The 71,549-nt window shown below is 45.7% G+C and overlaps 2 protein-coding genes across 2 annotated transcripts; one reads left to right on the top strand and one right to left on the bottom strand.

Annotated features, from left to right (window-relative positions):
• Nucleotides 1-31,624: 31,624 nt before the first annotated feature.
• Mgst3 (microsomal glutathione S-transferase 3) lies at nt 31,625-51,689 on the top strand. Its single transcript, XM_032915123.1, has 6 exons — nt 31,625-31,750; nt 45,857-45,980; nt 46,937-47,010; nt 48,720-48,777; nt 50,231-50,303; nt 51,441-51,689. The coding sequence occupies exons 2-6, from the start codon at nt 45,864-45,866 to the stop codon at nt 51,575-51,577; spliced, it is 459 nt and encodes a 152-aa protein (XP_032771014.1). The 5' UTR covers nt 31,625-31,750; nt 45,857-45,863; the 3' UTR covers nt 51,578-51,689.
• Nucleotides 51,690-55,475: 3,786 nt separating this feature from the next.
• Nucleotides 55,476-70,997, bottom strand: Aldh9a1 (aldehyde dehydrogenase 9 family member A1). The gene is made up of 11 exons (XM_032915086.1): nt 70,784-70,997; nt 68,853-68,998; nt 67,170-67,299; nt 65,843-65,977; nt 64,525-64,721; nt 63,858-63,998; nt 61,194-61,382; nt 60,890-60,977; nt 58,968-59,109; nt 57,829-57,941; nt 55,476-56,362 (listed from the first exon to the last, which is right to left on the bottom strand). Exons 1-11 carry the CDS (start codon nt 70,962-70,964, stop codon nt 56,259-56,261), a joined length of 1,566 nt encoding a protein of 521 aa, XP_032770977.1. The 5' UTR covers nt 70,965-70,997; the 3' UTR covers nt 55,476-56,258.
• Between the last annotated feature and the right edge of the window lie 552 nt (nt 70,998-71,549).

Raw genomic sequence — 71,549 nt, 5'->3', positions numbered from 1 at the left:
TACACAATGGAATATTACTCAGCTATCAAAAACAATGACTTTATGAAATTCATAGGCAAATGGAGGGGAACTGGAAAATATCATCCTGAGTGAGGTAACCCAATCACAGAAAAACACACATGGTATGCACTCATTGATAAGTGGCTATTAGCCCAAATGCTTGAATTACCCTAGATGCCTAGAACAAATGAAACTCAAGACGGATGATCAAAATGTGAATGTTTCACTCCTTCTTTTAAAGGGGAACAAGAATACCCTTGGCAGAGAAGAGAGAGGCAACGATTAAAACAGAGACAGAAGGAACACCCATTCAGAGCCTGCCCCACATATGGCCCATACATATACAGCCACCCAATTAGACAAGATGGATGAAGCAAAGAAGTGCAGGCCGACAGGAGCCAGATGTAGATCGCTCCTGAGAGACACAGCCAGAATACAGCAAACACAGAGGCGAATGCCAGCAGCAAACCACTGAACTGAGAATAGGACCCCGTTGAAGGAATCAGAGAAAAGAACTGAAGAGCTTGAAGGGGCTCGAGACCCCATATGTACAACAATGCCAAGCAACCAGAGCTTCCAGGACTAAGCCACTACCAAGACTATACATGGACTGACCCTGGACTCTGACCTCATAGGTAGCAATGAATATCCTAGTAAGAGCACCAGTGGAAGGGGAATCCCTGGGTCCTGCTAAGACTGAACCCCCAGTGAACTAGACTGTTGGGGGGAGGGTGGCAATGGGGGGAAGATGGGGAGGGGAACACCGATAAGGAAGGGGAGGGGGGAGGGGGATGCTTGCCTGGAAACCGGGAAAGGGAATAACACTCGAAATGTATATAAGAAATACTCAAGTTAATAAAAAAAAAAAAAAAAAGAATGCCTGTGAGTCTCTCAAACTTTGCAGTCCAATTGAACAAAACGTCAGTTTTCTAAGCTCCTCCCTGTAACGCTGCAATAAATCACCATACAAATTAAGAAGAAGCTAGGGAAAGGTCAGAGGGGAGGGAAAGGGACAAAGCTAAAAGAGCAGACAGGAAGGAGAGAGAAGCCGTATGCACTTAAGAATGCCGTGCAGGGTTATTTGATCCAAATATAAACATCAGAGGTATCCTGTGTGCTGCCTAAGGAGGCAGACTCTCTGCCTGTAACCTAGGCTCGGAACTGTCAGGACCCCCTGAGGAGAATCACGAGCCCAGGCATGGCCTGTGGCTTGTGTCTCAGGGCCCTGCCCCTGTGCCTACAGGATAACCTCATATCCAGAATGATGAGCATCCAGTGAGCCGAGTCTTAAGCGGTCAGAGAAAGAAGAAATGGAAATTACAGTGTATCATGGGTTTGAGGGTGAGGCAGGTGCCAATTCAAATTCTAATTGAGCTTCTTCCCTATAGAGTTTGGGGAGATTAAGCTTCTGAATAGACAAGTTCCTCATCTGAAAAGTCCTCAAGGATTGTTGGACTTTAACCTTGCAGAGACCAGACATTTTCTCCTTCCCAACTTAAAACTGAGCATCTTGGATGTGGTTAACTCAGTGGCCATAAGGAACTGAGCACCTCTTGGAGCAGTCCAAGTGAGCGCTTAGCTGTTGCCCTCAGTGTTCTTTGTTGTTCACCAGGAAATACTGTGCTGACGTCCAGAGCCCACAGGGCTTCGCATGGACATTTCCTTCTCAGCGCACACACCTATATTTTTTATGTTCTTGCAAATTCATACTCTTCTTTCAATCTCCCATACAAATAGTATCACAACTTTAAAATTTCCCCAGACTCCAAAGCTAGAGCCCATACCCACTGCCCACGATGGCTCACAGAATCTCAACAAATTTCATACTCAGATCTTGCTGCATTGTGATGACTAAGCTCGGGTTCCCACAGAGCAGTGATTATTCATCTTTATAACCCCAGCACTTAACAGCAAGCCTAGGGCCTGGCAAGTATTATGCAACTGGTTGAGTTAATACATTCCATACGTAAAATATGAAAAGTACAAAGTTGATTTTTAAAGTCTTATTACTGTTCTTCTCAAAAGCCAGTTTAAATCAGAGAAAAAAACAATCACACCAGTTTAGTTTTCCTTTTTAGTATGAATCAGAATTACTCATCTTAATTCCCCAACCCTATCCATTAACTTAGCTCTGAACTATAGAATTCCTCTCATAGAAGAAATATTTGCTAAGGGCACCAATAAGACTTCTCTGACATTAGAGGTCATGTGAGTCATGTGACAAATACTAATATAAGTAATGCATTTCTACAAGAATTCTTTCAGAACATGGTGTTTCTGAGTCAGCTAGCTCTCTCCACAAAATACATAACTCCTTCTTGGTTTGACAGCCTTCAGACCATATATATATTAGTGCTGGATGGCATCAATGTAAAAATGTGTTTCATATTTAAAATAGTATCTCTTGATTTGTTTTTTGTTTACTTTTTATTGATTCTTTGTCAATTTCACATCATGCGCCCCAATCCCTCCATATCTGCCCTCTACTCTTGCAACCTCTCCCACCAAAGGAAAAAGAAAAATCCTACCATGGAAGCTGCAGTGTGTCACTGTGTATCACACAGTGTATACCCTTTTGCCCAAACAGCTCACTTGCAAATGTTCATTGCAATGAGTCATTGGTCTGGTTTGTGGCCTCTGGCTTCTGCTACACTGTCAATACTGGGTCCTCATTGGGATTCTCTTGGAGTTGCCTATATCATGGAGATCCTGCACCTTTGTTTCTGCAGGATTGGCCCCTTCACCCCCACCAGTAATTCACAGAAGGGGAGGATGTCCAATTCAAAACCCTGGATCTGGGCGTAGGTGGTGGCTGAGTTGGTCAGCCCACCAGCTCTCCCACACATACACCATCAGGGTGAGGTCTCCAGTACACTAGAGCTAGCTAGCTCACTGAAGTGCTGCAGCAGGCAAGGGGCCTGCCAAGTGTGTATGTGTGTGTTGGGGGTGGGGGGGTGTACGGGACAGGGACAGCCAGCTCTTCTATCTATGGTATATTTTTAGTCACAGTTCTGATACAGGGACAAGAAGCTCATGCTACATAATCGTGCTACCTATAAACATGCTACCTGAGTTTTCCTCTTTATGAGTTCTTGTCTATTCCCTTTTCTTGGTATTTGCCATGCCTTAATTTACCTTTTCATTCCAACATGAAATTACAGGTATGCACTACCATGCTTGGTAGATGTCTCAAATTCCTATTAAATTATTTATTTATGTCATTTATTGGGTGTTCTTTATGTCAGACATACTATCAGAGGTTTTATGAACACCAGATCATCTCAGACATTCTATGATTAAGTAATATAAACATTCTCATACGCATGTAACATAGGAAGTGATAGAACCAGGTCTGATTTCACCAGTTTTTAACCTAGGAAAATATGCCTTTTATTAGCTCATTACATAGTCCTATAATAATTTCCTTAATGGAGTGAGGAGATGGTTCAGTCAGTAATATGCTTGCTGTGCAAATATGAAGACTGGAGTTTGAATCCCTAAGGACCCACATAAAAAGCCTGCAATCACAACAGTAGGAAACTAGAGGATTACTGTGGCTCCCCGGCCAACCAAGTTAACCTAATTGGCAGACTAACCACCAGTTCAGTGACAGACCCTGCCCTATAACTAAGGTAGAGACTGATTGAGGAAGTCAATCAGTATCAACCTCTGGCCTTCCTGCACACATGCACAAATGTGTAGGCATATATGTAAACAAATATGTATATATGCGCACATACACAAATTGACTCTGTGGATTACATGTTGACTCAGAAGATGTCTCCAATTGATTCCAGATTATTTAAACCCTTACAGTAACTCGTGGCTTTGTAGTTAGTTCTGGGCTGACAGCCAGAGCGCCAACATGGACAAAACTGTAGACAACCAGAAGGACCACAAAGTTAGGAAAAGACAGACCTTCAAGGCAACCGAACCTTGCTAACAGAGCACCAATCATCTTTTCAGGCACATGGACACTAAATTAAATTTTATTATGATTTAACCTGAATATTTATATCACCCAAAACCTACACTGAAATCATAACCAACCCCCAGAGTGGTGGTATTGGAAAGTGGAGTGTGAGGGGGTCTATGAGGTAATGGGGAGGAGCCTTTATAAACAGGACTGTTCTCTTACAGAAGAGGCCTGAAAGTCACCCCCTACCCTTCTATTGTGTGAGGACGGAACAAAGGTGGGTGGTCTGTAAACCATTGCCGGATTACTAACATGCTAGTCGTGGTCTTGGATTTCCAAGTCTCCACACCTGGGAGACGTGAGTTCTGGTTATTGGTAAGGCATTTTGTCTATGGTGTTTCCAATAAACCACTTGGCTTTTCAAAGTGTTGCTTGCAACACAACACAGAGCCTTGTCTGATACAAAATGAATATTCAAAATGCCATATTCTAAGTAAAGTGGATGCCTTTTTTAAAGAACACATCTGTTGAAACAGGGTCTCACTATGTAGCTCAGGCTAGCCTCAAACTCAATTCTGCCTTCCAAGTATTAGCATTACAGGTCTGCACCACCAACCCTGTTAGATGACTTTTTGAAGAAATACAATCAATACCAAAACTAATTTATTCAAATGAGGGCAGTTGTTTTCGGGCAAATAGAGCTGCAAAAACCAAAGGAGGAAGCTCTGAAAAGATGCCCCAAAATTACAGGGCTGATTAGCCTGTATTTTAGTTAATATTTAATATTTAAAAGAATAATTTCATATTTTTGTAGAAAGTAACTCAAAGGCTATAAACGGGGCTGGTGAAGTGGTGACATACTTAAGAGTCCTCACTACTCTCCCAGGGACCTAGGTTCGGTTCCCAGCACCCACTTGACAGCTCACAGCCATCTACCATCTCTAACTTCAGCCCCAGGGGACCTGATGCTGCTTCTGACTTCTGAAGGCTCCTGTATGCGTGTGGCACACAGATATACACTCAGTCACACATACATATAAATAAAATAAAATATTTTTTAAAAACGAAATATTTGCTCCCGGGAGCTGGGAAGAGGTACTAGTAAGTAAAGTATTTATGGCATTACTATGAGGTCCTGAGTTTGAATCTTCAAACCCCACATAACGCTAGATGGAAATGGAAGTCTGTAACCCAAGCACTCCTACAGCAAGACTGAAGGCAGAGACAGAAGAATTCCCAGAAGCTTGTAAGCCAGCTAGCCTGGTGGACATAGTGACACCCAACAGAGACTCCATGTCATACAAAGTGCAAAGTGAGGACCAGCTCATGGTTCTCCTATGACCTCCATACACATGCTGTGGCACATATGTGTCCTCAAACCCAGGCATGCACATACATACACAAATACATACTCAATTTTAAAAAAAAGAAAAGAAAAGAAAAACCATTTGCTTCTGCTCTTAATCAAAGTCAAAGCATCTTGCTTCTACTCCTGAACTGACAGATTGCTCAGTTCTCAGCAAAATCAGCCCTAAACTCTTCAGATGCTCAGACAAGTTCCATGGCAGGCCCTACCTTTGTCCTCAGTCTCCACTCCCCAGCCCTAACTCTGTACAGACTCTGCAGTTGTCTCCTGGGACAATGTCAGTGGTTCAGCTAAGGCAGCACACGTCCATCCCCAGTTCATGACCCAAGGCTGGCATAGCTGCCCAGACTGTTACACCAGTGGAATCAGGTCACAAGACCTTGCTTACAGCAAGCTTGTAGTAAAAATAAAAAAACAAACTCTCCCCTTGGAGCTGTGCCGTTTCTGACACTGTGAGTGAAAGAATACTCATGGCCTTGGGGCAGTTACGGAAGGGCAAAACGATTAGCACCGAGAATGTCCTAAGTTAGGACTTCCAAAGTGAAGGCTCTCAGAATTCCTCTGAGACTGGCCTCCATCAACACAGCCAAGTAGACAAGGGACAGGCTGTTGTTTGCCCATTCCCGAGTCCTCTTCGACATTGCTGAGCCTGGAGTCCACCCAAGGCTGACCTCCCCATCCTGACATAACTGCACGTGAGAGTGAAATGGGGATTAAAAGCTCATGGGATAAGTTCTGGTAACACACAGCTGGACCGACTGCAGAGGAACTGAATCCAAAGAACAAGTTGGCCCTCAACTGGGAAAGCAACAGGAAGCTGTGCAGCGATGTCTTTTTACAAGCACAGGGGGAACATTCCACTTGTCATAAACGAAAACTCCTCCAGAGCCTCTCTCCCCATCCTCTTCCTACTGTCACAGAGCACAGGCTTGCTATCAATTCCATGCCTGACACTCCCCCAAACACCCCCAAACTGTCTCTCAGGTCTCAGCCTGCCTTGCTGTCATTCGTCCCTGCTGCTGCTTCTGAAATGCTCTCCTTTCCCTCCACTCTGCTCTATCCTTACCAACAACAGACATTCAGTTTTCCCTAAATTTTGCATGCAAATAAAAACCTGATTCTTTTTACAAAGCTGATAAAAAGGCATTTTAAAGGTGTGTGTGTCCATTTCTTTCCTTTACCACATTGGCTCACTGAAATGAAGACTTTGATGGGAATCTGAGATCTGAAGTCAGCTAACCTGGATTGTCTGTCATTGCATGAGACTTTGAAGCAATCAACCTAAATTCTCTTCTCTCCATTTCTTTACCATAAAACACATTAACAGTAATATTGTTACTTCACCAGTACATGCTGATGACTAAATAGAAAAGCATGTTTTATCATAAAACTTAGCAAACTATAAAGCATTCCAGGGTTCCTCAACCCTGTCAACATTAGTTCTCTGATTAGCTAGGATGTTATGAATATATGATCTAATATCACTGTAAAGGTTTAATCATCTACTTAGAGATCATTTGTTTTCCAAAGAACTCACTCTACTCCATCTTGTCTGGATTCTTCAAACTTGGTTTTTCTTTCTTGTATATTGAGTCATCTGGTCTACCAGCCTATTGTAGGGTATTTCATGAATTGGAACTCAGATCTATACACTCTGAACTCTAATTCTCAGACTATGCACCACATAAAATTTCTAAGCCTCAGTTGACCAAAGCATAACGGTATTTCTTATCTAAGTGTCTCTTCCTTTAATGCACTTCTGGAACCTCACAGTGCTAGGTAAGTACTCTACCAATGAGCTGCACCCCTACCCCATAAGCTACCTTTGAAAAAACTCTTCTGTTCAAGAAAGCAGAAGCCTGACAAGATGATCCCCTGACCAATATGGTAAAAGGAGAAAACTGACATCTGCACATTGTCCTTTTTAGACTTCTACACATGCACACACACATGCAAACACAAGCACACACACACACACACACACACACGCACACACAGCACTCACACACATGCATGCATTCATGCATACAATGAATCAATAAAAATTGAAAGAGGACAAGAAATAGAGGTCTATATTAGAAAGGGAAAGTATATAGAATATAAGACTAGAGAAACAAAGAATCAAGGTAAGTCACTGGAGTACTCAACAAAAATACCAAAATCTTTCCTTCTGGCCAGGCCACGATGGTGCGCATCTTTAATCCCAGCACTCAGGAGGCAGAGGTGGATTTCTGTGAGTTCAAGGCCAGCCTGGTCTACAGAGTGAGTTCCAGAACAGCCAGGGATGTTTCATAGAGAAATCTTGTCTTGGAAAACAAAAATAAAAACAAACAAACAAATCCTTCCTTCTAAACTAGCCAGAGAGGGGCTGCAATGACGACTGGGCAGTGAAGAACGCTTGCTGCTCTTACACAGGATGCAGGTTCAGTCTCCAGCACCCACATAGCAGTTCACAACTACCTGAAACTTCAGTTCTAGAGAATTCAATGCAGGAACTAGGCACATACATGTTACATGCACACACAGAGCAGCAAACACTCATATACATAAAATAAAAATAAAACCTTTTAGTTAGCAGGTTGAATGGCTGGATATATGACTCAATGGGTAAGAATGCTTGCTGCACAAACATGAACCCATATGTTTTTTTTAAAAAAAGTTAACATGGTCAAAAGCATTTGTAACTCTACTACTTTGAAGCTATAGAGACAGAAAGATTGCTGGAACTTGCTAGTCACTAACCCAGCTCCACATTCAATGAAAGGCCCTGTTCGATGGAATTACATGGAAAATAATGGACCAGGACAACTGATATGCTACCCTGACCTCAACATGTACATGTGGGCACATGCAGCACATAAACAACACACCACATACACACACACACACACACACACACACACACACACACACACAATTAATTAATTAAAAAATAAGAAAGTAGATAAGAATTTTGTGAGCACACAGGAATCCACTTTTTTTGCAGCAAAAACCCTTCCAAATTAACCCCTTTCATTTTGATATAGAAAGATATCAATGGACTATATTGAAGACTACATATAGAGTTAAGGGGATGTAAAAAGAGGATGATGGAAACAAAATGGGGGCCCTGGGGGTAAAGTACTTCCTATGCATGTGTGGGGACTAGAAGCACCTTGCATGTAATAAAGTGTTTCATGGCTGCCCAATGCCTAGCCCGTCACTGGGAAGAGGGAGGAACACGGCTACGAAGGAAGAGGAGAAGCTGATGGGAGAGTATGCTGCCTTCATTATAGAAGACCCAGGGGAATTACATTTGACTTTGTCTGGTGTAGGATCTGACAAAGAGAGCAACTGAATTGTCTTTTTCTTTTTTTTAACTCCAAAAGAGTTTAACTCTACTATAGCTGGTAAGAAACTAAGAGCTCCCACTGCCTGTGTGCTCCAATTAGAAGGTTTAAATGTGACGCTGAAGTATATACAAATAAAATCCCATAAAACATTTTCCACTGGTCTCTCCCTGGGGTTCCACTGCATCTTGTTTAACAAACGACTCATCCACAGGTGCCCAGAAAGGAAAATACTCTCAAAGGCCAATGAGAAGCCATGGAAATTCCACACTCAAGATTGGATTTCACAAGCGGACAGTGAGGCACCACCAAACTGGGTTCAGCAACCTGGCTATGGCATTTAGTTCTCTAATCTGGTTCTATCTATGGGTCAAAGGAAAACCTAGAAATGCTATACAGTCAGCAAACATGAAGATATTTCCGAGGGATTCAGAGTCCAGCCTCCAGACAGCACCTTTCCCTTCGTCTTTGTGTTTCCCTGCCTAGGAAGCATGTGAGAACAACCTTGAAGAGGATGAGTGCACTGAACGTCTCAAGGGCAACTAGGTCGGGTGTTGAGATGCTCTAGAGAACTGAACATATGACCTCAAACAAGAATATCATTCTCTAGAGTGTATCTGAGGAACCAAATGCATAGTTCCACCCTTCTGTGGAAGACTCTGACACTCCTCAGAACAAACTTTTCTTAAATCTTAGCTATGGGTCGTCAGCACCTAGCTGAACGATTGAGATCCAAGGGAGGCTTAGTCTGAAGGGAAAATTAAGAAGAGATGACACAGATCCTGACAGTGACATTAGCTATTCATTTGTTCCCTTGATAAATATTCTTAGGGCTGGAGCAACTGCTTAGCAGTTAAGAGAGCTTTTACTGAAGACCTGAGCCTGGTTCTCAGCACCCACGGCAGGTGGCTCACAACCATCTGCAACTTGATGCTTCCTGCTAGCCTCTGCAGACACTTCTGCTCACATACCCACAGGCAGACACAGATGCATACATGTAATTTAAATATGAAAATATTCAGAACAGCATTCACATAGAATATTATGTGATAAGGAAATGAGAAAAATAAAAATAGTTGATACTCCTTGCCCCTAGATAAAGAGCTATGGCAATCAGTAGTTGCTGAGAGAGAACCAGTCTTTCCCAGGGTATAGCTCCCTGATAAGTTATACAATTCCAAATGGTCGGCCCTAAGAGAATACATAGAAGAACAACACTAAAGGGCCTCAGCAGACTGTACTTCCATATGCATATGTATGTATGGACATATATATGTAACAGTAGTGATTAAGTAGAGGTCACGAGATTGAGAGGGAGTGGGATACACAGGAAGAGCTGCATGGAGGAAGAGTGTAGATTGAAATTGATGTGAATACAGAATTAATGTGAGAAATTCTCAAAAAAAAAAAAAAAAAAAGAACAATTGATTCATTCTGGACCCAGAAATACAGCTCAGTGATTAAATACATGCCTAGCATGTGTAAGGCCCTGAATTTAATCTCCAGCAACACCAAAAAGCATGGGGTGGTGGGACACTAAGATTTATCTCTCTCTCTCTCTCTCTCTCTCTCTCTCTCTCTCTCTCTCTCTCTCTCTCTCTCTCTCTCTCTCTCTCCTCCCTTGCTGAGATTATCAGAATACACCGCCATATCTGTTTTTATGTAGTGCTGATCATTCAATCCAGGGCTTCACACCTGGCAGTCAAGCATTTTACCAACTAAGCTATGGCCCCAGTCCTTGCCTTTCAAAGCTAAGACAGTATGTATGTATCTTATAATAATAAGATAGAAAGCATTGATTTTTCGATGAGTGGTACACATAAAGTACCATACTCAGGACAGTTTGGAGATGTTGGGAATTATTTGTGGTAGAGAGAATCAAGAAAAGCTTCAGAGGGGAAAAAGACACTTAAGATGACCTTTGAAAGAAGGGTAGGTTTTGGATCTGAAAGACAAAATACTGAAGTAGAAGGACGGTGTATGCAGTGAGTCTGACAAGACACACAGGGAGCAAGACACTTGCCTCAATCTAGCAGAAGACTAGCTTCAGCTTCCAATAAGAACTAGGATTTATGTGCTAAACAACTAGGCTATTGAAGGTTTGTGAGCTGGTGCACGGTGTGGTGAGACCAGAGGACTAAGTGGGCAAGGCAGGTTAGAGCAGAATACAGCTGGAAGCAAGATCCGAACCAGGACAGAAACACAGTTGGATAGACAAAAGAATGAAAGAAAGAGAGGGGGAGAACTAAGGGAACCAGAGAAGGCATGAAGAGAATGGGGTAGACGAGAGATGCTGGCACGTCCATGGGATTGAGTCACTGGTGAACCAGTGGAACGGTGACATCAAAGGTCATCCTGAAGTGGGTCTTCGGCTGTCTGTAAGGCCGTAATACTGTTACTGCAGACTCGCTGATAACAACAGTTTAGAAACAGAGTCTAAGACATCTCAAGAGCAATTTTATTAGCATTTAGGAAAACAGTAGATAGTACAGGTTCTGTGACATCCTGGCATAGAGGGGAGATGGGGAAAAGGCCATGCCTTTTAAGTCAAACATGGAATGGAAACAGATAGGAAAGACCACATATAGTAGTCCGACAGCCCGCGCTAGCCAGTTCTTGGGCTTTGTCCAGAGCTTGTTCTGTTGTCAGATGAGGAAAGGCTTCTGGTCTCCCCCTGCAATTGGCTTCTTTCATGTGCTAATCTTTGTAGCTCTTTTTGTCCATATTCTCCTGTCACAATACTATCAACAAAAAGGGGCCTTAAAGGTGAAAATGCCTGTGGGTCATGTATGTGTGATGTCTACCATCATAGAAGTGTGACACTGGATCCAGAGCTGTAACACACACACACACACACACACACACACACACACACACACACACACACGACTTCTCTTGGATTTCTGAAGCATATCCTTTTCCTCCCCTTCTTCTGTGGCAACTCTCTCCTAGTCCCCACGTGGTCCTTTTCTCCTGTTCCCACAGATGGCAATGGGTTGTCACCTGTCCAGCAAGTCTCACCTGCACACCTGCTGCACAGACACCACTTGCACGGAGCTCACTCCTGTAGAGTGCAGTGATGAACTCTGCAGACAGCGGGATCTGCGGGGATGCACAGTCACTTGTTCTGCCCCTTACTGGCCATGCAATTAAAAAAAAAAAAAAAAAAAGTCATATGCCTTGATCTGTGTCATCTATAAAATGTAGCTACAGCATTGTTAAGAATTAGACATAGGAGTTGGGGATTTAGCTCAGTGGTAGAGCGCTTGCCTAACAAGGGCAAGGCCCTGGGTTCAGTCCTCAGCTCCAGAAAGAAAAAAAAAGAATTAGACATAGGATTAAAGCAAAAGTGGGTAGATAATTCATCCTGAGTAAATGGTGATTAGTGTTAAACAAACCAGAGGTAAAAAAATCTGTCTCTTTCTTTTTTTTTTTTTTTTTTTTTTTTCAGAGCTGGGGACCGAACCCAGGGCCTTGCGTTTGCTAGGCAAGCGCCTTACCACTGAGCTAAATCCCCAACCCCAATCTGTCTCTTTCTTGATGACCACTTCCATGCAGCTAACTGCCATGTAGACAGGATCGTGGCCTTCCTTACCCTCCATGCTGATATTGCCAACATTCATCCTGTCATCCAAAGTAGAAGCCTGGGAATCATCTCACATCCCACCCGCCACTCCTTAACCCCACATCCATGTGCCTATAGGCTTGACTTACAGACTGAAAGGTTTTAAGGGTTAGCCTCTGGAACAATAGAAAAAAAGTTTTGTACATAGATGATAGAAAGAAAGAAAGAAAGAAAGAAAGAAAGAAAGAAAGAAAGAAAGAAAGAAAGAAGAAAGAAGGAAGGAAGGAAGGAAGGAAGGAAGGAAGGAAGGAAGGAAGGAAGGAAAGAAAGAAAGAAAGAAAGAAAGAAAGAAAGAAAGACAGAGATGAATGAGTAGAACTTTTTATTTTCTCATGGGTAATTTTACGAAATTTTCCAAATATTCTCTGTCAATCACTATATACTAAATTAGTCAGTCGGGCCCACCTGATGAAAACTAACAAATTTAAAGAAAAAGTAGCTTACATCCTGACCTTTGAGCATCTCCTGCCATCCTCTTCCAGGGTCCCTACAATTTCTTAATTGGCTCTTTGACTCTGGGCCTGTCAGTCTTCCCATGTACCGTGACAACTCTCTTTTCAGGGTTTCCCGCAGCCCCGTCCCTCAAATGTTGGCAGCTGAGCTTGTGGTTTGGAGTTTACAGAGTCGTTAACGAAAAGGTCTCTTCCTGGTTGAGCTTGTTACACGGCCCCAGGAAGTAGAGGGGAAATAGCGCAGCAGCTCGAGACTTAGACAATGCTGCCACCCATAGGTCAAAACTGAAATTGCCTCTGGTCTTCTCCCCTAATTAAGAGTGACTTAATGGAACATTTCCCAAGGACTTGGAGTTGTTACCGGAATTGTAACTGAATTGTTACTGCCATTATTGCTAGTGCTTCAACAATAAGCTTTTGATATTCATGACACAATTATAAAGCAGGCCCATGAGCTTGGGCTGCTGCAGAAATGAGGTTCTGGGAATGCGAAATAAGAAATCACTTCCAGCCCAAAAAGAGAATACAAAGCGAGAGAGAGAGAGAGAGAGAGAGAGAGAGAGAGAGAGAGAGAGAGAGAGAGAGAGAGAGAGAGAGAGAGAGAACAGGGGGCAAACTGCCTGAGGGGGAATAAGGGAAAAAAGCAGACACCTCCCATACAGCATGTACAAACACAGCAGGTACCCTGAGAGACACAGAACTTACTCCCAGAGAGCAGCCCAGCTGCTTTGACCTCAGTTCCCTCTGCCCTTGTCCCCTGTCTATCCTCAGTCTCAGGTCAAAACCACCTGTGCTTTTATGGCTTTGGAGGACTCTGAGTATTTGAACTTGTTCTGATCACAGTTTCCTGCTGGAGTCCTAGGTAAAGCTTTAAAATGATGCTTTAGGTTTACATTTTATTTCATGTATGTGAGTACACAGTCGCTGTCTTCAGACTCACCAGAAGAGGGCACCAGATCCCATTATAGATGCCTGTGAGCCACCATGTGGCTGCTGGGAATTGAACTCAGCACCTCTGGAAGAACAGTCAGTGCTCTTAACCGCTGAGCCATCTCTCCAGTCCTAGGTTTACATTTTAAGCGGTGGAAGACAGCTATCCTGGTAAATTTGATGCTCCAGATTCTCTTAATTTTGGGAAGTCTTTCCCCTCCCCCTCTACAACCTTCTACCTGGCAGTAGGTTCCGGAACAAATGAAGGCTGTGAGACGCAATCTGACAGCAACTACTTATCAGTGATTATTGGCACCTGAAATGTGGCCAGCCCAAATTGATACACACCTTGCCTATAAAACCCACATTGACTTCTAAGAAGTCTTTGTGCAGGAGTCAAAATATAAACTGTCTTCTTAATGATTTTTATATTGCCAGTGCGCTAACATCACACTACTTTTGGATATGTTAGGTTAAGAATATCATTACAATTAATTTCACTGACACCTTTTTACTTTGCGATGAGAAAGTTTTCTATTGCATGGATGGATACCACTGTATTTCTACCGGGCATCTGTGGTTCAAAGATATACACGTGTGAATAAAGGCATTTCTTACATTAATTAGTACAAGATCCCAGACATAAGACAGAAATCTATTTCCTACTTAGTTGATGGGCAAAAAGCTGCCACCTGAGGTGCAATTAAGACAACTATAATTATTAGCCAAGGTTTTCATATCATGGGGAAACAAACGGAGCTGGACTTTCTCTGGTGGTGTCTCTTGTGGGTGGGCGGCTGGTTTGCTAATTATCCCAAAGTTCCCACCCTACAGATTCCATTAACAACACTGTAATTTATATGCTAGATCAAGATCAATAAACAACGGAGTATTTCCATTAAAGAAAATATAGGGGCTGGGGAATAGCTCAGTAGTTTTCAGTGCAAGAGTAATGACCAGGGTTCAGATCCCAGAACCCACGCAAACGCCAAGGGGACCTGGTGGCCTTCCTGTACAGTTCCAGGAAATACAGCCATATCTGCAAGTTCTGGGTTTGATTGAAAGACCCTACCTCAATGAATAAAGTGAAAGATTAAAGAGAATGATTCCCTACATCAATACCATGCCTACACGGGGAGGGGGGTGTAAGAACGCACATTAGTGCACAAAACATGTGAAGGGCATATGTGCACCACACACACAAGAAAATGGAAGCTTTCATAATGGAGCTATTATTGTTCTTCTAGAAGGCTGCAGAATCTCCTTACCCTTGCCTACTTAGATGCCTTTAGGTGAGATGAAAATGCTGTTGTGAATTAAGAACCAATCCAGCCCCAAAGGCTGGATTTCCCAGACTAACAAGAGTCTCTTCGCTTATCACAACAACCTTGGGAAATTGTTAGATTCCTAAACAGAATGAAAATTCGAAGCTCCTAACTGGGAGTTAAAAGAGTCACTTTTTGGAGGAGCCCCCGGAACAATGGTGACCTGACATTCCAGTGCCAACAAGAATGGGAGCCCTGTCTGCCTGGGGATCCTGCTGTTCCTTTCACCCCTTATCATCTTCTAAGGTAATAGTGTATGTCTCACGCTTAGATGTGTTATAGTTCAGACGACTCCAAGTGAAATGAAACCATTAAGCCCCGCCCCTAAATCCTATCCATCATGGCACTGGCTTTTGGAATAGGAAAGCTGACTTCTCAGTTCATCTTCAGAGCTGGGCTCTGGTTCCTCGCACTGTGTAGCCGGAGGCCCCCCAGGAACTCATTTGAACGCTGCACAGTGCGAACTCAACGGAGATCTTCTGCCAGCTCTTTTCCACTTTCTGTGCTATGTGTGATATTTTCCATGGGTGAGACCAGGGATGTTTGGTTGCAAATGACTGTCAGATGTTTGAACAATTTTCTTGCTGAAACATGATAATATCCAGAAGCTCTCTCTGTCTGCCGTGCCTTTTGGTAAGACCCACCACAAAGAAAGTGGGTTGTACAAGAAAAATGGCAGAAGATCTTGGAATTAACCAGAAAAACTAGACTATAACATGCCTCCAACAACAAAAAAAATAAAAATCATTAATAGGAACCAGCCCGGTTTCTAAGGGTCACGGAAGGAGTACATGCTGGATTCTCAGCAACTGGCCGAGTTTCAGAGCCAGTAACCTCCAAGTTGTCAGGGAGGATTGTGGTTAATGCCGTGAAAGATGTGTGCTGAAAGAGGTCTAGTTGCCCTTGAATTCCTGAGTTTCGAGTCAGGACATTACACCACACATGTGCAAAGCAGAAGGTCTGGTAAGGTCCAAACGGGCCCTGCTGTAAGTAAACCGCCTATATCAAGTCTCAACCCATAAAATCAATACATTAGGAAGCAATCATTAATATTAAAGGAGGAACTGATTTTAAAATATTTTAGTGAAATTTTCCCTATTCACATATTTGGTTAATTTATATGAAAATACTAGTATTTGGTTATTTTAACCCTCCCTCAAAATTAAAGCTCACACATCTGGTAATTCCATGATTCAACCTATATATTGCATTATATAGGTGCTGAAGATGTTTCATGTGTCTACATGTTTTGCCCTCATATCTGTGTATGCACCAAATGCCTGGTGCCTGTGGGGTCAGAGGAGTGTGCCAGATCCCTGGAAGTGGAGTTACAGGCACTTATGAGCTACCAGGCACCCTGGAGATTGAGCTCTGCTCTTCTAGAAGAGCAGCCAATGCTCTGAACTGCTGGGCCGTCTCTCCAGCCTCCAGAAAAAAAATATATATATATATATATATATATATTATGTAAACCTACTTTCATGGGGCTAGAGAGAGAGCTCAGTCAAGGAAACATTTATTGCACAACCATGAGGACCTGAATTGCAGCCTCGGGGCCATAGAAAAGAGAAGGCTGGGAACGGTGCAATTGTAGTCACAGTGCTAGGGAGGAGGAGACAGGTGGCTCAAAGGCTATCCAGACTTTCCTACTCAGTGGAGCTATAGGTCAGTGAGAGATGGCTCATAAAAATAAGGTGAATGGCACCATAGGAATGACAACTAAGGTTGTCTTCACACACACAGACACAGACACAGACACACACACACACACACACACACACACACACACACACACACACACACACACAGTTTTCCCAAACTAAAAAAGTAAACAGAATATTTTGTTCAATGTTTCCCATGTGTATGTAACTTTTCAGTAGCACAGCTGTTTTAATCGGAGTGCCAACATAGACAGACAGAAATAGTGATGTCTTTAAAAGCTAGAAGGATTTTGAGTGTTATCTGTTGAAAAATAATTTACAAAAAGAGAATTCTCAGTAGCACAAGTTGTAATGAGTGATGACTAGGAATCTTGGAAGCAAATTCGTAATGCCTAAAATAACCGTGACACTAGCTACAAATCACCTATTTGTGTATTTCAAAGCATCCATGAGTGAAATTAAACTTTTAAGCCACATCCCCAAATCATTTTTAAACTATGAGAATACAAAAGTAAAGAGGAATGATTTCAGTAATCAGGACTTACCTATTCATCCCAGCACTCAGAAGGGGGAAAGGAAAGACGTCAAGTTTGAGCCCAGCCTGGCTACAGAGAGACCTGTCTCAGAGGCACCCTCCACCCAACTTATGCATCCAAATAAGGACTGCAGCTCAAGAGGTCCCTGAGGGAGGCTGCACATCTAACTCTGACTGACGCTGGCACATTAGTCAGAAAGCATATGGAGGGTATCCTTGGAACCATCTTCAAAGATACATAGGAAAAGCAGAGTATTTCTCAGTAATCACTTTTATTTTGTTTTTATGTTCCAAAATGGCACCGGCCAGCTTCTTGACACTCTTAATTCCCAAAGTCCATTTCAGATGCTTCTCCACTATTGGTTGAAATACATACATATGCTTTTAAAACTTAGGAACGGGGACCATAGCTACACCGAGGGTATCCACACACGCCCTTCCCTGTCTGCTTCTCAGCCACACCTCCTCCCTCAGTGCCCTCCACCTGGTCTGGGATCTCTAAACCAAGTGACAACAGTGAGTTGTCCCTCAGGGTGGATGACCACCTCAATCCCACTTCAGTTATACCTTTGCAGTCTGCACACGGTTTAACCTATTCAAACATACATAGGAGATCAGCACCTACTGTCCAGAGCACAGCAGGTATTTAGGATGGACTCCCTACCTGATAGTGGGAAATGCACTGTGGCACACAGATAACACACTGTAAATGTCTAATGGGTATTTAGAAAGCAAGGGTGGTGTTTCTGTGGAAAAGATCATGGGGAAAGAATGAGGAAAAACATTTTCAGGTTACTTATTTTAAACAAAAAAAAAATGGCTTATTTTAAGCAAATATTGCTGATGCCCATGTCCTAAGCAAGATACTAAGGGATAGGGAGTAAAAGTGAGGGCCCCCTCACTGGCAGCGATTAAGCCATTGGGGTCACCCCATCTCTGTAGATCTGAAATTGCTGAGGTTTGTATCCCTGGCTGGGCTCAGCAAGCTACCAGCCAGCAAATGCCAGAGCTTCTATGGTTACCATAACAACCCTTGTAGCTCAGGAATTGGTTTTCCAACCAGAGACCAAACCTAGGGAGTGAAGCAAGCGTCTAACCAGGGAGCCAAGTGCACCAATCAGTGCTACTCACGGGAAACCTGGATGGAGGTCGTTAGGTTCCCTCACCTGTGCACAGAGACAACAGTGGCCGACTCTGGGTAGACATTCCAGAGAAGCTAAGACTGAAGGCTTCTCATAGGGACTTTCTGAGGAACCCAGAGAAGTGAGAGTCCACCGAGTGGCTGCTAGGATGTGACAAAGGCGGGCTCCTGAGTCAAACCTGCCAACCTGCTCTGTCTGGGACGTGACAACTGCAGGGTTTGCTCATCGGGATAGAAGATTAAAAACCAAGACAGATGAAAGCCAGTAATTGTGCAAGCTCAAAGAAGTAAGATTCTGGAGGGGAAAGAAAGTATGACTTCAGGGGAAAGGATTACTGTCAAGGGAGAAAACACAGAGGAATGATTAGTATTCCTCTAGCCTCACTCTGGCAGACAGTGACATGGAAACCAGAGTTGGCAAGACAGAGATGCGGTGAAAGATAAGGAAATGGTGAAGAGAGGCATATTTGCAATGCTTGAAAGAAGAAAACTGTGCTGGGGGGAAAAAAGCACTGAAGAAAAATGAATATTGTCTAAGAGTAGATAGAGTGCACCATGGGCAGAATGGGGTGTTTTCTGACCCACTGTCAGGATGGTGAGAAAAGAGGTGACTACACCTGTGGGGAAAGTCATGACAGACCTAAGACATCACGATGGCCTGGCTCTAAAAGACAAGGTTATTGTGCTGTCAAGCTGTGTCCTTCCTTGATAGCTCATAGGCCCAAAAGGCTGCCCCGCCCTCCAGCACAGGGATGAATTAAATAAGTCTCACGGAGTCCCTCAGCACCCACAATGCTTTCCTCAGGAAGCTTCAGAAAAAGGAAAACACTCATCTGTTCTTTTATTAGGATTCCTTTGTATTTGGTTGGTTGGTTGGTTGGTCGGTCGGTTGGTTTTATTACATGGACATAAAACATGACACTGTACTTTTAAGTTTGTTCTTATTCTGGGAGAAATATTTGTGAGTTCTTTACTTTTTCTAACAGCCCTACATGTGTGACATGTTTGCCCCTTTCAGATCACTGTACCCCACCTTCTTCTCTTCTGATCTCTGCCTGGATAGATCCTGTTTTCACAGTGGCTATGCTCTATTGGCACAAAATAATTTCCCATAGTTCAAATCTGTCTTAGGCAGTGCTGGGATGAGACACCATGACCAAAGCAAGTTGGGAGGAGAGGGTTTGTTTGCCTTATGCTTCTACATATTCGTGGGAACTCAAGCAGGGCAGGGTCCTGGAGGCAGGAGCTGATGCAGAGGCCATGGAGGGATGCCGCTTACTGGCTTACTCACACGGCTTGCTCACCCTGCTTTCTTATAGAACCCAGGGTGGTAGCACTTACAATGGGCTGGGCCCTCTCCCATCAATCACTGATTAAGAAATGCCCTACAGATGGCTTGCCTGCAGTCAGACCATCTGAAAATATTTTCTCCATTGAGGTTTCCTCCTCTCTGGTAGCTATAGCTTGTGCCAAGTTAACATAAAACTAGCCAGGACATCATCACTGTATTGAATGTACTTCATTTCTAAGCTTACTACCTCAAAAGGTGCTAGAATTCTGGCCATGCTGTACATAGAGTCCCCCTCTAAGAGCTTGATTACATCAGATCTCAGCCGAAAGGCCAACAGGTTATTCCTAGAGAACTTCATTCTCTGGCTTTTTTTTTTTTTTTTTTTTTTTTTTTCCGGGCTGGGGACCAACCCAGGACCTTGCGCTTCCTAGGCAAGTGCTCTACCACTGAGCCAAATCCCCAACCCCGAGAACTTCATTAATAAAAGTAAAGGTCCTTCTTTTTCATTGTGGCAATATACCTTGTGCCTTGACAGTCTTCTTGGTGCTCTGGTGAAAACAGTTTGATTATAATCAATTCTCTGAGCACCTCTGTCCCGTCAGTTCTCCATTTGTCCCTTGGCGGGTTCTCTTGTCTGGGTCTTGGATTTCAACAGCTGGGATCTGTCTTTGTCACAAGTCTTTGACTTTCTAACAAGCGAATGCACAGCTGTTTGGCTTCTGCTGTTTCCTTGCTCTTCCTGTCTACTTCTCACTTGGCTGACCCGTGGTCCTGTTGAAGACATTCTATCTGTATGTATCTGTATTCTATCTGCTAGCATACAGATGCAATCTGTTTCAGGTTCTCAAGCCACAGAAGGGAGCAAGATTTTTAATGTTTACCTCAGATCCCCTGAGCCGTAAGGTGTCAGTATCACCCCAAACAACATGGGCAGTTTGATCTGTGTTGATTTCTACGTCATTCCTTATCCATCTAAAGGAGTCTCTGCATGCTAAGGCTTAGGAAGCAAACAATCCAAGAGGACTCACTCCACCCAACTCCCATTTGTTCATCATCTCTTTCAGATACCAGTGTTCTGGACACTGTCCTTAAGACCCCTGGGTCTTATACTCTGAGTGGCAAGCAGGCAGTGGGAGGAGAGGAAGAAGAATGAGAGAATCTGTATGTGAAAGCCTGAACAGAGGCCAGAGGGAGTCGGCAGAACAGACTGTTCTGGAAATAGTGTGCTGCAGAGGAAGAAGCTAGGCTCACGACGAATCTGAAATGTATACTAACTAGGACAGCTGTGTGCGGGAGGCAGACCACTCTGTGGTCACAAGCACAAGCTCTTGGTTCAGGTCCAAACTCTGGATCTTACAATCTGGACAAGTTACTCCACTTCGGTTTCCCTGTCCATAAAAAGGAGAAAACAATGGTACCAAGCTCGTGCCTACTGTGAAAATTAAGTGAGTTGACAAGATGAAGGGCTTACTCTAGGACCTCGATTTGGGGAAGTGCTAAGTAGGGGCTGATGATGGTTATTCTGCAGCCATCATCCCCCACTCACACGTAACTGGGGCTCATTTGTTTTGCCCTCGAATTTCCATCTGAATGGTGTCTAGAGCCACTTGGGCCATTTGTGCCTCTCTCTTCTCCCACAGCACATAGTCTCCCCTCTCATTTGTATGGACCCTTTGGACCTCCTTCTGAGCTGCATTGCTCACCCAAAACTCACCGCCCTTCTGAAAAGTGGACTCTCCAATGTATCTCTAAGCCACATACTCTCTGTGGGATCTAAGTGAGGCCCATAGTGGGCTTTCAGTGACTTGGACATTTCACCAAGCTGAATCCCAACAGCACTGAACAAGTCTATTACTTATGAGCAATGCCAGGACGTTTTTCTTAGACTATATGATCTTCTAGAGAAGAAACAGGTTGAGGTATTAACATTGAGAGTCGTGCCTCGCTGGACTTTGCATAGAATTATAGTCCAGATACAAGTAGCTTTGGGGCTGGAGGATGGCTCAGTGGTAAGAGCTGGCTGCTCTTCTAGAGGACTGGGATTCATTTTCACCTACATGACAGCTCATAGCTGTCTGTAACTCCAGTTCCATGGAATTCCAATGCCCTTTTCTGACTTCTGTAAGAACCAGTCATACACACAGTATACATACTTACACACTCAAGAAAAACAATCATACATGTATTATAAATACATATTTTTAAGTGGCTTAGGTGTTATGAGACCTGGGTTCTAGTCCCAGATCTGGCTGGAATCCTTAAACTAGACACTATTATATGGCGTCTTATTAGCTAAGAGATGAGAATAATACCTACCTTGTAGGATTAATGGCATGTAAAGTATTTAACTCCACAAGTATTAGTCCTTTCCCCTTCATTTGCAAAATGAAGATCTGACTAGATGTTTATGTCTCTTCCATGTTTATTCTAGACCTGTCCTATTACCATAATTATTCTGTTCTACATCTTATTACCTACTATACATAAATGGTGAATAATGAGGTCTCTCCTAACTTGGATACATCCCAGTGTGAAACTGGACTGTTCTGTCTCTAGAAGCCTTCACCTTTCCTTTCTCCCTAAATCTCCTGAAGAGGCAGAAGGGGTTGAGTCCTGTACCAAAGTCTGCACGTGAGCAGGAGAGGCCTCCCCTCTTGGACATGACCTTTGAGAGTGGGGTAGGCTCAGTTACTCCCCAAAGCGGAGTCCCTCAGAAGCGCACACTGTGTGGCTTTTCTCCCTCAAGGGTTCTCTTCTCAGAACCCCTGTTATTCCTCACAGGCGCCCTAGGATACTTCGGATGCTGGTATGGGGTGCTCTGGATCAGTACTAATGCCTACGTGAGTCAACTCTTCTACAGATCCTCAGAGCCCAAAGCTCCCACGTGAGAGGGATTTTACACTAGTGCTCCGAAATCTGACTAACCTTCTCCCAGTACTTGCTCTCAGTGAACGCCCCCAGGCTCAGAAACCACCAAGATGGAATCTGGAGGATCCCTGCACAGCAGCAGGAAGACAGATCCTGTATGAGAGACAACGGAGCAGAGCCACTTTCTGACTTTGACTCCAGGCTCCCGGCCTTAGAGAGAGAAGTTGTAAGTATAAGGCACGCCACTCTCAGTGACGACCCCCAGGACCGGAAGCCTAGAGCTGGTTCTCAGGTTGATGCTTGCAGAATTTACTGAGGAGCATGGTTTCCCATGCTGGAGAGTATTATGGGTTGACTTGCATTTGCCCACAATTTATGAATTGACTTTCTAACCTCTGGTATCTCAGAGTGTGACTACAGTGGATGTCATGGACAGGCCCTCATCCAATGGACTAGTGTCTTATAAGGAGAGATTAGGCATGGACAGACACCAGAAGAAAACAGCCATCTACAGGGCAAGGAGAGAGGCCTTAGAAGGAACTGTAATTTATGAAAACCATGTTAATTTCAACAGATAGACCGACGGGCTGTTAGGGGAAAAGTCAGGTGCAAATGACCCTGGAATAAACAGGGCATTTCCAGGGGAAATACCAAGCAGTAAATTAATACGGCAGAAGTGTGACAAATGTAACCACACTGCATGTGTAACTTTCTCCTTGACCCAAACCAAGTAAATGGCCAGGCAGTGGTGGTGGTCAGCTTTACTCCCAGTCCTCGGGAGGCAGAGACAGGCTGATCGCAGGGAGTTTGAAGCCAGTCTAGTACAGAGAGAGGTCCAGGACAGCAAGGACTACACTGGGAAACCCTGTCTCGAAAAACAAAATAAAACTAAACCAAAAAAATAAAAAAAACAGAAGATGAAATAAAGCCTAAAACTCTAGGACAAACCAAGGAAAGATACCTGCAATACAGAAAAGCAAGTAGCTAAGATCCTCAATTTACACGTTTATATAGGAAGAAAAGTCATAATAGGAAAAAAATCAATGAGTGTGCAACATAGAGATGTGGATGGACAATAATGTCCCACGTGGAACTAAGAGATGAGCGTCAAGATGGACTGTTTTCATCTGTGAGAGCAGCAGGCAAGGCAGAGCAGGGAGCCACTGAGCCTGTGCAAACCAGCTCGGCAGCCCCCCATCTGTGAGGCCCATCAAGGAGCAGCTATTCTTGTATGCCACCACTAACTACTGCCACGGTGCTAATTATGGACTTTTTTGAGGAAAAAAACAAAACAACATGACAATTGCTTCCAGTACAGCACCCCAGCTGCTAGGAATCTGCCCTGAGTATAAACTAGCAAAATGTAGCAGGATATACCTGAGTTCAAGGAGGCTCACTGTGTCCTTTTTCATAATAAGAGGGGGAAATGGAACCAGCTAAATTGTCCACATTAAAAGTGTTTAAACGGTTGGGGATTTAGCTCAGTGGTAGAGCGCTTGCCTAGCAAGCGCAAGGCCCTGGGTTCGGTCCCCAGCTCCGAAAAAAAAGAAAAAAAAGTGTTTAAACAACATATAAATACTTCCACACACTGAATTGTAACACGCCCTCAAAGAATGAGGTGGCCCTGAATGCTGACAAGGAAGGATGTCCCAGAAATGCTGAAGTGTAGTGTAAAGACCTATAGTTATACTACATTTACCTGTACAGGTAGCTTGCCTATGTGTGTTGTGAACCACCATGTGGTTGCTGGGAATTGAACCCAGGACCTCTGGATGAGCTGCCAGTGCTCTTAACCATTAAGCCAACTATCCAGCCCACGAGAAGTCTTTGGGTATACAAAAGTTTATTTGGGTTTGAATGCAGACATGTGTCTATAACCACTTATTCATTTATCCATCCATCCATCCAGTGCACATGTGTTGTGCGCCTAGACTTGCAGGTTATAAGCCATGATGTGGATGCTGGAAACAGATCCCAGATCTTCTGAAAGAGTAACAAATGCTCTTAACAGTGGAAGCATCTATCTCTCCAGCTCCCCAAATATGAACCAATTAACAGATTTTTTTTCCAACTTAGAGACATTACTTTAAGGACATTTTAGGCGACAAGCAGAGCAGGAAGGCAAACTTTCTTCTTACTTTTGCCTTACAGCTGGTTACTGTTTTACTAGAAGTCTTGATGGGAAGTCTTTTTAAAAGGAAAGTAATATCTCTTTAAGTTTGAAAAGAAGTAGTTAGGGGACAGCAAGAAGAAACAATGAAATATATAAAATGCATTGTATCATTGAATTTATAAGCAATAGAGTCAGAAGAAACAGGATAAGGGTAGAAGTGTTGTTGTAAATATATAAAAATAAAATATGTAGAGCGGTCTTTTACCTCGTTAGGTCTGACACCGCGGTGCCCCAAGATATCTCCTAGATATCTTGCTGGAAACACATCCTAACTCCGTGGCGGCCCAGACCAGTCGCCCTCACACTCCATTACACTTAAATCTACACATTAAAGAACACACAACACAATAACCTTTGATCCAATTAGTAAGATATAATTGCCCACTTAAACATACAATGCCTGGTACCATCCATCCCTTAAGAACATTAATAACAACCTGTAAATACACAGAGCGAGATCTTTTTTTCTTTTCTTTTTTTTTTTTTTTTTTTTTTTTTTTTTTTTTCGGAGCTGGGGACCGAATCCAGGGCTTTGCGCTTGCTAGGCAAGTGCTCTACCGCTGAGCTAAATCCCTAACCCCCAGAGCGAGATCTTTACATCAGCCTCCATCGTCCTGCCACGGCTTCTCCCTCTGCTTCTCCCTCTCCCTCTCCCTCCTGTCTCTTCCTTTCCCTTCCAGTCTCCTCCTCTTCCTTCAAACTTCTCTCCCGCCCATCCTTCCTTCTCATCCAATGACAGGCCTCCTTCTATCCTGTACCTCCCCTCACCTGTACTTTACAAATTCAGTGGGGAGAAGGTTCTGATGAAGTCACCTGATTCCTGAGTACATGACTAGGCAGCTGTCCTTGGGGCAGTGGAATTAGCATCAAAATACAGAAAACTTCAGGGCAAACCACAGCATAGAAGTTTGTAACATTTTATTTTGAAATAATTCTAAATATATGGGAAAGTTATAAAACTATTATAAAGAACTATATATCACATTCATATATAATACATCCATATATGCACATGTAGGTGCACCAGTGCAGGTTCACAGTCTGCTACTCCACTCAGTACTCCATCAGGCTCATGGAGGACCGAGCTAATGGCCTAACACATGCTAAGTACAGAGCGAGCTATAGCCTCAGCCTTACTATTTCCATGAGCATCAAGTTCATACATCTTAATTTTTGGCTTTTGTTGAAAAAGAATCACACAATGAAGCTCAGGATGACCTTGAACTCATGAGTCTTTCTACTTCAGCCCCTCAAGCACTAAAATTATGGGCATGCACCACCATGCTATTTTTTGAAGTTAGTTTTCATTGTTCAGGCTGACGCTAAACTCAACAAAAATGACCTTGACTTCTTATCTTCCTTCTTCCACCTCCCAAGTGTGTACATGTTCACCATTCCTGGCATTACGTTGTGCTGGGGATCAAACCCAGGACTTCATGCATGCTAGACAGTCACTCTACCAACGAGATACAACTCCACCCTATCTTACGTTTAGTAGATTTCTCATGGCTACCCTAGTGGGTATTAGCAGTTTCCCAAGAAGCTGTGATTCTTTTAACTGGGAATGGTATATGAAAAACAGAGACCCAGGTCCTGCTAGGTGTATTTCTGGTGACTCCAATTCTGATCTAACCACAAAGGTAAGGTTCTCCCCTGCCACAGAAATAGTCAATACTAATTAGTACAAATGTGTAGTCTGTAGAAGCAATTCCATCTAGCCAAAGAGATCAAAGTGGCTTTGGAACTTCGGTGGTGGTTCGTGGAGCTGGTTTGGTGACAATGACAATTCTAGTCATGGAGGAAATGTCAGTTTCAGGCTCTGGTGGCAGCAGTGTTAATAGTGCACAGGGGAGCAGGGGTCATTATCATGGACTGGGTAACGGAGGCCATTCTGGAGGTAATGGAAACCACGATGATTTTGACAATTACAACTATCGCTCTTCATATTTTGGACCCACGAAGGAAGAAAACTTTGGAGGTAGAAGGTCTGGTCTTACAGTGATGGAGGCTAATACTTGCCAAACCACAAAACCAAGGTAGCTATGGTGGCTCCAGCAGCAGCAGCTACTATGGCAATAGCGGAAGTTTTTAATTACTTCCAGGAAACAAAGTGTAGCAGGAGAGGAGAGCCAGAGAAGTGACCGGGAGGCACTGGGTGATGGCAGACCTGCGAGCTCGGCCAAGCTCAAGAGCGCAGGGCCTGGCTGCAATAAAGACGTGCTCTAGAAAACACTCATGTCTGTGGACAAAAACAAAACAAAATAACAACAACAAAACACCTGTCTTAGGGTCTTGCTGCTGTGAACAGACACCATGACCAAGGCAAGTCTTATAAAGGACAACATTTAATTGGGGCTGGCTTACAGGTTCAGAGGTTCAGTCCATTATCATCAAGGTGGGAGCATGGCAGCATCCAGGCAGGCATGGTGCAGGAGGAGCTGAGAGTTCTACATCTTTATCTGAAGGCAGCTAGTGGAAGACTGACTTCCAGGCAGCTAGAACAAGAAACTTATAACCCATACCCACAGTGACACACTTACTCCAACAGGATCACATCTTCTAATCCTGCCAACTCCCTGGGCTGAGCAAATACAAACTATCACAAAAACCCAAAACAAACAAATAAAGCAAGGATTGTTCTGCTGACTTGTAATGGGTGGCTCTAGTTCGGTCCTATGGACATTATAAAGTATCTAGCGCAAGGCCCTGGGTTCCGTCCCCAGCTCCGGAAAAAAAAAAAGCAAAAAACAAAAGACAAAAAAAGTATCTAACAACAGACTTTGATGTAGTTTTTTTACCCAAACTGTTGATCGCTATATGTAATGGTGCTAAATAAAAGTGTGTGTGTGTGTGTGTGTGTGTGTGTGTGTGTGTGTGTGCTCGCTTGAGCACGTGTGTTTGTGTAATAGAGCAAGGCATGGTGGCACTCCAACCCAACACTTGGGATGCTGAGGAAAGATCAGGAATTCAACGTTAGCTGGAGCTGGATAGCGATTTCAAGGCCAGCTTATGCTACGGTGAGATTCTACCTCAAAAAAAAAAAATTAATGTAGAAATAAAGAGAAGAAAGAAATAGCTGGTTATGGTGGTGAACACTATTAATCCCAGACTTAGGATACAGAGGTAAGCAGTTCTCTGTGAGCCAGTTCTACAGAGCCAGCTCTAGGACAGCCAGAGCTACACAGACCAACCCTGTCTTGAAAACCAAAATGGGAGGGAAGGAGGGAGGGAGAATGGTCAGGAAAGAGTAAACACTATTGGTTCCTCGGCTGCTGCTATCACAGTGAGCAAGCCCCCCAAATGTCTTTACACTGCTGCTTGTGCTGGTTTCGTTTTCTGTTGTTATGATAAAAATCCATGACCAAAGCTTATGTTTTTATGTCATAGTCCATCATTAAAGAAACCGGGGCAGAGACCAGGGCAGAAGTCATTGAGAAACTCACTGGCTCACGTTTATCTCCCTTTCTTGTACAGACTAGACCCTCCTGCCTAGGGACGGTGTTGCCCACAGTGGGCTGGGCCCTCCCATAGCAATCATCAATCAAGACTGTCTCTCAAAGATTTGCTCAGACCAATTTGTACGGGGCAATTCTTCAGTTGAAGTTCCCTCTTTCCGGGTAACTGTAGGTTGTGTCAAGCTGATAACAAAAACTAATCAGGTCTCTTCATTTTCTTAAGGAACAGAATCCTAGGAGCAAGCACCTGACTTTCAGAGCCAAAGACACATGCCCACACTCCCATGAAGCTCAGGGGGAGGGAGAACAGCTCTGTAACTTCAATACTACTAAGCTCTACCTCCACTGAAAGAAATGTGGACTCTACAACTAAAACCATCAACGGAACAAACGAGTCATCGAGGGAGAGTCAATGAAGGGACTCATCGGCTAAAGGAATGCAAAAAAAAAGAAGAGACAGACAGGCAGACAGACAGACACACATGCACGCTCTGGAGAATCCGGAACACATTTTAAGAATCAGAGAGATGAAGAGCAGCCAGCAACGACTCAGGAAAAAGCTATGCTTGAGATGCTGGGGAGAGCTTACAAGGTGAATGGTGACCTTTAAGAGAGCCGTCTGGAAGGAGGTTTGGAAACAGACGTCAGATTGTAAGTGGAGAAGGAATGAATGGTGAGTGAAGCAGGGACACTGTAACTTCTGGGCCAAAGGCTGCACATCACATCCCTGTTGTTTTACTGGGGCCTACAAATACATCAACCTGAGGAAAAGCACACAGGGTTCTTGTGCATAGCTCCATTTGTTCTTCACAATAGCCTCAAGATAACAGTCTTACTCCAACTTAGAAATACAGGAAAGTATATCTAATACCTACTACTGGAGAAAATGTTCACCCTTTCCCAGAAATGCCCACTGTTTATAGGCATCAGGAGATTTGAATAACTATGTATTCTCTGACCCAGAAATTTCTCTTTAAAGAAGTTTAGTCAAATCATAAGCACACATGCAGATGAACCAACAAAATTATACATTGTAACAGAAAAAAAATCAAAACACACTACCTCCAACAAAAGACTTGCATAGTGGTATGCAATCATCACCAAGTAATGTTGAAGAATGAACTGCAGACAATGAAGGGGAAATGGATTGCAATTATAAAACAGACAAAAGGGCTGGAGAGATGGCTCAAGGGTTAAGAGCACTAGCTGCTCTTCCAGAGGTCATGAGTTCGATTCCCAGCAACCACATGGTGGCTCACAGCCATCTGTAATTGGATCTAGGGCCCTCTTCTGGTGTGTCAGCAACAGTATGTTCATATACATAAAATAAATGAACAAATCTTAAAAAATAAATAAATAAAAATAAATCTTAAATAAATAAATAAAACAGACAAAAGAAAATAGTACCCATACTACTATTCTACCCGGAGTGTGCACATGTATAATTTGGGGGGGGGGGTTCTCCTGTAATTCCCAAGAAAAATATTGCTTTTGTAAAATTTTAGTTGACTTGGTTAGTTGTTTTATTAATGTTTGTTTGGGTTTTTGGTTTCTGATTGGTTGTTGGTTGGGTTTGGACTGTGTGTGTTTGAGACAGTTGCTCACTAGGCTGTCCTAATCTCCCTATGCAGACCAGGCTGGCTTCAAACTCACAAAGATCCATCTGCCTCTGTTTCCCAAGAACTGAGATAAAAGGCATTCAACACTACCTCTGGCCTTGTAAGATTTTTAAAATAAAGTCCTACATGTTCAACTCTTGTTTAGGTTCAGACAGGAAAGTCTGTGAAAGCAGCCTGACTTTCTGGTCATCCATTCTACCACCTAGGCTGTCTCTTCTTATACAGACGAGAAGCAAGAGGAGAATAAGGCCCCTCAAACATACAGAAATGTTTTTTTCCTATTTGCTTCCTTAACGTTCAGTTAAAGCAAGTCCTTTAAATCCAACATGCCAGGAAACCTGAAGTAGAAACCTTTCTTGTACTTAAGGAGTAAGCATAAGTTGAAATAGCAAGAGTAAAGATTTCATGAGCCCTCAACGTACTTCTGCATGTGTAGGCATGACCACCTGGTAAAAATGAAAACCACACCCGGGGCCCCTTTTTTGATTCTAGTCTTTCCTAACTTGGGATTGTTACACTCCCAAGCACTCTTTCTTAGAAGTGCAAATTCTCCCAAAGAAGAGGTTCTAGTAGAGAATGGGCTCACTAGTGCACACCTATAATGTTAACAGTTGGAAGGAGGAGGCGGGAGGGTCAGGAGTTCAAGACCAGTCTGGGCTACATGGCACTATGAGTTCGAGGCGAGCCTGGGCTATGAGAGCGAAAGGCAGGTGGAAGAAAGGGAGGATATGTAAGGTGTGTTAAAGCTTCTACAATCTTTAAAATTGTATCGATTAAATTTTCAGTGATTGTGGAGGGGTGGACACCTTCAGCAAATCAAGCTAGCTTTAACACCCTTACTAGTCATTTTATGTATTTGAACAGCTAGCTATCTTATACCTATCACTCAAATCATTTCAGACAGTACACACCTGCCACTAGCCTCTAGGAACTTAAGACAAAGAACGTCATCAGATCGTATCAGAGGCCTTATTTCTGGCTTGGCTATAATCTGCACACCTGATGCACACACATTCCCCCCCCCCATACACACACAACGTACATTTATGACTTCCTTTCATCCTGTTACTAGAAAGAAGTTCATGAAATACGAGTTGAAACATGGTATTTGGGCAACCTGGATTTGTGTTCTCCAGGCCATGGTCACTCATTTTTGGCTACAGAATAAACTTATTCTCTTGTGTTTGTGAGGAAGGAAGGAGGGGAGAGGCTTTAAAAGTTATGCACTGTCGGATCTAGGTTCTCAGTCGAGTTTCTTAGGGCACTTCAGAGACGCGGGGGTGGGGGGTTACTTCAGTGCTTTCTGCGACCGGTTTAAAGCAGAACTTACAGAAATTAGCTGTCAAGGTCTACTTCGGCCCAGTAGGTCCTATCCAAGGCTCTCCTGGAGGCCGCCGCGAGGTGGCACAAGAGGGTGCGCCAGTGCTCTTTGTTAAGTCTGCGGGGTCCGGGGAGAAACACCTCGGCGAGCCAAACCAAAGGAGCCCGCATGTGGAGGTTGGGGGAGCAAGAAGGGGTGCGGTGCACCGTGTGGGCAGGGCTACGGTACGTGCCAACAATGTTGGCTAAAGGAACTCCCATAGTCTCAAACGCCCCCTCCTCAGGAGACTTCAAAGGTGAGGCACACACCTTCCCCCTTCCTACCCCACGCTCTCCAAAAAAACTACCCCTACGGCCTGCGCACGCGCAGCAAGAGGGGTTACGGTGGCCTGCTGGGGACAAATTACTAATGCGTTACTGTTCCTTCCGCTCCAACTTAGCAAAAACAAATCTAGGACCAATTTCTGACTGTAGTCAGAAAAAGATACTTGAGGAAGAGAGCAAATATATAGATTGGGGAACCGGAAAAGTAAATATGCGGACTATCCAGAACAGGGAGAAAATGCGACTTCGCTTAAGAGACAGTGAGAACCGCCAAAGTCAGAGGCGGTCCCGGAGACGGTCCCGGGGCGTGGCCACGCGCTGTCCAAGGCGGAGTGGGGCGGGTCCTGCGGGACAGCTAGAGCCGCACCCAGGCATTGCTGCGCTGCTCAGGTCTGCACCAGGCGCGTCAAGGTGAGCCAGGTAAGTGTTGGCACCTGCAAACCACAGGAGCTTTAGCTTCGCTGGGGTTCTTGAATGCCTGCACACGCACAACCTGTATCTCAGCCATTTGGAACGGAATTAGGGTCTCTCTGCAACCTCCCTTTCTTATCGGTCGATTTGTGCTCTGCATTTCCACCTGCTCTGCCTCTGTCCGCCATGCATGTCCCCTTGATGGTACAGCTTAGGAGCTTCTCCGGGAGGGCTCCACCTCGCTCTCTCTAGCTCAGGGAGGCTCTCAAGGTCAGCTCATCCTCAATTCCTTATTTCCCTCCCCCTCCTTAACTCCAGTTGTGTAAAGACCCGGGGCTCCTCTTTCGACCTTCCTGAGACCACCTGACCTTACTCACTGCAGCTGTTGTACAGAGAAAGGAGCCCTGAGCTCTGCAGTGTGAACTGACCATTCCGACTTGATCTAGCACAGGTTTCATAAGTGGAGTGCAAGCGCCGCTCCTGCTATGGATGTCTTGTTGCTAGGATCCTTCAGGAGGGTCTCAGAGGGAATTGTATTTGTTTGTTTAGTTTTTTTTTTTTTCTCTCGCCTCGTAGAGAGAAATCCTTTGCATTGATACCTGGACATGGGTCATTTTCTTCCTTCTGTCTAAGTAGCAAGAGACTTTTTGGGAAGGGTGGGTGGGATCTTCGTTCATCTCTTCAACTACAGGGGTGGGGCACCTGCAGGGTGGTGGAGGGGAGTAGAGACTCTGAGTCACTCCCCGAGGTTTCTGCTAATTCTTTGCTTGAGAGGCGCCACTTTACAAGTAGCCTAGGGTACAAGTGAGTGCGGCAAAGGAAGTAGAGGAAAAGCAGAGACAGATGGTCGGATGGGTAGGAAAGGACCGCTGCGGGTTGGGATTTGAATCCCTTTAACTAGGGAAAGGAGGTGCTCCAGAGAGCAAGCGCTCTCTGCTCTGCTGCCTGTACTGGTGGCTTAGGTGTGGCCTTGCAGAGTATACTGCGGATTTTAAGGTAGTAGCAGACCAGAAGCCAGGCCTTCCCTGGAGAAATCTATAGGGCACCTGCAGACTGCTGTTTCCAGGAAGCAGCCAAGGTTATTGGTCAGGGTTACAGGCATGTTTTTATTTCAGTGTCTCAATAATGAGAGTATGTTGTCTGAGTCAGGGGACCCAGAATTCTCACGGGAGCTAAATTTATCTAAGGAGTTAAATAAAACTAACATCTGAAATCCAAACATGTGCTTCTACCCTGGGAAGTACATTCTGCCCAGCTTCTTCCTGACACAATGTTACAGAAATAGAAAACTCTGTCAAGTGATTCTTCTTTTCTTTAACCAGTGTTACTATATATAAAATGACAGTGATAGTGTGGCCAGACACAGAAACTGCACCCCTGGGGCTTCCTTAGACTAAGGAACAAAATCTTTCTGGATACAGAGGCCTGCAACCGGAATCCTAACACCAGAGAGCCTTGGACAGGAGAATGGTCATTCAAGGCCAGTCTCAGCCAGTTACTGAGACCTTGTTAAAGGACAAGGTCAGAGTTCCCCTCACTTAGATTCCTTCCTGCTTGTGGAGTGTGCTAGAGGAAACAATCTGAAAGTGAACTCCTTCATAGGGGAACAGCACAGAGAAAACACACACACACACACACACACACACACACACACACACACACACACACAGAGGTGTGTTTATCCAAAAAGTTGCTGAAAATCCCCTGGACTAGTCAGGGGATTCAAATGGACCTGTCAAAAGTAATTTAACACCGACTGAACATTAGCTGATTTTAAACCTATGAGTTAAAATTTAAAGTTTTTTTAATTTTAAAAATCTAAATCTATGATTTAGTCATTCTCTGTGTGTGTGTCTCTTTAGAATATGCTGCTGTTATTTTTGCAACTAAGGTATGTGTGTTATGTATGATGTTTACATGCACGTGAATGCCAATTAGTACACATGCATGTCCCTACATATGAAGATGTCTTTCTTAGTCATTCTCCACCTCAGTTTTGAGACTCACTGAGTCTTATTAATTCAGCTGGCCTGGCTGGCCTGAAATTGCCCAGGATCCTCCTCTCTGTGCTTGTTGAGCACCGGGATTGCTCCACCAGGCTTTTTTTTTTTTTTTTTTTTTTTTTTTAACATGGGTACAGGGAGCTGAAAGCAGCTACCCATGCTTACTTGGCAAGCAATTTTGCTGACTGAGCCATCTCCCCAGCCCTTGCAGCTGAGTTTATTGATCCCGCGTCCGAATCTACTGTCCTCTGGAATAAGAAAAACTTGGTGTTATTGTCAAGTTTCCCTGTGTAAGATTAGCTCTGAAACAGAGTCCACTCGCCTGTCTGTGGTGAGAAATGCGGCAACTGGAGCAGGAAAATCACATTGTCTTCCAAATGCATTGAGAGTTTCACAGGGCCCCTTGCTGCACTCTGAGTTCTCTCGAGATGGATCTGTTCATCACCCGGAATGTGAATTCCAATACTTTGGTGCCATGACCCACTTTTTTGTTATTCTTTTGAAACAGGGTCTTCCCAAACCTAGGCTCGCCTCAGATGCTCAATCCACCTGCCTCCGTGTCCCACATACTGAGGCTCTAAGCATGTGCCATGCACAACACCTGGATTGTTCTCATTTTTAAGTAAACAGTACTTTATATTTCTCCTGCTTACGAAATACAAATGGAGACTGGAGCTACGGCTCAGCAACTGAGAACACTTGCTGCTTTTCCAGAGGACCAGAGTTCTGTCCCAGTACCAACGTCACTGGTTTACAACTGCCTGTAACTCTAGCTCCAGGAGATCTGACACCTTCTTGTGGCCTTTACAGGTACACATGTGCGCACACACGCGCACGCACACACACACACACACACACACACACACACACACGGCATACATTCATACATTTCTGGCTCACAACCATATATGCATAAGTAATAAAAGTAAAGAATGGCAGTTCTTTTTAAGAGATGGGAAAATGCAAATGATTATGCTAATGCATGCTTCTAAGTCCCAAGAGGCATGGGAGGGTCAAGCCAGATAGAGGCCAGCAACCTAGGGAGGCTCCTTCACTTAACAGCTGGTATCTTCCCGAGGATCTAGCATCTGCTAAGAGTTATAATAACTCTAAGCTATCTTTATTTCTTATGATGGAAAATCCAAGTGGTATTAATGTGACTCATTGAAGACTTTTTCCTCCTCTGGAAGTCACAGCTTCCCTGCCCCGTGACTTTACGCTCCTGTGAAATGTCAGCTAAGGTGTAGGTTTATGGAAATCATGGCTCAGTCACGAAGAGCCAGCCACAGGACTGCCCTGCCACGCTGTGTACCAGGAGACTGGAGGAAGGGTTCTTGCCATGCACTAAAACGAAAATGTTCTTTTCTGGATCTTTTCCAAGATTTTTTCTCTCCCCCCCCCACCCTTCCAATTAGAAACATCGCAGTCTGTAATCATGCCCAGGCTCAGAGCTAATTATTACCTCTTCTTTCTTGTTAATATTTTATGCTCAGGAGAGGGCCAAATGTTGGCAAACCAGCTTGGTTCAGGGATGGGGCGGTCAAGGCCTAACTTTCGGAATCTGAGAGCTCACTCCCCTGGAGTATGGGAATCTCGGCTTTGTTCTGGGGTAGCTGTGTGCTTTGAAGGATGTTATTTAATCCCTCGAAGACTTAATTCCCTCACCTGCAGAGGTAGTCATTCACGATAGAGGTGCTGTGAGGATTTAAATGAGCTACTATTGAATTGCTTAGAACAGAGTTTAATCCATGCTGGATAAAGATTACAAATAATAAGCCCTTCCTGCTCTTCCTCTGGGTTCTGTCATCACCCTTCGGTCACACTGGCCTCCTTTCTCTGCCTTGTGAACATTGACCTGCCCGACTGGAAGCTTCTACCCTCGCTGTTTTCTTACCCGTGTTCTCTGTCACACATTGCCATGATAACCTTCTCGACTTCCAGCCCAGTGTTTTCCCCTCCTCCACGTGTGTACTCTACCCTCACACCCTGACTGTGCCTTCTGGAGGTTCGGCACTCCCTCCTCCGTCTTGATATCCATTGCAGCCCTGCACATGGGGTGTTGTATGGTATTTGTAACAAAACTGAAAAGGGAAAGAATCACTCTGAGAGAGTGGGAGGCATCGAATTGGAGGCAAGCTGTCCTCTGGGTAAAATGCTTTATCCTGAACTGAATTTATGGAATTGGCTGCATCTGATAAATGTTTTGGTGTCTCTCTCTTTCTGTCTGTATTCCATGATCTTTCTCCTCTCCTCATCTAAGGCGGTTGCCTTCAAACCACTAGAAGCAAAATGTGAGGTGTGTCTAGAGTCCTGTGTCCTGGAAGGCTCAGGTCTAGGCTATGTAGACTAACATGACCCAAGGATTCAAAGTCAGGTGTCAGGGTATCCCGGCCCATGGAACTTTAAGCATGGAGAATCTCTGTAAGAAACCTAATGTTATACCTACAAGAAAACCTGGAACTTATTCTAACAAATCCAGTGTCCTTGAGTTCCTGGGATACAGGATTACTATTTCTTCCCAAACGAGACTCATTGTCATTCAAGCATGTATGTTTGGGGTCTTGCCACCTAGAAGTCAAACTCTGAAGAATAAAAGAGAAGTAATTTCCTGCCTTGGCCTTCACTGGCACAACAGTGCCAGCTTGTCCCTCAGCAACAAGAGCCATTCATTTGGTTCCCAGCTTCCCTGGTTCCTCCCTCCCCAGCCTCCCACCAGCCCAGTCACGTATTTAACAATTGTTTTCAGTAGGGACAATTCCCCACAGTGTTGGAATTAGAACACCATCTGAAGCTTCAGTGTGGCTGAGCTGTGCCTGCTTAACTGTAGAGCTGAATGTGTTTGGATTAAAGAGGGGATTCTGCCATCTTCCCAACATGACTCATTTCCAGACCTGCTGGCTGCCAGTGCATGGACAAGGCTGAAGACTGAGGTCCTGAGAAGGACCCACTACGTCCTGCCGGCTGCAGCTGGCTCACTGAGACTAACAAGCGAGCAGTCCGTACATCGGGCTCCTTTTGTTCAGCCAGCTTCCTGGTTATAGCCCTTGGAAAAATAAGTACTGAACCTGCATCACCAGCAGGTTACCTAGGCCTGGCATCTAGGTTCTTATCCCTTTTCTTAAGTGCCTTTAGGTTAGTGGCGCCTGGCTATGGTACCCTACAGGCCTAGTCACAGCAGGCAGGAGGCAGAGGCAGGAGGATTTGAGCAGTGCTTATTTGGAGGTTTGACAAACAAGCTTTGACGTGTTTGTTGTGGATGTGAACTAGAACTTCTGTCATTACGGTGGCACTGTGGGATGAACCCAGAGAAATGGCGTGACTCCGACTGGTTCTTTATCCTGGACATAGAATTACCTCAGCGTTGATTCCCCTCACTTCCTACTTTTCCTCACCAAGCTTCTCCTGGGCTTGGAGTATCAGCTAGAAGCGCTCTCCTCCAGGGATTCCGCTGGCAGACTCTCCTGGGAACACCACTATTCTGGTACTGCAGTTTTCATTGGCCCTGTCTCTGATTCCTCCTCCCATGACCACCAGCCTTACCTCACTGAGGCAAAATCCCGTCAGGAACTGCTGAAAGGCCTGTTCCTTTGTGGAAACATCCAAAGGTTGAGTCCAAGCTGGATAGCTGTTAGGGGAAGCTTTAAGTGAGTAAACTGAGCCTCCAGTCCCACCCGAGTTTGCTGAGCCATCCGGTATGTGGGACTTTAAGAGACATCCGTTTTATATCATCAAGCCCACCCTTTAAATGACCATCCCTGTGTCACCATCAGAATTATTGGGGTTTTGTCATGTAAAATAATTGGACTGATAGCACATCCAACCAAATTAGGGTTACTGTGAGACTTTGGGGGAATGGTGGCTTTGCTGAGCTAAGAATACTTAGTCATGGTCGCCTTCCTGTTTGTAGTAACATAAAACACCAGCTAAAAATTTGCAAAAGGGCGAGATCACAAACTGAAGTAGAAGTTGCTGTTTGTCCAATCTGGGTTTTGTTTACTTAAAGCCGAAGAGAACTCTGTCCTTAGGAAAACCTAAGGTCCTGTGTAACTTGGTGACTCAGGAGTGATAAAATCTTTGGGGGGGAGTGCCTACATCCATAACTCCTGTCTCTTGCTCTACTTACGCAATGCCGACTGTGCCCTGGGGCGTTTCACTGGGCAGCCGAGAGGACGTGGGTACCCAGTGAAAGAGAAGGTTGCACCAGAAGCATTCCCTTGACTGTAGGCTTGCCCAGAGCCCTTCCTGAAACTGAGAGAACTATGCTCCAGTGAGATAAGGCCTGCGGTGGCGGAAGCAGGAAACAGAGGCAGGGTTGGTGGAAACTGTAGCACTAGAAGAGTGATATTCCCAGGAGAATCTGTCAGCGGAATTCCTAAAAGGGAGCACCTGAGCCTAAGAACCTAAGACCCCCGGTGCTGCCGCCTCATATTCTGAATGGAGTGAATCCTGGAGGCGAAACCTACAATGCCACGTGTGAAGCCTAGACTTTATGGCTCTTAGCCCGAGGGTATGGATGGTGTCTGTGACATACCTGGTGTCTGCTAACTAGCTATGCAGGACAGCCATTGCTTTGAGTGCTGTTCCACCCCTATCCCTGTAGACACAAAAAGCTGGTTGCCAGGGAACATTCATTCTCCTGGAAACCCACCGGGGCCTGGGGCTTTTTTTTTTTTTTTTTTTTTAGGAAGGGACTAGAAGATACCTTATTAAAGTATGGTTTGAACATATCAAAATAATTAGATTTATAACATAGCTGCAACAGAGGCATCTATAAGACCTCCTATAGCAGCATAGATAATGGCAAAGAACTGATTGTTTCCCCCATTCATGGGGAACAAGACAAGCATGCCCACTTTTGCCTATTCTGTTCAACATTGTATTGGGTTCCAGCTAGGGACATTGGCCAAGAAGAAAATAACATCAGTGATTCAAAGAAAAGAAAAAAGGCCATCCCTATTGGTAAGGAAGCAATAACTCTTTCTCAGTAGCAGATCCTGGATATGAAGTATTCTAAAGACCCAGGAGGCTGATACTTTGTATATGCTCAGCTGCAAACATGTGAAGGGTTAGATCCCAGTGCCCTGAAAGTGTAAGGTGGAACCAAAAAGCCTCTGTCTGGCTGCCGCCTCCCCTGAGCTGCTATCTTTTCCCTTTGCTCCTGAACCAGAAGCAGGGTGCGTCTGTACTGCTCGGGACGTAAGCTCTGCCAAGGACTGTTCCTTATTGCTGCTTCTCACTTACAAGGCGCAGGCTCTGCAGAGTGATTTAGTAGCAAATGATGGAGACACTGGTCAGTCGGCCTGCACTCCGACCCGACCCCAGACCTGCAGTCACCAGGCTTAGGCAAATTGCCAAATTCCTCTTTGCTGTATCTCCCTCCTGGGTAACATGCAAACATCACTCTCACACGCAGTGTGTCAAGCCTTAAACTCCAACTCCTTTGACTGGTTTAAAAAAAAAATCAGGTCTGGTGATTGTAGCCATAGAAATCTAGGAAGGCAGAAGCTGTCACAGGCCAGGGTCACTAGGTAACTTGTTTAGTTCATGTCAAGCCAAATGTTAAAGCTGAAAAGATAGAATTGGTCCTGTGGTCTGTGCAAGCTCTGGTGTAACTAACTGTGGAAGGTCTAGCCTCAGCTCAGCCTGCAGCCATCATGTTCTAGAGATGCCACAGGCTGTGGAGGGGTCCAGGACCCTCCAATAGAAAGCATTGTATAGATCACCGAGACAGGGGTGTGCTTCTCAGTGTGACCTGGATACAATCATCACCACCACCTACAAATTTCCTCTTTTCCCTATAACAAGTGTTTTAAAATTTCATTCGTTTACTTCCATGCATATGGGTATCTCACCTGCATGTGTGCCTGTACAACATGTGGGTGCTTGGTTCCTGTGGAAGCCAGAAGAAGGCATTGAATCCCCTGGAACTGAAGTTCTAGACAGTTGTGAGCTGCCATGTGGGTGCTGGGAATTGAACCCAGGTCCTCTAGAAAAGTAGCCAGTGGTCTTAATCACTGAGCTGTCTTTCCAGCCCTAAACAACAGGGGTTTTTTTTGTTTTGTTTATTTATTTTACCATCCAGTCATTGCCCCCCAAATAACAGTTTTTAAACGTGATCTCTGGGCAGTGATCTAGACACCTGGAACTTTTTTTTTTTTTTTTTTTTTTTTTTTTTGAGGACCCAACCCAGGGCCTTGCGCTTGCTGGGCAATGGACAACTGGGGACTTTTGAAAGTTGCATTCACAGGCCCCACTGGAGCCCTATGGAATCAGAAACTGGGAGGGGGCATGGCTTAATGCACTCTCCATGTGAAGTCTGAGAACCGCAGCAACACTCGTCTGAGTTTCTGTATTTGTGCACCTGACTGTTAAGAGACACAAATGGGAGGCTCCTGTCTTGTGTTCTCTGTGTTTCGGTTCATGTTACAGTAGCCAGTTGGTCTGTGGGAAACACAGTTACAAGAGTTCAATGAAGAGCTTCTGTGTCCAGACCATGAAGACCGAGTTCAGGAAAAAGTTCTTATCTTGGTGGGTCCATAAAAGAGCTGCAGGTGTGCGATCAGCAAGATGTGTGCAGCCCACATGAGTGCTTATGCCTGGGGGACTTGTAAATCAGTTATCAGCTCCTCAGGCCTGGCCCTGAACGCTATCTGCTGCCCCTGGATTCCTAACAACCCAGGGTGTGGCTGAGGCTGCCTGGGTGTGGATTCTGAACTGAGCTGCCTTCCCCTTCTTAATGCACCCTGACCCAGAGGCCACCCTCTGAGGGCTGAGAACATCCATCTCTTTCTCCTAGAGTCTCAGAAAATAAGAGCTTAGCCAATGATAAAGTATTTCTGAACCTTGACAGAATTAAGCCAATCCTATCCTTAAAGGCTAAAGTTTAATTATTTTTACTCCTCGGTCTAAGGTTTTAGCAACTAAGGATGCAGACCTCTAGGTTCTAGATTCTTCTTTCCTGTGTAATCCATCATTCCGTTTCTTCCATGGTTTCAGTAGATGCTTTGGAGGGAAGAAAAGCAGACTCAAATAGTTTAGATGACTATTACCAGGTACTATATAAGGCGATGAGCCGTCTCTTTGTATGTGTGGTGGCGGGGCATTCCTGAAAGCCACCCAAAGCTCCTGCTGTTACCATGCACTCTGTGAGCGCCTGCATTACCATGAGTAGTCCTAGCCGTGGGGAATGCCAAACCGCACGGAGCTCAGTGGCTGTTCTCGTCATCCTCTGAGTGCAGATTACACATATGAAGTAGGACGCCTCACCGGAAGGGTCTGCTGAGGTGTAGGAAAGGCTTTCCCACGTTTCTGAAGGGTAGCATTCCAGGCTTTCTCACTACATCTGTTCACAAGTGTCCAAGGCTCCTGCAGAACAGACCCTACAGGGAGAAGAGGGCTCTCCACTATAGAGGATCACATGGTCTCTCAAACTGCCCATGCTAGTATCCCATACTCCCTCCCCACCTCCAGTTAATTCTCTGCCTTTTCTGCTGAACCATTTCATGGACCCCCATGGAAATGGAATTACATCATCATCCCCCCCAACCCCCACTTTCGCCCTCTGGCTCCTCAGCTACTCTCCCTCCTTCAAGCCGATAGACTCATTGGCTTTATTACTGTTATGTGCATATGTGTGCACAAATGCATACAAATACAATCTTCTGAGTCCGTTTTTATTGTGGGCACATGGTTTCAGAGCTGACCACTCTGCATTCAACAACCAGTAAGGGGCTCATCCCTGGGAGAGGCTAATTCTCCATCTCCCAGCGGCCATTAGTGGCCTGAAGTTCTTTGCCTAGAGGTGGCACCCTGTTAAATCTCCTGTTAAAACATGTCCGTTGATATTGCCATCACAGCCAGTTCTAGGAGGGGCTGTTTCACAGCAGACTTGCTAGTGTACAGGCTTTTACAATCTTTCCATTCCCTTTCCCGTGATGTCCCCAGAGCCATAGGTTCAGGAGCTGCAATATGAATCTGTCAGTTTCAGCTGTGCTCCCCACAATCTCTGCACTGTGTCCAGCTCTGGTTTTCTGTGCTGGTCTCCATTTTCTGTAAAGAGCACCTCCTTCGATGAGGGGTGGCGGCTACACTTACCTGTGGGCAGGAGGACATGAGTTAGCATGCATAAAGAATTATGTTGGTCCAGCAAAGTCACAGTACTGGATTATTTTTCAAGGTGATCTTGTTAGCCCTGGATTATTGACTAGGTTTCGAGTTCCAGGCGTGATATCTTCCTGTCGAACGGGCCTTAAGTCCCATTAGATAACTGTCGATTGCCGCCAGGCTGTGAGTCACGCTGACCGCACCTTTACGCATATCTCGCCAAGCTGCTTATTGCCCGGGTTCATGGGTATTGCAATTGGGTAGGGCCGTTGAATTGCCCCCTGCCCTTTGCAGCTTGAATAGAATTTTCCTGGTCATGAAAGCTGGAGTGCAGGAAAAGGGCTTGCAGGTCAGATCCAGCCTTGAACCATCCAAGTCCAGTGTCCTAAAAGTCACCAGCATCTCTCGATGCGGGGTCTTGCTTACCCCGACCCTGGTTCGTCCTGGTCACACTGTCTTCATGAACCGAGGAGAGTGACTCTCACCAGGTGTGAACACCTGGCAGACTGCAGTCCTCTGAAGGAGGAGCCTGGCAGAAATGTTAGTTTCTAAGTTGTAGATTGCAGAACAGTTGCTTTGGGACTGGTTCTAAAGTGCAGTCCGATATCCACACAAAGATCACTTCCGTCTGGCTGCTGGCTGCTCTTAGACATCAGAAAAACAGGGGTCAGCCACTAAGGCCCGTTCTGGTGCAGTGTTGCTGAACTAGAGTGTTTATATGAATTCTGACCTGGTCCTAGGCCTGCCCTCACCCGCTTGAGCCTCCAGACTCACAAACTGCCCTAGAGCAGAGATGTTTCCTTTCATCGCCCTTGCAAGCACAGCTCTGACAGCCTTGGAGGCAGCTTCATTTTCAATGGCCCAGTGGTTTAAACTGAAAGGACAGCAAGTAGGCTTGACCACTTTCTATTTTAAAGGGGGTGTTCGGAACTCACACTGTGTTCTTGCTACATAATTAGTACCATAGTTTCTCACATGTACTGACTTTATAACTTGAGAAGAAAAGGAAGGAGAAGAAACTTGGAGAGCATCCAGGCCCTCTTCGAAGCTGGGCAGGTGTGGCTTCTCACCTTGTGCTGAGTCATAGAGACCGTCTGAGCTGCAGCGTGTGTGACCCTCTGAAAGGCAAGTGAACAGGGCAGAGTGAAGATCATAAAAGGGGGAACCTGGTGAGAACTGATTGCCGTGTGCTGTGATGGGGTGGTGACAGGTCCGAGGGGTTCAGAACCCTAATGTTATTTTTCTAAGCCAGGAGAATGGCGGTCTTAATTTATTTAGTTCTATGTACACGAGTATTTCGCCTGCACATAGGTCTGTAAGCCAGATGAGTGTGGTGCCCTGGGAAGCTGGATGGAAGTAGTCACTGAATCCCCCTGGGAGTCGAGCTGGGAGCCACCATATGGGTGCTGGCAGTCAAACACGGAATAGCAGCCATGTTTGTGATCTCAACCACTGAGCCATCACTCTACCCCTGAGAAACTTACTTTTTAAAAACCCGAGCAACTTGCTCCCCATCCAAATTTCATATTGAGAAAGACATCATGGCTCCACTGTATACAGGACTGAAAGAGGCCGCGGGAGCAGACAAATCTGAGTTAAATCTTACCCATAATACTTCCTGCTTTAGACTCCGGTGCAGCACATAAGCTCTGGGTGTTCCTCTGCCAGGAGGGGTCCTGGAATCATGTCCTTTTGTCTTTAAGGATCGCTAGAGATGTTCTGCAGCAGGGCAACACCCTGAGCTGGCTGTTGAGGTGATGAAAGCTAGACACCGATCAGAGACAGAGTTTATTTATTTTAGTGGGTGCGTGGATGTGTGGGGTGGGTGTGTTTGCACACACGTGCACGTGGAAGCCATCAGACAACCTCCGTTGTTGTTGTCTTTGAGACAAGGTCTCTCTCACTGACACCCAGAGCTCACCAATCAGGCTACACTGGCCACCCTGCAAGCTCCCGCAAGCTCGCTGTCTCCACAGCAGTAGGAATACAAGGCCATGGGTGCCATCTTGCCTGACTGTTTGGCATGGGTACTAGGGTTTGAACTCAGGTCTTCATGGTTGCTCAGCAAGCATTTTCCAACTAAGTCATCTCCCCAGCCCTTAAAGGCAAAGCACAGGTTGGCCTTGAACTTATGATCTTCCTGCCTCATCCTCTTAAGCATTTGCCACCAGTGTATTCTACCAGCAAGAGATTACACAGGAGCTCCGGGCAGCCTTGCATGTGGTAGTGAATCACTTCAGCATGTTCTGCGGTGCTGTCGCTGCCCTTTCTGCCAGCATGCTCTGAACCCTTAGCTCACAGCCCAGTGGGCTCTGAGATGCTTAAAGCCTCTTCTACCTGCTTACTTTTGTTCTCTCTGGTGCCCAGTCTAAGTCTTTCCCTTGAGACAGGAACTTAAACGCTGAACACTGCAAGATGAGCCAGGATTAGCTTTTTCTTAAAGCACTTTCTCCTGTGTGGTCAGAAAAATTAAAGAATTATATTTTGAAACCACAAAGCTACACCCCAATCTATAGTTAACATTTGCTCATTTTTTTTTTATTCCCAACTTTTTAATGCATTCCAAAATAAGTTGCAGACGTCAGAACTCTTTCTGGGGCTTGTGATGATCTGAAGGGCAGCCAGGGTCCTCAGAAGCCTGACAGACTGGGTGTCTTGTCTACGCCATTGGCTCAGGGGCCATGCTTTGATGTCAGAACAGTCTAGCAGGGCTTCTCCTCTCTGGTTTCTAAAACTGTGCCAGCATGTGGCCAGGATCAGGGTGGAAGGGTGGTTACAAGGTGTGACCTCAGAGTCGTCCTCTCCAGAAGCCACTGTTGTAGATGTTACTTTGTTAAAGTATGTCATGTTAAATATGTCCCAATGCAAATTTTAGTGGCTGTAACATACTGCAATGACCACTGTGATGATATGGGTGAAATTTGTAAATGGATGTTGGGCCAAAGAGATTATACAGCTAGTTATAGTACCATACACCTGTAATCTCAATACTTTGGAGGCTGAGTTGGGAGACTGAGGCAGGATGGTTGCTGTGATCTTAAGGCCTCTTTGGATTAAATATGGAATATATATAATTATGGAATATGGAAACATAAATATGGAATATATATGCAATTAAGTAGCCATGAGACGGCTCAGTGGGTAAAGGTGACAGCTGCCAAGGCTGATGACTGGAGTTCAACCCCCGGATCACACATGGTGGTAGAGAGAAGAGACTCCTATAAACTGTCCTGTCACCTCCATGCGCACACGGCTGTATGTGCATGGGTGTGTGCACATACAAAAACACATAGTAAAGAAATAAGGAAGTAAAATCTGTTCCCAAACTGAAAGGAAGAGATAGAGGAGGGAAAGAAGGTGAAGGAAGGAAAAGGGAAGGAAGGAAGGACATGTATGATTTGATACTTCCCTGAGACCATACTGTAGCCTGGAGTAATTTTTAATTGTTGTCTAATACACAGTAGTATGTTTGATGACCTCTTAGAAAGATCTTTTTTCTTTTTAAATTGGGCAGGGTTTATGTGTGTCATAATATATATGTATGTATGGTAAGTGCATGCATGATGTATGTGTATGTGTGATACATCCGTGTGTGTGCAGGTGCTCTTAAACTGCACATGCTCATATGGAGGCCAGAGGTTATGTCTGGGTTTTTTGGTTTTTTTGGTTTTTTTTTTTTTTATCCTCTCTCACTCTGTGCCTTCTTTTTTGAGGCATGTTCTGTCACTAAGTGCGAAGCTCACCTTTTTTATTGAAACTGGCTAGCCAGTGAGTTCCAGGAATCTTTTTGTCTTCATCCCCACCACACCCCAGCACAGTGGGGGCTGAGGGTCCAGAGTCAGGTCCTATTTGTACAGCAAGCTGTTTACCTACTGAGCCATCTTCCCAGCCCTGAAATGTCCTTGTGATCTGTATGCATCTGTTGGTAATGAGGCACTATGCTAAGGCCTTATCCACGATGCCCACAGCACTGGGTTAGTTTCCCACTGTGTCGCACGTTCTTCCGCAGAGCCAAGATGGCTGTCCTCTCTAAGGAATATGGATTCGTGCTTCTCACTGGTGCCGCCAGCTTTGTGATGGTGCTCCACCTAGCCATCAACGTGGGCAAAGCCCGCAAGAAGTACAAGGTAGAGGTAAGTAGGCTCACCGGCAGGTGCCTCTGTGGGCTTCCTGAGGCCCCCCAGCTAACCCAAGGCTTGCGTTAGTCCTGGAGGGAGAGCTGAGTGGCAGGTGGTGGCATTTTTCGGACAACGCCCTTTAGGATTTTGTTCCTAAGAGGCTGGGTTGTAGTTTACACTTCATTGGACTTTGGCTCTTCTGTAGAAAGACCCGGCCTACTGGGATTAAAAGTCCATTTTTGTCTGGAGCCATTTGCCTGGGACACTGCTGTTTTCTAAAGAGGGTAACGCAGCCATATTGCTTCCTAGTTTACCATTTTAAAAAAAGATGTCTTAAGTTGATTTTCCTGGTTCCTAAATAGAGAGGAGATGCTGAGCTTAACCTCAGCTTAGCCAGTAGCTGCAGAGAGGAAGTCTGTTAAATACTTCCTTTAGTTCTGGCTGAACTAGAAGGGGAACTTCTAAAGCTCTCCCGGGTGAGCAATTAGATGTCTGTTTGCATTTAGCATCTTGTAATTAGACTCCCTCAGTGGCGGGTTCTTTTCAAGTGTTCATATCTGGCTGCCTCTCCTTTTATTCTAATGGACACTTGCAATAAAAGTCTCACTCACTCAATTATCTGTTCCCTGTTAAGGAAGATCTTAGGGGATGTGGTGTGTGGTGACTCCTGGGAATCAGCCATTTCTCTATGGTGTCTCTGTAATCATCTGCGGTCCACCATTGATTTATGACATCAATGAGAAACACTGGCTGGGCAGAAGCCACTCCTGTCTCTTCGGCAACCACAACATAGTCACAGGTTCTCACTACCTCATGCTGGCTGGGAACGCCAAACCTGCTGCTGAGAACTGAAAACCTCGTGACTACAGAGACTGCAGGCGCCCATCCATCAGGAGGACAGTAGAGGGTGCTTTGGGATGTCTCCGTTTCGGTGTTAACTCTTACGCTCTGCTTGGCCTTTGCTTTGACAGTACCCTGTCATGTACAGCACAGATCCTGAGAATGGGCATATGTTCAACTGCATTCAGCGCGCCCACCAGAACACGTGAGTGTCGTGCTGCCAGACGGCAAAGGTGTCCATCGCTTCGGCCCTGAGTCTCGGAATTGGCTCAATGATAGCATGGCAGTCATGGGCATCTCGTTAAAAGTATCATTAGAACATTAGTGTCGGGGGTGGGGCAAGATGGCTCAGAAAATTAAGGCACTTTTTGCCAAATCTGATAATCTAAATTTGATCCCTGGGGCCCACATGGCAGAAGGACAAAACCAAGTCTAACTTACATGTGTGAGCCAGGGCATTGGTATAGACACGTACATTCACTCATACACACAAATAAAAACAAGTTACTATGGGAACAGATTTGAATACTGAATAAAACTAATTTATTTTTAGAATGGAAAAACCTTCTTAGCCAGACTATGGTGGCACACATCTTAAAATGCCAGCACTCGTGAAACAAAGGCAGGCATATATCTCTGTGAGTTTGAGGCCAGCCTGGTCTACAGAGTGTGTTCCAAGACAGCCAAGACTACCCAGAGACATCATGTCTTGAAAAACAAAACAAAACAAAAACTTCCGACTCAAGTTTTCAGAAATGTCTTTTCCTGATACGGTGATAAAAATGAGCTTAGGAAGAAAGGTTTATTCCAGCTCACAGATCAAAGGCCAGTCCATCATGGTGGGGAACTCATGATAGAAAAGTCAAGGTGACAGGAGCCTGAATGAAGCAGGGGACAAGGGGGGTCCATCACATCCACAGTCAAGAAGCAGAGAGAGACTAAGACCTGCTACTGCTCAGCTCCTTTCCCTTACACAGTTCAGGTCCCAGCCAGGGATTGGTGCCCCCCATGGTGGGCAGTTCTTTCTACTTCAATTAACAAACGCAGTCCAAATAATCTTCCATGGCCATGTCCATCCTCCAGGTGAGTCTAGATTCTGTTGACAATGAGCAGCCATCACAACGTGACCCTCTGCAGTGTTTGCAATGCATACGCTTGACAGAGAACTGAGTGGAGGAAGGATTTATCTTGGCTCACGATTAAAAGAAAGTAGTTCATGATGAAAGGTATACTGACCAGACTCATATTGGTGATGGTAGAGACTTATAGCTGGCCACAAGGCAGACAGGAAACAGAGTCCTCTGCTGGGCTGAATCCCTCAAAGACCACCCTTAGTGGCCTATACCTGCCAGTCAGGCCCCTGTCCCTAAAGGTCCCACAACCTCCAAAATCAATGCCACTAAGTGGCAACAGGTGTCTGAACACATGAGTGTGGGACAGTTCAGATTGAGTTTCCATTAGGAGACCTTTCCCAATCTAAGACCCTCCTCAGGAGTCTGTGGGATGTGAAGTTCTTTTACTCTCAACTAGAGCAAAGGCTGGTGGGTCCTGGTAAGCAGACCTCCCCTCAGCCAGTGTTTGTACTTGAGCCGCTAACCTTCCCACAGGAAGGTAGAGTTCCTTCTAGTTCTCAATGTTCCAGTCACTCATCCATGAGGAAACTTTTTTGGTTTTTTGGGGGTTTTTTTTGGGGGGGTGGTTTTTCCTTTGTTTTATTTTGTTATTGTCGGTTTTCAAGACAGGGTTTCTCTACATAGCCTTGCCTGTCCTGGAACTCACTCTGTAGACCAGGCTGGCCTCCAACTCACAGAGATCCACCTGCCTCTGCCTTCCCAGGTATAGGGATTCAAGGTGTGAGCCTCCACCTCCGGGCTTAAGGATACTTTATTAAAAGTTACTTTCTGTCCATTCCAGGTTGGAGGTTTACCCTCCCTTCCTATTCTTCCTAACCGTGGGAGGTGTTTACCACCCGGTAAGTTTCTTCTGGGGCTGGCCATCCATTTAGATGTGGTTCCCTGAGCTACCCTGGGCACAGGGAGAAGGAAACGAACACTGAATGTGTTCAACCAGCACATACTTAAAATGATTTTATTTACTGATCCCTTATGAAGTCTGCTTTAAAGTAGGCAGCATTTCACCTAGTTTTTTCAGAGTGAGGAAGAGCCTCTTAGGCACTGTTTAACTTTCATGGCTGAGGTCAGCTAAGTCACAGAAGCGTGGAACTTTGAACCCAGGTCTATTTCTAAAAGGTTTGTGTCCACGGGGAACAGATTTTACTTTCCTCATCCATCTATGCAAAAGAACACCTACCCACACCCAAGGTGAGCAAGACAGGCAGATGCCTGGATTAATCGGCCTTTCCTTTCCTTGGGGTCATAAGTAAATTATTTGGTATGTTAGAAAATGGCGAGTGCCCAGTAGCAAACTGTTGAGAGGTCGGACAGGAGTGTGGGGCCTGGAGATTATGAGTAGTGTGGTCAGGCTCAGGGCTCTTACCGAGGTGACAGTTAAGCAAACCCACAAGACATGAGGAAGAAGGAACTGCATGTGTCTGTCTGGAGCACCCAGCACCCAGAAGGCATTAGTCACCTGAGGTTATGGCAGTGAACCGGACGAGCAGGCATCTGTACGACTGAAAACGGCCCCAAACACCGTCTGTCCCACAGTAGCTGGCAATTACTCAGCACTGTAACGAAGAGCAGCCTGGCAGAGACTAAGCTTAAACCGAGAGTCACTGGGGCTCTCTCGATAGCGGGACTTCATCCTCCTGCGGATACTTCTTATCCAGGGTCAAGCAAGACCCTCCCATAGTGCCACCCACAGCACTACCAGATTGGAAAAGGACTTGGGGAAGGTTACCTGCTCACCCTACCCCAGCCTTTGTTCCCTCTTACTCTGTCTGGGTTGCTCAGGATTCCACCCACAGAAGGCTTTACTCTCTCCTGTTGGGAATGGCGCTTTCCCTCTGGGTACATCTTCAAGGGTTTGCTATACATTTCTTCTCACCTGGCCTTGTCGAGCTCCACCCCTGCCGAGTGCAGGCTGCAACACTGGCTGCATCCAGGGGTTGTCACTGTAGACAGCACAGCCCAGCAGCTCCCATATCAGATGTCAGAGTTGACTCTTCTGACTCATCCTGCAACCCTGAGGTCTGCCTGCCCTGACCTGAGTTCCAGAACCAGTTCCCCCAGTTGCCCTGAGCAGGAAGTTCCTTCTAGTGCACCATCAGGAAAGCCAGGACTCACCTCAGAGTTGAGCATGCTACTGTAGATGACAACGACTACCGGCCTTCAACTTTCCTGACTGAACCAAATAACCTCATTATTTCCTAACTCTGTGAGAATTACATTAGCAGATGCATGTAGGCATTAGTTAATAAAGGTCTGTTTCTTCAGTGCAAAGACTGAACTGTCCTTTTATCTCAGCGCATAGCTTCTGGCCTGGGCATGGCGTGGATTATTGGGCGAGTTCTTTACGCATATGGCTACTACACAGGAGGTAAGTACATGTTGACATCCGCCAGGGAAATACACCTTAGATTTATCTTCTTCTTCACCGTGTATTATGGGCCCTGTGTGCACGGGCCCACAGAGGGCAGAGAGGCTATCAGTCCCCTGGAGCTGCAGTGACAGGTGGCTGCAGGTCACCTAAAGTGAATGCTGATGACTAAATTTTGGTTCCTCTGCAAGAGCAGCAAATGCACCTAACCACCGAGCCATCTTTTCTGCCCCCAAAACAAATTTTATTTATATATATGTATATATATATTGGTTTTTTGAGACAGGGTTTCTCTGTATAGCCCTGGCTTGCCTGGTATTCGCTCCATAGACCAGGCTGGCCTCGAACTCACAGAAATATGCTTGCCTCTGCCTTGTGCATCAGCACCCAGCCAAATTTTAAATATGGTTACTGTATTTTAACTCTTGGTTGGGATTTAAAAATGGGGGAAGAAGTACAGCCAGAGAGATGGCTCAACTGTTAAGATGATTGACTGCTCTTCCAGAGGATCCAGGTTTGATTCCCAGCACCCACACAGCAGCTCACAACAGTCTGTAACTCCAGCTGTAGGGGATCCATGCAAGTGGTGCACAGACACTCGTTGCACACGTAAAATCTAAATGAGGTAGTGGCTTAATAACTACCGTGGAAGGTCTGGTCTTTTTCTTCTTACTACCCTCGGAATAGTAACAAGTCTTTAAGCATTTTCCAAGTGCCAGTTGCCTGTCTGTGAGCTTTACCTGTGCTAGGCAACCTCACCGCAATTCCACACACAGCCTGTTTAACAGGGAACAGCCTCAGAAATATTAAAGGGCTAACCAGAGCTGCCAGGAATCAAACCAAGTGCTACATCGGCAAAATCTGGCCACCACTGGGGTAAATGACTAGCAGAGAGGAAAGGGCTGTGCGTCATCCTGGAGGCAAATGCTCCTATCGGGGCTAAGACAGAGTTGCCTGACTTGTAAAGTTCTCCATAGTCTGGGCAGTGCTATTGTAGAATTACTTCACACATAGCTTCTAGCATACTGACGGCCCTAGGCTAACCTCCCAAGAACAGGTGGTTGAATGTACGACCTCAGACGCTGGAGCAGAGTGGCTGGTGAACGTTCTGGTAACTTCTGCCGTCCTGTTTTTCAGACCCTAGCAAGCGGTATCGAGGAGCTGTGAGCTCTCTTGCCCTCTTTGCCCTGATGGGCACAACTGTGTGCTCTGCTTTCCAGCATCTCGGCTGGATTAAACCCGGCCTAGGCAGTGGGTCCAGATCCTGCCACTGAGGAACGGGAGGCCTTTCACCTCCCAGTCGCCTTCAACGACCCGCCCTTACTTCCAGCTCCACTGTTTTTTAAATATAATAAAAACTTATCTGGCGTCAGCCTCGTACCTAAACCTCCTGACTGCGTTGAAATAAGTGCGCCATTTCTCCCCGTTAAGAGCAGAGCTGTGAGTGTCCCTCCTCCCGTAGTCTGCGGAGCTGAGATGAAGTCCGACTGCGGTGATGAGCGAGTGTGGAAGAATTGAGCCATAGCTCCAGTTCACATGTAGTGCTGCTTGATGGTGATAATTAATATGGACTTTAAAAATCTATTGGAGATCGTTTATATTGCTTAAAAAGTTAAGAATGGGTTCAGTCAGAAGAGCAGGTAAAGACACTTGTCATAAAGCCCGATGACCTGAGTTTAACTGGCTCCCACAAGTTATCCTCTGACCTCTACATGTGCACTCAATGTTGCACATGTGTGTAACACCCATGCAAATGAACATAATTATTTAAGTTAAGCCGCAGATGATGACTCTGATGCTAGAACTACTAACAGCTCAGTTTATAGATGAGGAAACAGGCTTAGTCTATTCCAGGGCTGGAAAGATGGCTTGGCGGTTAAGAGCACAGACTGCTCTTCCAGAGGACCCGGGTTCAATTCCCACCTCCCATATGGCAGCTCACAACTGTCTGTAATTCCAGTTCCAGGGGATCTGACACCCTCACACAGACAGACATGCAGACAAGAAACACCAACATACATAAGATGAGAATGAATAGATTGTTTAAAATGTCTATGCCAACGACTGATTAGAAACAAACGGGAAAGGCATTAGAGAATGATCTAAGCTAGCAAAGTAAGATCATTAAATAAGATCCAAAAACTAAAGGTGGCTGTCAAGTATGAACAAGAGCACAGTGTCTAGACCTTTGCTGTCCAACAGGGTGGCCATGCATTCTCTGTTGCACTGAATCGCTCAAGCTTCAGAGATGAGCACTGAAGGGTAGCTCAGCCTTGCCGGGATGACTGTGACACCCTTGGGAATTAGATCAGAATACATCCCTGGGTCGGGTCATGAGAATATGTCACCAGTGCTCTGAAAAAAAACAAGAAAAGGAAATGGGCTTCCCCGCTCCCATAAAGCTTTAAAGCTGCCTTCATTTTAGCAGCAGTGGGTGTTCCCTTATGAAATGGTAGTGGTGAGGCAGGAAGTTTGGGGTTGGGACTAGAAAAGGCAACATCTGTAAACCTCTGCAGTAACTGGGTTTTATTCGTGTTATATAAGAAGTGCACCCAGGGGACCTGGAGAACTGCTTCCTCTCACTGCAGACTCAGCGAGGCAGGAGGACCCAGTGCTGGCCTCTGGAGCTCTGGCTTCCCTGTGGGACAACACTGAGCAGGTAGTAACAGGTGGGAAGAGCAGCTTGGAGTACCTTCCAGGGTTACAGTCCTTAGATCCCAGGCATTCATGCCTCTAGGTCAGGGGTTCTCTTATACAGTTCCTCATGTTATGGTGAACCCCCCCCTCAACCATAAGTTTTCATTTCTACTTCATAACTATAGTTTTGTTACTGTTAAATCATGATATAAATATCAGATATGCAGAATATCTGATATATGACCCCCGTGAAAGGGTCGTTCAACACCCCCCAAGGGGTCGGGACCCACAGGTTGAGAAATCACACTGTAGCAGGCAGTTAAAGTTCTTGGCCCAGGATGCATGGCCCTTGGTCTTAATGAGGACAGCTCTCTCAGATTCTTCTAGCACCCAGAGACTGCTGTTTCTTGTCTCTGGACCCTAATAGACATCCTCCTGTCTCAGTTCTGCCCTCTGCTGCTCTTTCTGCTGCAATACCTTCCTGCCTGGCCTCCCTCAGACAGTAGCTGCTGCTTTCTCCATGTGACCAGCAATACTCGAATTACCAAAAGTGGGCCAGAGCAGTGGGGAGGCAGCTTTTATTGGGTGTAATGATGTGAATCGGGAGAGGCAACCAGAGGATCTCCCCCACCTAACTAAAGTATGTCCCAAAGATTCCACAGCCTCCTGAAACATCACCAGTTGGGCACCAAGTTTCAAGCACGTAAACCAGTCAACGCCTAACATTAAGGATATTGGAAACACTTGTACACAATTACTGAGGAGCCATGATCATGCATGCACAGTAGGAGGCGCTCAAGACCAGAAGTTGGACTCAGGCTCCCGGTAGGACGCTTGGGCGCCACCTGCTGGTACAACCTAGAAAATGTCAACGACCAAGTTATGGTCTATGTTCTGCAGTCTTCCAGAGTTTGGACAACTTCTTTACATTCTTAAGATGCTGTCCAATCTTAATCAGAAGCCTCTAGAAGCATTTACCACCAAGCCTGACTGCCGGAGTTCCATTCCCTTAATCCACATAATAGGAGAAAACCCACTTCCTTGAGTGGACTCCACACTCCTGCCCACACACATCCTCTTACAGAGACAAATAAATTATCTCATAAATGAACAGTCTATCTGTTCCCTCTTAAAGAACTTTCCAGTAGAAATTTTCTGACGGGACAGAAACACACTCTGTACTATCCAATAAAGCATAACGACTTGAGATGTGGCTAGGGCAATTCGCATGCTTAATGTTTAATTGTAATTAAGCATTCAGTACTCAGGGCGGTTAACCCAGCTGCCGGCTGGACTCACCTGAGAGCCTTTTCACACTCCAGATCGCTTACATTAGCATCTCAGTATTTCCAAAGTGCAGCAGGCCAAACTTGAGAACCATCTCTCTCAAAGCACTGCCTGGCAAACCACCGTGTGTGTGCCTCACCCGAGGATCGTTCTGAAGTGCAGACTGACAGGCCTGAGGTGGCTTTAGTCTGCATATCTACCAACCAGGTGCTGGGGCTCCCTGGGCCACACTGAGCAGTACCTGCTCAAGCACTCAACACGTTTGAGCCTGGAGACAGGCAGTTCCTGCTTCCAGTTTGTGTTCTAGTTAAGGAAGGATAGTTTGCACGAAAAGTTACAGTAACAATGGCAGGGATGGAGGAGGCAGTCTGTGAGGGGTACCTTATCTTGGAACAGAGTTTTAGTTTGTGGTTTAACAAGCCTCTAACTGAAGGGCTGGGAAACGTGGTCTAAAGAGGGAACGGCCTGACAGAGAACCCAGGGGACAACGTGGAAAGTGACAATGACAGCTGGACAGTGTGGATGGTCAGGATACCATCAGGTACACAGGCTTTCTGACTGCAGTTAAAAGCTGCAGCGGGCCCAAGCAAGAGCATGCCGTAATCTCACTGTTTGCTTTCTTTCGTCAACTGCCCCCAACCTTGAAAAGGAAGACAAAAATGGGCCTTTATGTGTAAAGGAAAAACAAGGATTCATAAATATTTCAGGACAAATAACACCAAGAAAGGCTGCTTTTATCATTCTGGGGCTAGCGGCCATAACTTACCATCAAGGACATCGAGGCCTATAACAATCATTCCTTATCTCTAAATGCCACCTTCCCTGTAACTTAACTGGTCCCCAGGAGCATTGGGCTGGGCTTAACTGCAGCGGTCTGCAGTTACAAGGTCTGCCCGCAGCAGGAAGGACAGGCCATAGAAGGTTGGCATGCCTCACCCTGACCTTTGTACTTTTGGGGTTCACCTCCCCCTGCTGGTGCTTTCTCCTCTGTCCTATCCAGCCTTAAGGTGAGATTCAAATTAAGACAGCAAAAGGATTAACAGTGTGGTGGGTTTTAACTCACTGTCGCTGTAGCACGCAGGTGACCTCTGTATTCTAAAGGCTCTCTTCGGGTTCTAAGACCACAGGCTGTACTGCAAGGAACAGAGAAGTGTCCGCTGTGGGACAGGATGTGTTTACTGAGGCAAGTCAATAACTCCATCAATTACCCAGGTTTGTCAGGTTTCCCAATGAAATGACAGAAAAACACAGCTTTGAGAAAGATTTAATTATTGTGCATTATATGGATTGGGGGAGGGGCTACCACCTTGATGTGAGTTCTGGGGATAAAACTGAGGTCACAGGGCTTACGTGCTAAGACCTTACCCACTGAGCTGTCTTGCTAGCCAAGAATAACATAGCTTTTTAAATGCCAATGAGTCGCATTTTCCACAAGTATTAAGACTTTAATGTCTCTGAATAACAACTTTTTAAAATGCACTTCTTATTTATTTTTGGTTTTTCAAGACAGGGTTAATTTGTGTAGCCCTGGTTGTACTGGAACTCACTCTGTAGACCAGGCTGGCCTCGAACTCAGATATGTATCTGCCTCTGCCTCCCAAGTGCTGGGATTAGAGGCATGCACCACACCACTGCCTCTAATTTAAGAATTTGTGTCTTAGTTGTCAATGAACAAAGAACATATATCTGATTCACCAGGAACCCAGGAAGGAAGGCCTTTAAATCAAACTAGAAAACTGCCATTGTTGGTGGGACGAATGTGTATGAGCAGAGCTGTGGCCTGCCCATGTCTGAACAGTGTTGCTGGGGTTTACAGGTTTCTCAGGGACTTGCTGGAAGAACAGGTTCCCTGGCTACCATCGGAAAGGCACTTGTGCACATTTTCAATTGGGAAGGTGACTGCAAGACAGAGGACAATCAATACTGACCCATTATCACGCTAATGACCCAAAGCCTGGATGTAAGAAGCTATTCAGTTACACTGCCTGTCAATCAAGGCAGCCGACTCATTGCACAGCTTGGCCATGTACGTCACTGGTTTTCAAAAGGTGACTCCACGTCCCCCATCTCCACACACACCGTCTTCAGCTGTGAATAGTACTCAATCGTCACTCGGCCGTTCTCTCTGCCAAATCCTGAAAAGACATGGGTCAGGCTGAGTGGTCAGTACAGTGGTCTGAGTCAGACTGCTTCAAAGGCAGGCTGGGCCGGGCAGGGTGGGAAAGAGGTCCCCTGAGCAGGCACCGCTGTGGAGCTGGGCCAGCCAGTGTTAGGACACTTGCCAGCAGAGTGCCTCAGGTGCCTGCTACTCTGCATGAACATCTGAAGAATATTCCATCCTTTGAAGGAAACATGTTAAAGGCAGGGGCAATAGCTCAGTTGGTAGAGTGCCTGCCTACCAAGCACAGAGCCCTGGGTTCAAGCCCCAGCACCATTAGCCTGGGCACAGCGCCACACACCTATAATCCCAGCACTTCCCACAGCAGAGGCAGAAGGAACTCTGCTCCACTATAAGTTCAAAGCTAACCCTGGATACATGAAACTGTGTTCTCCATCCCACCAACCCCTAGCCCTAAGAAAACAAGAAGCATGTTAAAAGCAGCCTCTAAAACAATCAACCTGACAGCCCTGAAAAACAGTGTCTATTAAAACTTGGCCATGTAACAAGATTTATTAACCTCTAGCATGTGCAAAGAGCAGACTCTCGGTTCCTCCCAAGTCCCACGTGTGGACTTTGTATTGTGCCCAAGCCCACACTGGCTAAGCGTAAAGGCCGGGCTCTCTGCAGATCTACCCAGCTCTCTTCACACACTGCCGTCCTACTCAAAAGGAAGGAAAACTGGCCTGGGGTTGGAGGGCCCTAAGCCTACACCACTAATAAAAATCACTGTGACCAGTAGGGTTTCATTAGGGAACGCAAGGACAGCGCTAAGTATGAGAGAGGCCTATCCACGCCCACCACTGCATCACTCTTCCTGATATTAAGGTAGCCATAGACTATGGGCTGGATTCTCAAAACTGTGTCCAAACCAATTTTTAGTTTAAATGAAAAGTATGGGAAATGAATGAATACAGGCACCACAGCACAGAGAAAAAAAACTCAAAGTGACAGTTATATCACTCTGCCTCAAACCCCCAACACACCAGACCACACATCTGTGGTGACAGAAATCCACGAGCAGCAGCTTAGAGGACCATTTTAGATCCATCTAGATCAGAGAATTGTGCTGAATACCTAATGAGGGTGCAGAAGATTAAAGCAGTTAAAACAAGATTTCTGGAACAAGACTTTAGAGACACCCACGCCCTACTGATGGACATGCCGGACGGGAAGCCCCATAGGAGCGTTTAATACTCAGGGCAAGAAAAGGTAACATGGCCAACAAGACACACCCTGAGACAAGGTCAGCAGTTCACACACCACACTACCCAACAGGGCTGTCTGGCGGTGCCTAGCCTGCACTCCAGGGAAGCAGGGGAGGACTGAGTCTTTTGTATTTCCCAGGCTGTGCTGGGCCAGAGTCAGGAGCACTGGCGAGCGGGTACTGGCTAGGCTGGCATCCCTGCAAATCTGGTTTGTCTGCATTTCCCGACGCCTCACCTGACTTCTTGTATCCACCAAAGGGCAACTCGACCGGGCTGACGTTATAGTTGTTAATGTAGCACGTTCCGGCCTGCAGCTCAGCCGCCACCCTGTGCGCTCTCTGGATGTCCCTGTTAGGGAAAAAGACAATATTGGTCATTAACAAATTTCCTCAGGAAACCTCAGATTGAAATCTAAGGGTCCTGAAATCCTGGCAAACTGTTGTTTCTTCAAACTACTTGAAGCCCTTTCAGACAGACCCAGGTTTAAGAGTCTGTAAATGAGGTGGCAGTGAGGACACCACTATTCGGTGGTGTGGGACAACTATACAACCTCACCCACAGGGCTAAAGGTGGAGCATTCACTCACACAGAACACAGATCTCTTAGGACAGAAATATGTCTCCATGATCCTGGATTAGACAAAGGCTCCTTAAGTATAAACAGCCAAAAGCAAAGGGAAATCCACAGAAATGAGAACCAAAACCACAGTGGAAATGCGCTCACACCAGGAGGAGAGCTGAGACGGAAACACAAGGGCTGATACAGTGTGGAGAAATTAGAGCCTTTTATAAGAGAGACAGACAGACAGACAGACACAGAGAGAGACAGAGACACACAGAGAGAGACAGAGCGCTCGAGCAAGCACGCACACATGTCGGGTGGTCAGAGGACAACTCTGAGTCAGCCCAAGGCCCACCTGTGCTACAGAGCCATCGTGGCCAGTGTTGGTAACTTAGAGAACCTAACTCAAAGAAGAAATAAATAAATAAATAAATAAATAAATAAATAAATAAATAAATAAATAAATAAATGTATGTATGTATGTATGTCTGGTGATACTAGAGACAGCTCAATGTAGGACACTTGTTTCCTATGTGCAATCCTTAGTACCCTCCCCCCAACACGCACAGACAAAGGGCACTCAGTCTCCAAATCAGAAAAGCAGAGGGCCAAATGCAGCCTTGGCATCTTCTAAATTAAGAAGCAAACCGGGTTTAGCTCAATTTGATCCTCAGCCCCAGAAAGAAAACAGAAGCAAACAGAGATGCTGGTGGCTCTAACGACAGCAAAGTGAGGAGCAATGGGATGGTTACATCCTCAAGAGACACCCTAGCCCGTCCCTCCCAGGATGCTGTGGGTGTCCTGACCGCGTACCTGGTAAAGACCCCAGCTGCCAGTCCAAACGTGGTGTCATTGGCCCGCTCCAGAACCTCGGCTTCAGTCTCAAATGTTAGAATGGACATAACTGGCCCAAAGATCTCTTCTTTTACACAAGTCATGTCATCTGTGCAATTAGCTGCCGACATTCACAACAAAACCAGAGACAGTGAGGGGACCATGATCTCATATACCCAAAACACAGTAAACAGTGTAGTGAACGGGGAGAAACACGGCTTAGGGGGAAACGGTTCAATAGGATGTTGCCACTGTCGACATCCATTAGACCTTCCCTCTTTTTAGAATTTCTAAGGCGGTCTCCGGTGAGGTAACGGACTCCCTTACAGAGATCTTCACTACAGTCTCAGCAACACTGCACAGGAAGTTTTGAGGTGGCTGCACACGTCAGGGACGTGGAGCTCGAGGAGGAGGTTGAGTACTGTTAGAAACACCGGCTCACCATGAAGACTAAAAAACAGCTACTCATGGGTTTACAAAGATGACAGTTCTAAGATCTCTTCAGACCCGGGAGGAGTGAGGGAGGGGAGGCTGTGTCGGGACATAAGAGAATACACTTTTTAAATGAGGAAAAGAAAATTTCCTCAGAGGTGGGTTGCACTTGAGACACTGTACACAGCACACCGCAGCAGTGCACTTGAGAGACGCCAGTGCTCGAGGGTTAAGTAACACTTAGACTGTGCTTACAAACAGCTGGCAGTGCTCTAAGTCTTTGAAAGCTAAGAATCCACCCCATAAGCTTCTTTAATTGCTCAAAACAATTACCCAATCATCTCTGAAAATATTTACAGCTTACAAGGCTGTAACACAGAATGGCTCTGGGCAGTGAGTTTCACACTAGAGAGCGAAGAACAGCTGACACATGACAAAGGAAACATGCCTGTGTGGAACAGACCAATCCTGAATCTTAAGCAAGTCACAGACAGACAGACTCTCGAGTTAGTCCTAACCTGTCATGTGCAAAGTCATGGCAACAGTGAGTCTGCGGCAATGCACATCTCTAGCCCCAGGCTCTAAGAATGACAGGCGGAGGTCTAGGGCAGGGACCAGAAATCTGTCTTAACAGAGTTTCCAAGTCACTTGTATGTTAGAATTCAAGGCAGCTTCCAGCATCACAAGAACAAAGGGTTAGCTCCCTTTTCTTTGCTAGCTTTGCCGTCCGCATAAAGTCTACTTACTTAACCCCAGCACACTGAGAACTCTACTAACATGGCCTCCATTCCTCCTTCTCCTGTGCCACACAAACCTGCTCTTCAACAGACTTGGCTGCATACTTTATTGTCTAACCCCTGTCTTTCACTTAGCAACATGCGAACGTTCCCTACTTGTTAACTCGTTCAATTACACCTAGCCCCGTCCTCAGTCCGGATGTAGGCTCACAGCCTTTCGGCTGGAGTGTTGAAAGGTTAACACCACTAGCACCAGGGCGACGGCTGGAATCGCCAGAGGGTTTGAGTGGGATGCCTATGTACACCTGACTGTCCAAAGCTGAGTTTTAAGAGTGAAAAGCTGAACTAAAACTTACCGAAATTTCATCTGACAAATTGGTTTTGTCATACTGATACATTACAGTTCAAAGGAAAGGCGTGGTTTACATCACTGAGGATGTCATCACCCTAATTTGTTCTTTAATCAAAGCTGTATTTCTGAGTTTTGGGGTGATTTTTTTTTTCTGTTTTTTAGCTTGTTCCCAGAACAGTGGTCTCCAGCAAACCAATACATATGGCTGCCCTAGTGTAGGGGCACCAGGGGCTTCAAGAGTAACAAAGTACTTCACAAGCCTGGGTAGTGGGGTCATTCAAACTGCCAACCCTTACTCTAAGCCACTGCATATGTTATAAATATCCATTTATAGCTACTTAGTATTTAATCCAAGCCAATTAAAAGCGAACAAGACATACTTAAAATGCAAGGTGTCATGTAATATCCATGTTTTAACTTAGGATCCTCCGGGGCATACGGCTCTCCACCACACAGCACAGTGGCACCCTAAGAGAAAGAGAACAGGCAGCATCTTCTGTACTGAGCACACACTCCATGTGCAATCCCAAAAGGCACAGTGTGGCCCGAGCAAACACATGCACACCTACCCTCCCAAAGCGCAACACTCGGGGACCGTAAGCACCAATGTCAGGGTAGAGAGGGAACAGGGCGAGGAGCCACGCTAACCCTCCCTAGCCGTCCCCAGCTCCTGTCATTTCTTACCTGCTCCTTTGCGGACTTGACAAACCCGAGGACTCGCTCCAGGTGCGGGGCATTGACGAGTGGGCCCATCCGTGTATCTTCCAGAAGTGGGTCCCCAATCTTTATCCTCTGAGTCTGCTTCACAACTTCCTTCGTAAATGCGTCAGCAATTTCCTTTTGCACAAACACTCTAGTGCCGTTGCAGCACACCTAAAGGGGACACGAGACAGACATTTGTGTATGGGATGAAAACAATGGGGGGAAACAGCTAACAACCTTAAAGGAGTCACGATACAGTTTTTAAAACGTTTTATCTTATGTGTAATGATGGCGCCTGTGCACCACATGTGTGCCTGGTGCCTGTGGAGGCCAGAAGAGGGCACTGCATTTCCTCAACCTAGAGTTCCGGACTGTGACTGCCTTGTGGGTGCAAGGAATCAAACCCAGGTCCTCTGCAAGAACAGCCAGCGCTCTTAACTGCGGAGTCATCTCTCCAGCCCCATAACACTCTTTTTTAAAGATTTATTTATTTAATACATGTGAGTCAACTGAGCCATCTCTCCAGCCCCTATTTATTTGTGTATGTGAGTACACTGTCACTGTCTTCAGACACAACAGAAGAGGGCATCGGATCCCATTACAGATGGTTGTGAGCCACCATGTGGTTACTGGGAATTGAACTCAGGACCTCTGGAAGAGCAGGTGGTGCTCTTAACCACTGAGCCATCTCTCCAGCCCAGTACCTGAAACTTTTAACTTGGCTTGTTTTTCACAACGCTATTCTAGGACCAGGTGATTCAATACATTGTGGATAAGAAAAACTAAATCTATCACTATCAGAAAAGGAAACTACAAATGATTTAACTGAATGACTTTGTGCTTATTAATGCAGATTAAAAAAAAAAAAAAAAAAGGCCAGGTGGTGATGCACCTTTCACCCACCCAGCATTTGAGGTGGATCTGAGTTCAAGGTCAGCCTGGACTACAGAGCACGTTCTGGGGCAGCAATGATGTGGGGTGCGGGGGGAGCTACACATAGAAACCCTGTCTTGATGGGGGTGGTACAGCCATTGTCTGTGCACACGCAGTCATGCATTCTCTAGCCTCGGCCTGAGTGTTAGGAGCAGAATGCCACCGCAGTAGCACTCACGAGATAAGCACTAAGATCCTGGTTGCTCTTTCCCTTGGCAGTAATAGGGGATTAAACTCAGGGTCTCGTAAGTGCCGGGTGAGCATTTATTCTACCACTGACCGACAGCCCCGGCCAAGAACCTGGACCTGGTTTCTAAGTATCTTTCACTGAAACCAGCACTGGTTTCAATGGCTAATTCCAGAGTTCAGCTGGAAAAAAGAACAAGATAGATCTACAACACCTTAATGTGCCAGACATCAAAGAAGTTTTTCCGGTCAGAGAGGAAGAACCCGGCAGGATTGTGCACACCCGTGACCCCAGCACATGGGAAGCTAGGTATTCGAGGACAGCCTGGGCTACTCAGGGGGACTCTGTCTCAAAACGTCAACACTCATGCTGTAAACAATGCCAATTACTCCAGTTACTTCAGACTGCACCCACTGTTTGGCATTGTGCGTGCACCGGATTCCCACACTGTGCCATATAAACACGTGTGGCTTAGAGAAACAGTAACTAAGGCTGACGAGAGGGCTCGCTGGCTTTTGCAGAGGACCCATGTTGAGTCCCCAGCACCCACAGGGCACCGCTTCACAACCATCTGTAACTCCAATTCCAGGGGATCAAACGCCCTCCTCTGGTCTCTAGGGACACCCGGCACACATGGGGTGCAGAGTCACACACTCAGGCGAAACATTAACATGCGCAAAGTAAGTTCTAAGAATTCTTTGAAAAGAAGCAGCACCTGAGCAGGGGGGAAACAAGCAGGACACTAACTCTACCCTGCTCCCTCCTCGACGGACACTGTGGATTCTTCCGGGGTTTTTGTGGGGTTATAGCTCCTGTCTCGGACCCTGTGGGAGGCAAAGGCTCCACACCGCTGTACTACTTTGATCCTTTCAGCTGGATCTTATCCCAGAAAAAAAAAAAATTGTTTTCAATTACTAAGATTTAGTCAAATAAGTGGTCAAGTTTTAGTAAGGGTTACAGATGGAAAAGCAGTAAAAACCAGGAAGTTAACACCAATAAGAATAGTTACAGAGCTGTGCTTAGTGTGTGTGTGTGGGGTACAGTGTGATAATTCTATAAAAGATTGTGCTGTTTGGCTGGAGTATTTCATAGTTACAGACTTTGTGCCTACAAAGATTACAACACGCCAGGAAAACTCAGCACTTACACATTGTGCGTGTAGGCAGACCGAGAGAAGGGTGAACATGGTAGCTTCTGCAGTGGTTCTCAACCTGTGGCAAGTTCTCTCTCAAAAACTATTCACGTTACGATTCACAACAGTAGCAAAATTAGTTAGAAGGTAGTGACGGGAATAACTGTGCCTGGGGTCACCACTTGAGGCTCTGTGTTAAAGGGTTGCAGCGTTAGGAAGGTTGAGAACCACGGTCTCATAGTGATCCAGGGCAAGGACACACGGGAAGCCCTGTTCTATTTGCTCAACTCTCCTGTGAATCTCAAAGTGTGTCCAGAGTGTGGAGTGTGCTGCTGGGTCAGAGGAGGGGAGCTTCCTTCCCTGCCTTCGAGGCCCCTTCGGGAAGAGTGCATACCTGTCCTTGTGTGAGGAAGTTGGCCAGCAGGGCCCCCTTCACAGCGTTCTCCATATTACAGTCAGAGAAGATGATCAGAGGAGATTTGCCCCCAAGTTCCAAAGTAATGGGTTTGATTCCTTTAGCGGCCATCTCCATGATCTACAAAGCAAAGCAAGGCATTTGGAAGTTTAGCGTAACAGCCTATCACTAGGTTAACTCCCCTCAACCCACCAGGCCATTTTGATCTGACGGAGCCACATCCACTTAAAATATTCTTTGGCAAACACTTATGAGAATTTACAGAACATCCCTTAAGACCCGAGACAGGAACTCACTTAAAACCCCGAGTCCCGGGGCTCTCACAGCCAGGAGTTCGGTTTTAAATTTTTATGTTTAGGACTTGGAATATATATTCTGGTCAAAGTAATGAACCTGAAGGAACCTGAGGAAATACTCTTCCTTCTACATGATGTAGTTAACTCACTGAACAGGAGAAGTGCCAGCCCAACCTCGGCTCAGGCTCTCTTTCTGCTCATACTTCATAGGAAACTTTAGACCAGCAAAACTGCTTGGCCCATTCCCAATATAAACTAGGAATCCGAAATACGCAAGCTGCATGGTGGGCAGGATCGGCCTGCCAGAGCTAGCCTTTTGTTAAACCATTCCCTTGGTTTCGTCTGCGCACCTTCATGCCAGTGGGCACGCTTCCAGTGAAGGAGATTTTGGCCACATCACGATGCTGACACAGAAACTGGCCTGTGGCAGCCCCACCTTGCACCACGTTGAAGAGGCCGTTAGGCGCACCGGCTTTGGTGTAGATCTCAGCCAGGAGCAGAGCAGACACAGGCGTGAAGGGAGAGGGCTTAAAGATCATGGCATTACCTGTGGAAAACCAAACGCTTCTCTTAGACAAGAGTGCATTATTCCAGCTGGTTTCTAGTCTTCCAAATTCACCTAAGATGTTATTAATAATATTAATAATAGAAATGACTAGGACCAAAGTGACGGACGGCTCAGTAGTTAAGAGCACTTGCTGCCCTGGCGGACGGTCTGGGATCAGTTTCCTGCACACTGAGGATGGTTTACAACCAACTCTAACTCCAAATCCGGAGAATCTAGCGCCCTCTTCTGGCCTCTATAGGTACCAGTAGTGTGCAGTGTGTGCACACATGCATATATATACACACAGTCAGGAAAAATACACACACAAAAATATAAAATTAGTTGTTTTATTTTTAAAATATCTTGTTTTCTTTTTTTTTTAAGATACATTTTATGTGAGTACACTGTAGCTATCTTCAGACACACCAGAAGAGGGCAATGGATCCCATCACAGATGGTTGTGAGTCACAGTGTGGTTGCTGGGATTGAACTCAGGACCTCTGGAATAGCAGTCAGTGTTTTTTTTTGTTGTTGTTGTTTTTTTTTAATTTATTTTATTTATTTGTATATAAGTACACTGTGGCTGTCTTCAGACACACCAGAAGAGGACATTGAATCCCATTACAGATGGTTGTGAGCCACAGTGTGGTTGCTGGGAATTGAACTCAGGACCTCTGGAATAGCAGGCAGTGCTCTTAACCACTGAGCCATCTCTCCAGCCCCTGTCTTGTTTTCCTGCCTTGGGTTTTCACGTATCAAGGTCTGGGTGCATGCATTATCCCACTTAAAGCTTGCAACTTTAGTGGAAAGTCGGGATAGCCAGTCCCAGCTTTTAAAAGTTAAAGACCAGAGACTTTCATTCCCTTTAATTCCAACACTAGAGAGGCTGACTCAAAAGGACAGCCTAGACTATGCTGCAGACACTAGAAAGATGCAAAATACACTGAGACAGGACTTGTGTTCGACCTCAACCCTAAATTCCTTCAGGGGTGAGGCAGAGCAGGGACAAGCCCTAGCCTCTGAGATCTGACTGCCCCAGAGCATAGCAGAAAGAAACGGCAGGTCAGCTGGGGGACCAGTGGGGGAGGAAGGCTCTCTGTGGAGGAGGCATTCATTCTTACCACAAGCCAAAGCCGGAGCAGACTTCCAACAGGCAATCTGGAAGGGGTAGTTCCATGCTCCTATCCCCAAACACACCCCAAGTGGTTCTCTTCTGGTGTAGCCAAAGGACCCTCCTGGGAGCTGGATGTGCTCTCCTAGAAGTAAAACAGAATAAGGAACAATGCATGTCTATGCTCCCCACAATTTCTGTAGTACGAGTTCATTCTGGTTCATTTAATTCTCTAAGAATCCCCAGCAGGGGCTGAAGAAATGGCTCAGCAGTTAAGAACACTGGCTGCGGGCTGGAGAGATGGCTCAGCGGTTAAGAACACTGACTGCTCTTCCAGAGGACCCAGGTTCAGTTCCCAGCACCCACACAGTGACTCGAAAGTATCTGTAATTCCACTTCCAGGGGATCCTACACCTATTTTGGCCCCCACAGATAGGAGGCATACAAGTGTACACAACATACATGCAGGCAGAATAACCTTACACATTTAGTTTTAGAAATAAAAGTGCACCAGTCATGGTGGTACATGCCTTTAATCCCATCACTGGAGATGCAGAGACAGGTGGGTTTCTGTGAGTTCAAGGCCAGTCTGTTCTATGCAGCAAGGACCAGGTAAGCCAGGGCTAACATAGCAAGACCTTATTTCAAAAGATAAATTAAAAAACACTTAAAAACAAACAAAACCATCTCCTGAGCTCTGGTGCCTAACTTAGGTAAAATGATATGGAAATGAGGGGACAAGGCAGCAGCAGAGGCAGTCTGAGGTCCCTAAAACCCTGGCCTGTTCACCTACTGCATATGGCTGAGGTCGGCCCCATCAACCATTCAAGAAGAACTGCTGCAAACATTTGTTTTTTAAGATGTTTCATTTACCTCAGGCAAGCGTCAAACTCACTAAGTGGTTGAGGCTGCCCTTTAACCTTTTGATCCTCCTGCCTCTACCCCCTAGATACTCGGGATTATGGGTTGGCATCACACTGAAGAATAGGCAATATCAGGGCTCAGGGATCCACGCTCACCAGGCAAGCACTTAACCAGCTTAGCTACATTCCTGGCCCAACTGTGAACTTGACCATGACACACACAGCATGGACTCTGACGAGCCAGTGTCTCTGTTAGGTCTCAGGTTTCCTGCTGGGTGCTTTCTATGTCCTATCTCTCCGAATCCTTACAACCCAAGAAATTGAACGTTATCACCTCTACCTTATCTAAGAATGATAAAGTAGGTTTTAAGCCACCCAAAAGGTAACAATGAACTTAAGACGTTGCCCTCCACTACTAGGCTCAGCTCTTCTGCCTTCTTGTCACCTGAGGCGTGAAGCCCGGCCCAGGCTTACCTGCCATGGACGCAGCCAGGCCTGCATAGTATTCCAGGCACTGCCAGGAAGTGTCAACATCCAGGCGGGCCTCAAATACGGACTTGCCGTTGTTGATGGTCTCCATAGTGGCAATTTCATCCCTCCGTTCCTTTGGGTAGAACAGAGGAGATTTAATAAATACAGTGTATGATGTTTCAACACAGTCAGTATTTAAAGAGAACGTGTCACTCAAGTACTAAACCTAGACAGGGTGGACATTTCCAACGAGACTCTACAGAGTAATGGCGCTGCACGGGGAGACAAAATCCTGCTGACACAGGAGTCTCCTCTTCGTCACCGGGTGACAAAGACTAAGACCGCAACCTCATTTCAGCATCAGTTAGAAAAGGAAAATTGTAAGCACTACTATGGGTGTGTATATAAAACATGTATTTGAGCATATTCTCGGACATTTTGGCATGGCCCAGGCTAGCAGAACAAAGACACCAGGCAGGCTAACTGAAGAGCAAAGGTCAGGGAAAACAGAGATTACATTACCCTAGAATGAGACCTTTGGAGCTGGGAGTTCCTGTTCCCAAAGCCATCACTTTATACTCCAGGGTGATAATCATAGTGATCCTTTCCTCTCAGTCCCAGAGACTTGATTGAAACCCAATTAATCTCAGTACCTCCCCAAAGGAGGATAGGAAGGCCTGCAGACACTAAGTCCCTGTAGTGCAACCCATTGTGTGTTCAGGCTGTAACAAACCTTTTTTCTCTAATCTCCAAAGCCTCATGTGTTCTCAGAACACACGTGTGCACTGATATGCGTGTATACAGATACTTAGGTATACACAGGTATACACACGCTTGCAAGCCGGTGAACTCTCAGACCCACCAGGGTTTCTCACAGCATATGTAACACAAACACACAAAACCCACCCTACGCCCCCACCAAAGACACAATTCATGTTTGGATGGATATTACTCTGAATTTTTCTAGAAGTAGACCTGGTAAACACGCCTGAAAAAGACGGGCTTAAATATCATCAGAAGGGGTAAAAAAGCAGAAACAAAAAATAAAACATGAAAAACGAGCACACATGAAAAGCCAGCATCCAGGGCTGGGAAGATGGCTGAGTCTGTGAGGTGCCTGCTGTGTAAACACAAGGACCTGAGTTCCAGTCCCCAGCTCCCACGAAATCCAGACACGCCAGCATCAGAGCCATCTCCCCAACACTGGGGAGGCAGATCAGGCAAATCCCTGGAGCTCACTCACAAGCCAATGTAGCCAAACTGAGGAACCCTAGGTTCACCGACAGAAACCATCTCAAAAAGTAAGGTGGGTAGAGATCAAGGATATACCCGACCTCAACCTCTGCAGGCATTTACACATACATGCACATATACACACAATCATGTACACATAGCATACAGATAATAAATAAATAAATAAATAAAAATACACTTTTAAGTAAGAATAATTTAAGTTAAAAAGCAAGTAAGCCATAAAGATCATACTATAATTCAAAACAAATTCAGGAAAGAAAGCATGCCCAGGCAGCTGCCAAGGGGGCACACGGTGAAAGCTTATTTCACCTATCAAGGTGGGCACGGCGTTTCTCCACTGCAGAGAAATGCCATAACCCAGAGCTGCATCCAAGTCTACCTGCAACTCCCCTCAGAGCAGCATCTCCTTGAAAGAAACAGAGTGATACACACCTTTATTATCCGGGCAGCCTCTAAGAGGACTTGACAACGCTCCAAGCCGCTTTTCTTACTCCAGATTTTAAAGGCAGCTTTTGCATTTTCAACAGCCAAATTTACTTCCTTTTCTCCCGAGCACTTGAAAGTAGCTATCTCTCGGCCTGTGAAGAAGCAGAAAGTCAGGCTCAGCTCAAGCAGTTACAATGCATCTGATTCGTTTCTATCAGCACTCTCTGGGGGATGGATCCCTTCCAAGTCTCATTTAGTTCTCAACTCTTTTTCTGCTTCTTTTTGGTTACTTGGAATCCCTTTAAAGTCCAACAAGGGTTGCAGGTCTAGCTCCAGAAAAACATGAATTTAACCACATTACAAAACCACTGAGACGATCTGGTGTCTAAAACTCAGCATGGTCTGAGACTACCTTGCCTTTCCTCTGTTTGATAACTAAGTTTACTAACATTAATCGACTAGAAGTCATTTCCTGATGCTCCTCAATACTGTCCCTGACAGCCTTGCAAAATCCAAGTTGAAAGTCATCAGCCTACTGCTGTAAACTCTCCCTTATCTGTGTTCTAATCAGGGCCTATCAGACTCCTACTTGATGGCCAAGGTTAATTAGCACTTTTAGAAGTTAAAGGCCGGGGGTTGGGGATTTAGCTCAGTGGTAGAGCGCTTGCCTAGCAAGCGCATTTGGTCCCCAGCTCCGGAAAAAAAAAAAAGAAGTTAAAGGCCAGTCTTAAAGTCTCATCTCCCATCCCTATCTTGGAGCATAACAAAAAGACTAGACTTTTTTTTTTTAGACCCATATCTCAAGGATCATAACCCAAACTAACTTCACCAACAAAAATTCTTCAGCAGTTTTTCTCAAGGATTTCCCGAGATTTCATAAACCTACTTCTTTGACCAACCAGAGGGGTCAGGTAGGAAAGGAAATGGCTGGAGATCACCTGAAGGCAATTCTGCTTTTGTATCAGTACAGGGAGGGAGGCAGAGCAGCAGTTCCCAGCTCTCAAGGCCTCTGTGGGCAGTTCAGGTCCTAGCAAATCACTTCAGCATGGCTTGGTCAGTGCACTTTTACTGCTCTCACTAAACATGCCCTTCTGATTTACAGAATACGTTTTTTCCTGCCCAGAATATTCAATAAGAGTAACCAAAACAAACACAAAAGTCAATCCAAAGGCCAAGAAACAAAGAACTCTCTTCCTCCTTAGCTAGTGCAGTTTATTCATGCCCCAGCAGGTCACACGGGGGGGGGGGGTGTTGACTGTATTTGGAAGAATGAAATCTTGGAAATCTAGTAAACGGCATGATTACGGTTAATAATACCGTAAAATACATGTTCACTTAAAATCTGCCAAGTGTACAGAGCATGAGAGTTCTCACTACTCAAAAGTGGAAATTACGTGGCGATAACGGATAAGTTCATTAATTTGACGGTGGTGAGCATTATACAAGATTACACATGTTTTATGTTTTTTTTTTCCTTGTTAACCTGGAGAGCTGGCGGACACTAAAGCTAAACTGGATGCTGTTGGCTGCTATTTTTTCTTTTCTTTCCCAATTCTTATCGATGTTCAGAAATACCCCTGGACCACAAAGAAGGCCGTATGGGACTTCAGGCACAATAGAAATCACCTGTGAGTCAACAACACACGGCAGCAGACACTCCTGCAGGACCCGCTCTCAAAGCTCAGAGACACCACCCCCCCCCCAGCTCTGGCGCCAGAATCCTCTGCTCCAGTCTTGAAGTTACTCCCAGCGCACCCCACCGCACCCCAAATGCTTCCTCTTTCCCAGGAGCCTCCCCAGCACTCTGTGCTCCGTGCCGCGACCACGCAAGTTCAGCAATCCATTACGGAGAACTCGGAAGAACTCGGGGCAACAGACTCAGTGCACAGGGCCGGGGAAGGCCCACACCACTCGCGTGCCTCCCCGCGCCGGGTTACCGGTGGCTGGCTCGAACGCTTTCTCCGTGCCCGAGGCATCCACCGGCTCCACGCGGGCCCCGCCGCGGTAGTTGAGCGGCTGCGATACGACGAAGGTGCCAGTGCTCATGGCGGCGACTGCTGCAGGCCGGGGTACGCGGAGGAGCGAGGTCAGCACAGATCCGACTGCACTGAGAAACATTTATTCTGGGCGCAGGGCGTCCGGAAGCCCCAGCTGGTCACGCGGGGGGCGGGAGGGGATTGGCTGAGCTGAAGAGGCGGGGAGCGGAGAGGGGCAGAGTCCCGGGGGCGTGGCCCAGGGATGGAAACCACGCTGCGCGAGTGTGGAGCATGAAGGGGCGGGGCCTCGGGGAGGTGTGAGCCGTGAGTGGGAGGGCATAGTGTCCCTGAGGAAAGCCCAGCAGGGGCCACTGGGAGGAAGGGACAGTGGGAGGGGAGGGGCGGGGCCGCGTGCCGTGAGCTGTGTGGCGTGGGAGGCGGGGGCCAGTGAGCCTGGAGTGAGTAGCTTAGGGCCAGCCAGCATAGTTAAGGGAAATCTTGGCCTGGTGAAAGCTTCTAGAGATGAGGGCTGGAAGCCCTCTGGCCTAGCAGAGAGCATGGAGCCTCACACCACCCAAGTCCTCCAGGCCAGATCCCCAAGGAGCTCCAGGAAGGGGAATGAGACTTCCTTCAGGTTTTTGCAACATTCTCCTTACTGTATCTCTTTGACCTACAAAGCACAGTGTTAGGGAATGTGTTCTAATTTAGTAAAAATTTTGGTCAATTT

This window comes from Rattus rattus, chromosome 10, assembly GCF_011064425.1.
Source record: "Rattus rattus isolate New Zealand chromosome 10, Rrattus_CSIRO_v1, whole genome shotgun sequence".
Classification (NCBI taxonomy): domain Eukaryota; kingdom Metazoa; phylum Chordata; class Mammalia; order Rodentia; family Muridae; genus Rattus; species Rattus rattus.
This window is presented reverse-complemented; position numbering and strand designations above follow the sequence as displayed.

Excerpts from the sequence above, each read along its gene's own strand:
- Mgst3 (XM_032915123.1), top strand. The coding sequence starts at position 45,864 with ATGGCTGTCCTCTCTAAGGAATATGGATTCGTGCTTCTCACTGGTGCC. Across the intron at positions 47,011-48,719 it reads CAGCGCGCCCACCAGAACAC|GTTGGAGGTTTACCCTCCCT; the intron begins GTGAGTGTCGTG and ends TGTCCATTCCAG. Across the intron at positions 50,304-51,440 it reads ATATGGCTACTACACAGGAG|ACCCTAGCAAGCGGTATCGA; the intron begins GTAAGTACATGT and ends CCTGTTTTTCAG.
- Aldh9a1 (XM_032915086.1), bottom strand. The coding sequence starts at position 70,964 with ATGTTTCTCAGTGCAGTCGGATCTGTGCTGACCTCGCTCCTCCGCGTA. Across the intron at positions 67,300-68,852 it reads AGGCTGCCCGGATAATAAAG|GAACGGAGGGATGAAATTGC; the intron begins GTGTGTATCACT and ends TTCTACCCAAAG. Across the intron at positions 59,110-60,889 it reads CATGACACCTTGCATTTTAA|CTAATTGCACAGATGACATG; the intron begins GTATGTCTTGTT and ends GAATGTCGGCAG.